Consider the following 65703-nt stretch of genomic DNA (forward strand, 5'->3'; position numbering starts at 1 on the left):
CAGTTAATCATGTACAATGTACATCAGGCAACAGTAGAGGAGCACGAAAGCTGTCCTGACAGTTCGATTCAGCCTCGTTCTCACTCGGGTCTCTCTTTTGACTGCCTGCTACAGAAAACACCAACAGAAAAATGAATGCAGATCATGTACTTTAGAACTCTATACCTCTCGTGCAAAAAGTATTCCATGTCTGACACAATTTCCCGGAAGCAGCTATTTTTAAGCTAAACCGGTTTTGTCTATTCAGATCCTGTCTATGCGCAATAAACATTTTCATTAAAGAATACGATACAAAACTCTTTTAAGACAGTGAGGCCCATAAAAACACAGAAGATCAAATGAAAACTATCGAATGCTAAATTCAAAAAGTGTCGTTGAATGATATTTTTGGAAAGTGTGTGGCATATGATCAAAGACAAAGGATTCCACAAGCAAGAAAGTAGCCATCACTTATTTCTCCTTTTGTAGAAACTAATCATCAGATATATGGTTTGTTTCTTCTGTAGCCTTAAACTGTGCTATTCTCTCTCACGAAACTTTGGATGTATGGTACAAATTTCCACGAAAGGAAACACTCACTCATTTAAGAAAACTTATGCGACAGTTATACGTTATATGTGATTTGGCTTATGTTTCCCTTTCGTTAAAGGGCATCTAACACTGGAGTGTTTTAGCCCATCAGGTTCACAGATAAACTTTCACTTCAAAGAATTGTATGAAGACAAGTCTTGCTTTCCGTTAAACTACATATCAAGGTATAGACACCATACAGTAAGTCGATACTCGACGATAGAAGACAAAAGGTTCGGTGTAAGGAGGCTTGAAAGGTTGACAGCATCACCCGCAACGTGACTTCCCTTACTTGGGCTGAACATAGCCGCCAGTTTCCCGAAAATCAAAAACATTCTGAGCTCGTGTTCACAAATCTGAATGCGCCCAATGATAAATAGGTAAACAAAGTAAGTTACTAACATTTTTATTGTTAAAAGCTACTGTGTGTTAAGACTGTTAGCTGAAGTGAAAATTTACATCAGTTATATTTATAACTCTTACGTTTCCAGCACGCACATCAATGTGCCCTCACACTGTCAGTTGTTGTCAGCATTGTGCTGAATAAGGAGACGACTGATGATGTGTTTGTGAATTTGTCATGATGTTACTTGTAGACCAGACCGTGTAGAAAGAGTCCATGTTGTATACATGTATCTGGTGCTTGATCTTTTACCAACAGTCGCTGGTCTTAACAGCTCGTCCAAGACTGTATAAGTGTATAATTGTATAAGTGTATTGTATAAGTGACTGGATAACAATGGATTTTGAAATATTTTGAGCGCATTCTTGAGTACGGTGTGGGGGCGAAGTTCGCACGACAAGTTTGAACAAAGCAGATATCTGTTTATACAGATATAAAATATCTCTGAACAAAGTTAATCCAATGGAGTTTGTAGCAGTTATCTTTATGAAATGACTTCATCTGAGTGCCAAAGAGAACATTAAGCAACAGCATAGTGTGTCCTGGTCTGTTTTAGATCACTCAGACGACCCTAATTTTTAGAAATACTACCCTTTGTCACTTATTTTCTTCACGTTTGATTAAGAAAAAAATTAATATAATATTTATCATGTCTCTTCGTCATAGAATGCCACCGAAATATGTTTTATAATACTTTATGCTCTATTTTAGCTGAGCTCTCTTGTAGCCCTTTAAAGGTATAATAAAAAAATAGAAGTTTGATGATATTAATAATTTTCCGTCTCTAAATCAGCTCAAAAGGTATGCAACAAAAGGAACAATGTAATGATATCATGAATGTAACAGTTCCTAGGGCAGCGAGATGAAAACATTATTATGTCTGAAACGTATCACGAAAGTATAGACCAAAAATAGTGATGTGAAGCAAACCGAAACACTAATGAATGTGGCAGAGGTTTTGCATTAATGTGGAAAAAAATCCCGCAGAAGTAATATTTCTACAAGAGATCAGGATACCATTAAATGACGAAGATCGACGTTAGGTGTAGTAACTGATGACAACCACAACTGGTCCATAAAGTTATGAGTAAACAATAACAACAACAGGAGTCTGGCTTTCTACACACGATGAGTATCATTGCAACCTCTAGAAGCCCTAGTGAAATAAAATGAAATTAGAGCCTGTAGAGTTCTGTAGAGAAAAATTATATCTCTGGAGCCTGTGACTACATCAGGTAGAAAATACATGCTGATCCCGCTCATCGTTGAAATAGAAAAAAAGTGTCGCTAGGTGATAGAGAAGATACTCTTCTCTCAATGTTTTAGAGAAGCTACATAAAGAAATGTGTGTTGCAGTCGTTCCAGTGAAATAATATTATTTTTAAAATCAGTGAACTGCCCCCTCCCACCCTTCCAGGAAAACTCGGAAATATGTCTACACAGTCTTTTTCTTTGTCAAAAATCCAGACGCTACATGATAAGATATGGTGCAGTTTGTTCAAAGTAATTTTACAATTTTTTCCCCCGAAGGACGAGGCTGATCTAACATCTCTCCCCCCACCACAGCTTCCAGACGGGCCTAAAATACTCAGGTAGCATTCTTTGGAACATCCTTCACATCTTCGGCAAACGGAAGCCAGTCCATATCAGTTGAGAGCAAAACTCCTTCGGCATCTGCACCAAAACTTTTTATCCTTCATGGAGACATACATATCAACAGATTATACATCAACAGCCTTCACATCAACATCCGACATATCAACAAAATCTTGTTTCTTGCACTTTATGCTTACCTCTTTTTGATTTATTTTATTGACTATAAGCTATTAACTTAAATTAATAAGTGCTCTTTCAAATTCAATTTTAAAGCTGAATGTGCTACACTCAAAGCCACACAAAAAATTATTCTCGTATTCGTGTATGACAATAAAACAATTCTACACGGATTTTCCATAAATTGTATTATTCCTTTTCATACCTAACTAATGTTTCACAAAAAATCAGTAATAAACACATTACATCAATCAGAAGAGGTTACGGCTAGGTTCGTACCCGCGCGCTCGCACGTTCGACGGTCAATTCTCCGAATCACCAACAATCTCATTTTGGTGAGTACATATTCACTCATATTTTCTAGAAATTTCCACCAGCTTCGGGTACAGTATATATTCTCCCTTGCATATACATTCTACTGACTAGCAAATTATTTCTATTTTCATATTTAAATTGCTATTGCTGGGCATTACCTCCTATTTAAACACCTACACAGACATCATCACAGCACATTATAACCAATCGGGCATATGACAGACATGTTTAAAGTTCCATTAGTTATTATCGAAAAAATAAAAAGACCCTCATTAGATTAGCTCGATTTGTTAAAGTTTACTTAGTACGCTTGAGCTAGAAGAAATAACAATGTGTGTGGGGTGTGTGTCGGGGGTGGGGGGTGGGGGTGGGAGGATATGAGTGATTTAGGTAAGAGTGAGAGGAGTAGAAACATCCCCTCAAAAGTTTATCCCTTGTTTGTAACAGACTTCTGGTGAAACTTCAACGAAGCGGCACCAAAGGAGCTGGGGTAGACATCCAGTACCCTGATGGACACAGGCAGACGATGGCCATTCCAACAGGATTTAACTGCACCCACTACAGAGCTAAAGTTGTTGAAGCCCTGATTACGCAATAAACTGTCTACAGAAAAGCGATCACAGACTCACAAGTGGAGTTCCTACCAGACTTACAAGCCGCTCACAATAAGCAGCTCCATAAGTCGACAGCAGCACTGAAAAACACCAATCGTCTGAAAACAGTACTGTACTGGATACCCTCATCCTGTGGTACCGAAGGCAATGAATTTCTGATAGAATGGCAACATTAGGAGCTGAAGAAAGGCAGGATACAAGTGTTTATTTCATGCAAACTTCAACAATAGCTACGCTTTAGGGATCTGGAAAACACACTCAGGAGATTGGGTATCAGTCCTTCCACAGAGGTCAAGCAATCGAGCAGCAAAGTTTTTTACGCCCTCGACTAACAAAGTTTCGTGCCACCAAACAACACTGTTTTAGGCAATCGAAGAAAAAAAAAAAAAAAGACAACAACAAAACAACAAAAACAAACAAGTAGAAGCCCTGCTGATTACTTTCTGTAAAAGTGGATGTAAGTAATGGCTACTTTCTTGCTTGTAGAATCCTTTGCCTTTGATCAACTGTCACATACTTTTCCGGAGAGAAAATAACTCAGCGATATTGTTCTCAGTTTAGCATTTGGTAGTTTTCTTTTGATTTTCTATACTTTTTTGATGGCAATACTGATGAGATTAAGGCGTGGGTACACAACTCCCGACAACACAGGGATCTTTGTTGAAATCTGTTCTCTTGGAGGATTCTGCCCATGACAAAAATCTGGTAAAGAAGACAATAATGCTATCCGTCAGGCCAAGGTGAAATATAAAAATAAAATAGTCTCAGTATGGTACAGGCAACACCCGAGCAGCTTGGCAGGGACTCAAGAACATTGCCAATGTTGAGGATCGGGTTAAGGGCTCTAAAGTCAAATTCTCCATCTCAGGCGTTGTCAGTACGGCCCTGCATGATGCTTTTAATGTTTTCTTTGTTCGTTTCGAGACACGAGACTTCTTCGTGAAAATTAAAGACGTGCTCAAATCTTTACATCCTCTATAGAGGCTTGAGATTGATCAAGAACAAGTTGTGGAGCTATTTTAGAGAGTAAAGATTCGCAAGACTCCAGGTCCAGATAGTATTTTTTGCAGGACATTACATTTCTGCACGCACCAACATGGAGGTATTTTCCAACACCTATTTAAAAGCTCTATGGATTCACTCTCAATCTGTGCTGCTTGGAAATTGTCTATTATTTTCCTAGTTCCGAAGAAGGCTTGCACGCATGCAAGCACGCACACACACACAAGCTCTCAACTTTATTCTTTGAAGGCTCCTCCTCTATTTTATCGAAATCTTGTCTGTCCGCACTCCTGCCTGAAACCTTCACTCCTCATCAGACTGCTGCATTCTATCCTCCCTCCCACAGACAGTCACATACGGACAATGGATGTTCTCCCTCTGAGCTGCTAAGCAGTGGAACTCTCTTCCTCATCACATTCACCACTCGGACTACAAGGCTACATTCACACGCTCTGTGAAAACATATCTGTTCACAGAGTACTATCCCTGAATTACTATTCCTAACTCCCTGACAATACTGTCGGTCATACTAACAGTCATGTAACGACTCCATCTTTACACTGTTTATAGCATCTACATCCCTTCATCCATTGCCTTACCTTCTACCTTCTCTTGTACCTCATCTTTGTGTTGTTCAGTGTATCTATACGTACCTCACTGTCCACTGGCTGTTATCTTTCATTTATCATCATTAGTCTGCGCAGAGAGTGCGATCTATCTTGGTCGTGCAAAAATAAAATTTAAATCTGTAGTGCTGTATTCCAAATTCAACCGTTTCATTTTCTGGGCAAAAAAAAAAACTGCTACTTGAACACGACAATCTGAGAAATCTTTTTTTCTTTTTCTGACTTGCTGTTACAAATCCTAGTTATACGCTACGGAGCTCTCTAGTATAAGCAGTGTTGTCCATAGGAATGGGAATCCCATGGGAATCCCATGGGAAACGTCCCATGGGATGGGATGGGATGGGACAGCACACATTTGTATTTCCCATGGTAGTCGATACTTGATATTGCAAAATAAATTTACTGTTATTTCATTCATCAAGGATTTAAATCTTTCCTCTGAATCATCTATTGTATGTGAAGTAGCAGGAATTATAGAACAAAAGCCGAAAAGTGGTTTTCAGTGTTGTCCATAGGATCGTTAATACCATGGGAATCCCATGGGAAACATCCCGTGGGATGGGACGGGATGGGACAGGCATAAATTGCCATGGGATGGGATGGGACGGGATAGAAAAATATGTCCCATGGACAACCCTGAGTATAAGAGGAAAAAAATTCTGCTTTCCTAGCGCCTGGTGAGAATGCCGATATTTGAAGACTTACTCTTTAAAAATAAACATAATTATATACTTTGGGGATTATTATTTTAAAATGAACTTAACCTGATCATAAAAAAAACCAATGTTGCAGTCTGGTTTCTCTTCAAGTCATTGTATCGACATAAGAAATATGATATAATTCCCATGCATCACATTAGGGAATATCATCAATCCGTTAAATCTGGCAATGATTGGAGTAAAAGAATGGATGCAGGAAGGTTCAAGGGTGCAATGGACTCAAGAGTTCATCGCCCAATATAAATGCAAAGGGCTGCCTGCAACACAAAACCGGTGAATATGAAGACTAAAGCATCTTGGGATTAGTTCGAAATCCAGACGTCCTTCCCAACAAAACGTTTTCTGGAAATCGATACGATGGAATGCATGTAAAAGTTTTTGAAAAGGAGACACTGAAAATTTACATGTTTGGCGTCCTAACGTTGATCAGAATAAATGTCCAGAGGAAAAGAAGTTGACTATGTGAGTTGTACCTAGAGATGAGATTTCTCTCCACTCTGTAACCTGGAAATCTTTTTGCGATCTGGAGGAGTTGTTGACCTTCAAAGTATTAACAAATTAAAAAGAAAAACTTTTTCGTGAACGATAAGCAATAAGTATCTTTTTAATGTCTATATGATGATGTCTATAGCTATGTCTTAGGATAAGAAATAAAACGTAGGAAAATATAAATTTTGTTTCAAGATGCCATTCTGGAAGGGAGAAAATAGCTCTGCCTTCAATAATCATAACAACATAAAGCCAATTTTATAAGATACTCATCACGGAATAAGCATAAAAATTTCATTTGTCACAAAATGCAAAGGATAGCATGCTTTACCTAATCTAATATCCTCTTCACAAAATAACAACTTTCTGGGGTTTCTATCGCAAAGAGTTAAATGCTGGTAAAAGTAATGTGAGTGTTGACACATTACAATCACCTGAGCTTCGTAATTAGAACAAAGCCGCAACAGCAGATCCACTTATTCTTGTGATCCCAATGGATATATGTCCAGAGAGCTTAGATATCGCTCTCTGATATGTCGCAGCCATGTAACACTAACGCTACTCCATTGAACAATCTGAACAAAAACAAAAAGAGAAAATCACTCGGGGCGGGATTTAGAGGAAAATAGGAGACACTTCCTGCCAGTATTAACAAATTTATCATCGAGATTTTTATTTGAAAATGTAATACGCTTTTATCATGAATAATTTTAAAAATAAAGTTACTCTTGATGCCCACGCAGCAAGTTTACAAAGTAAGTGAATGGAGGGCATAAGGACATTAAGCAATCCATACTCTATCTCTGTCTCTCTCTCTGTCTCTGTTAATGTCAAGCAATACAGGGAAGCGGTGGGATGGGAGAAAAAGGAATATCCTAATTCGGTTTCTTTGCTTGTCCCACTTGGTATCTTGTAACCCAAAGCCGATAAGACACACTTTCTATCATGACTGAATCGCCTGTTTCAGCTGCAATTTCTGGTCAATAGTTAAGGCTTCAGTTGTGGACCAGCGATGGACAGCGACGGTACACGACAAAAAAAAAAAAAAAAAAAAAAAAGAAGGAAGCAAGTAGTTTTCAACAACGAGGCCCATGACCACACTTCCTCCAGAGACTGCTATGGTTCAGAACAGTGAGTGCATCTACATCCCCTGCCTGTAGGTGCACATTTTCAGACACGTAAATGTGCTATTTGGTTCCGATCAGACGTTCTTGATGGTCCTGAGGCGGGTGCCATGGCAAGAAATCGAGCTTGACATATTTCTGGACGTGGTCGTCACCACACAGTGGGCACAGCTCGAAAGCACAGCGGTGACGTCAGATCCTATGCGCATGCGTCTGCCAGGAGTGGTGAGACTTTCGATTTTCGACCATATACCTTACCTTGCCGCTAGAGGGAACGAACAAGAGATGCAAGGCCAGAACGACAGAAGGAAGAGAACAACTTTTTTTTTTAAATATACCGGAAAACAGAAGGAAACGACAAGCTTTGCGGTGTACGTTCGCGCAGCCTTGGGAGGAGAAAATGATGGAAGAAGAAAAGAAAGAAAGAAAAAAGAAAGAAAAAGTCGAGTAGTAGAGAAAGAACAAGAGGGTGAAAGAGAAATATAACACATGGCAAGCAATCAATAGCTGATGATCCTTTTACTACCTCGGCGAAAATTGGTTGGAGCTCCTCGGATCCACACGCACCACCAAATAGTCTTGACTGAACCAGCGTTGACCTACATTAATTTCTGATACTCAGTCTCCTTACATTTCAGGACCATGTTGATGAGCTCAGAGCTCCTGTTACTGTTGACAGCGCAGCAAAGCTGGAGAAAAGCAAGGGAGTGGACACACCAAGTTCTTAAGGAGCTTGCCGTTAAACTCAGATCGCACAATGAACACAGGAAGTGGATAGCCGAGTGGTTGGAGAGCTGGTGATTCGAACTAAAAGCGCGGTGGTTGAGTTCCCGATTAGCGCAGCAACTTCCACTAGTCGACCCAGTTGGGGAAACGGGTACCTGACTCCATAGAGGGTTCGGGAATGTAAGGCAGCGAAAGGAGATGGGCATCGCCCTGCTGGCCCCGAGAAAAGTGAGGTCTCTAACACCTCCCCCCCCCAACAACCTCAAAAGGTTAGGGGAGGACCTCTACCTTTTACTTAAACACGAACGTCAGCACAGACCCTGGGATATGACCTATGGGTACTGCTTGGGGAAAAATAATAGGCTCTCACGTTTCACACTTGATGTGTGGACGAGTTTTGAAATCCGTATTTTTGTAGTCCTTAGAAAACATTCAAGAAGAGGTTTACGTTACATAATGGCACATTGAAGCAGCTGCTGCTTCCAGCAAACCCACTCTCCCCCCCCCCCCCCCCAAAAAAAATGTCATCCGTCAACGAGATTTGTTGAGGATTGCAGTCTTAGATTAATTCAATTTTTATGAAAACTGTAAGCGAATGTTTGATGACAACCGAGAAAAAAAAGCACGCACATTAAAATGTATCTGTATGACTGTGCTTGCGGACATATGTATGTCTGTGTGCACACATTCCGATTAGGTTGCATGCAAAACTTAAACTAATTCTAAAGTAACTGATTGTTTGTACAAAAAGTGACGATTGTAATCTGTAAGGTAAAGGAATTGAAAAGTATCATTTTTCAGACATGCAAAGAATATGATGCACAGAGGAATATTGACTATTCTGTAAGCATTAGGATATGGAATACAAAGAATCCATTTTGGCATTCAACGACTCAAAGAACTTTGCAGTAGTTCTAAACATAGTGTAATGAGAAAATTCTCCACAGGAGGTAGGCTAGACAGGCTGAAGTTTTACTGTGTACCCATCTGGTCAACCAACCTTAAGTTTGAGTTTAGCGACACTGTCCTCCAGTCCTTGAGTTAAATTATCTGCGACAGTTTGGCAGGTCTAGTAAATACAAGCTTCTCTTTGTGTCCTTCTCTGTCTGTGTCTATTCCTACCTGTGTGAACATTATCCTATGATTTGAATCAGTCTCGTCGACAGAAGTCCACATGTCGCATCCTACAGCAGGATCGGCATCACCGGGGCTTTGTACAACTTGTACTATGTAATGAACCTTCTCTTATTTCTATGCCATATATTATCCAGCGTAGCTATCGCCGCCATTGCTGTTGTGATCCTTATGTGGATATCTGACGAAGTGCTGCGTCCTTGGAGAGCGTGGTTCCCAAGTATTTGACACTGCTGACCTCCTCGATCTGTACACCGTTCAATAGGATCTTGACCTACTGTGGTGCGATAGTAAGGTTTTATTCGGTTATTCAGCAGCACTGCGCTGGTTGAACTCTGCTATAGTGCTTCGAAGACTTGAACGAGGCATTCTTCGATATTGAACTTGTGCATCACATGCCGTAGCCCCTCGTGACACACTATGTGGAATGCATTTTTGACGTTCATGAAGTTTGGGTAGGGGTCTTGCTGAAGATACTTCTCTAATAAGAATGTGACAGTTGAAGATCTCCATAACTGTGCTTCTGCCTGTTCTTCAGCTAACAGTTCCTTTGTGGCTCTATATGAACTTCAGCATGTTTTTAGCTTGGGTGGCTGATACTATTTCCTTGTGGGTTTTTTTTTATTGTTGGGGTGGTTGGGTAGGGTTATGACAGACGGCAGTGGTACATACTTTTTTTTTACAGGACACGAAAGTCGACCAACAGCTGTTTCTAGATATACGATGGCTGGAACAGTCCTCGGCATGTTGATGGAAGATAATTACCTTTTCTGTTGAAGATGCCATTGTACCAGATGAGTGAACATGGCCCCTTCCCAGGACACTTGTACCCTTCTACGAATTGGCATTACCCAATACTGGATATTAGTACATTGGCCAATCTCAGATTTTGCATACATGTCATTTGTTATATAAGCCTACTGTATGTTTTTGTGTAGCTTGTGCTTACAAGTTTGTTCAGGTACCTTTAAAAAGAAAAAAAAAGTGTGTTCAGGTACCTCACTGAAGATTATTATATTACATACATCTTTGGTTACTATGTCATGAAACTTGTAAAAGAACTCGGGTTACAACCCATGTGATTCTTCATGCGAGCTTTTTTTCTATAAACCGAACATTGCTGCCTGAAAGTGCTTGTGCAAGGACGGGCAAAACACTCAGTGCTGCTGTAAAGACCAGACACTAAAACATATGTTCTTTCCTCAACCATCATCAGCTTCAGATATGGCAACAACCCAACAGTATGTCCTCAAACTTCTAGGGAGTAGTCCAAGGATCAGATAAGAACTGCTTATTCTAGGACACTGAGCACAAAGAACTGTGAAATGAAGCCAAGAAATGATAGGTTATATGATACAGTATACTCAGTTTTATTTGACAAGGCATGAAATTGGTCCTCCCTCATTCTCAAGTTGGAAAGGCAAGCTATAAACCAATACTTGAAACAATTTTTCATCATACCAAAAATCACCAAAATGACAATAATTTTTTTTCATTTATGATGAAATCTGGAGAAGCTGTTGCACAAACACATGCCAGCAAAGAATTTAATCATACAGACCAATTAAAAAAACTTATAATCTTCCACATTTATAACTTCTTTGCATTTTTATATATTCAGTTACTACATAACCACAATAGCAACATTAACAGTGTAGATCAAATAGTCAGTTCATAGCATCTGAACCTACGTAACAGCCACACAACCCAAAAACCCCTACCATGTCAAATTCACATGGATAGCAACATATTCGCTACAAAGCAAGTGTGTCACATTTTTCCTGTTACACATTTAATATAATCATGCAACATGTCCTTTTTCTGTATTAAGCTCAAACCACATCACTGGGCAAATGGTTTACTTCTCCAAAGACATAAACATAATGAAGAATACATTTAGCTCAATGTAACTGACAGCTATTAAAAAGGAAAAATTGCAATTTTTGAATGTCTTGAGTTTGGTGGGCTGTATAATGGAACATTATCACACAGGTGGTTGGTGATAAAGAAGTTGGAGTACCCAGAAAGAACCCACCTATCAGTCAGCTCTGTGAAACAGATGACACATGGCAGTGAAAATGTCTTGAAAGTACACAGTGCCGTTCATCAGACTTAATCCAACATCTCAAGTGTCATCAGTGTTGGTAATAAGGTGCTTTGATTCATTACTGATCATTAGGTCTGTTTTTTCTTCCTGAAACATGAAGTTATAGGTAAGATTAACAAAATTTATCTATTTCAAGCTGTACAAGAAGAAATGAGTACCACAAGCCATCATTACAAATTCTAAGTGCACCATTTATTTAGTTCAATGGGGCCTATGTGGTCCACTGCCTTGCTCTCTACTGATATTTTCCAAGTCTGCTTAGGCCTCCCAACTCTCCTCTTCCCCTTATAGTTCCAGCCTGCCTGGCAATGGTGTCAAGTGCTCTGCGCAAGGTGTGTCTTATCTAACCCTACTTGCGGTGTTTGATGTCTTGTCTAGTGGGACTTTTGTGGTTTGTTCCCCCCACCCCAAACAGGCTGATATTGGAGACAACAAAAACATACTCTTTTTCTTCTAGCTTTAGTGGATCATGCTGACAGATGCCCTTAATTGTGTTAAGTGTCGAAGTTACCTGTTCCTTAACAGATAATTTCCCACTGCAGTACAAGTCCTTTTGACCACTGTTTGTTGGGTCAAAAAACTCTCAATGCTGCTGCGTGTCACTGGCTTCAGCCCAGACAACTCCTGACTGAAGTGTTGCTGGACAACGAGTACTTCTGCTGCTGTCCACGGAGTTCTGAATCCTGCATAATAACATTAAATATTAGTTGTGACTCCACATCAACATAAATACTGCTGGCATCAAAGTTGATTGGCACATCTGATTGTACTGAAGAAGGCTATGACTTCTCATTCAAAGGACAATGTCTATGGTCAACTGAGACCTATACATCACTACACTTAACAATACAATTAGCTACAAAAGCGGAACAGTTGTAAATTATGTCCTATCAAATCTGTTAACAAAGAATTATCACCTGTTCTTTGCTTTTCAACCCCAGATTCCTGGTGTTGCTTTGCAGAATTCTTCTTTACTGTACCTGGACACAAATGAATAAATGAAATTAAGAACTTATATGTCAACAGTTTTTATCAGTGTCTGCCTTCACTATGACTAATCTGTTTCATTCATTTAAAATTACAAAAATCGGTGTTGATTTACATAGGCAGGATAATGTCATGACTACAAACAGGGTTTTTCTTATGTACGTTTGTTGTTGTCACAGAATTTGGGACTGATGACAAGCAGCAAAAAGGTCACCTGTTCAGCTATCTCAGACACTGCATCCAGCAAATATGTCTCTGCTTTAACAGAATCTAGACAGATTTTTTTTATAGTTGCATAATAACACACAAAGAGCAGATAAATGTTTGCATAGAAACACTGCATATCACAGATATATTTACTTTTCTGCTTTCTTTAGGCTCAGGATGTTATTAGGCGAATGGACATACCTCTCATAATACTAATAATAACAAAAAAAAAAAAAAACCCAAACAAACAAACAAAATAAAATAAAACCGTCACCGGTTTACTAGAGAAAGTTCATAAAAGGCAAATCCTTCATACATACTTACGGCCCTGACATCTTCTGCATCGATGTATGGTGTTGTCGGGATCGGTTGCTGGGAGGAAGCAGCAGAAACTGTGTCTGGTACATGTCGCGTCGGGATCGGTTGCTGTGAGGGAGCAGCAGAAACTGTGACTGGTACCTGTTGCCTCGGGATCGGTTGCTGGAAGGGAGCAGCAGAAACTGTGACTGGTACCTGTTGCCTCGGGATCGGTTGCTGGGAGGGAGCAGCAGAAACTGTGACTGGTACCTGTCGCGTCGGGATCGGTTGCTGGGAGGGAACAGCAGAAACTGTGTCTTTTTTCTTTCGCTTATTCTCTTTAACGGTTACCCATCGCCCTGTCAAGGGGTTCATCATCTTTGTTACAACCTTGGGACGACTTCTTATTTTGGTCTTGAAAAACATTGTACCTACACATGAATACCAAAACTAAATACAAGTTTCAAATACAACAGAAAGAACAATAGTGCAATGATAACTTTATAGCGGGTGTCTATGACGAGGTATGGCACTCGGAACGAATTTTTCTTCTCTAAGAAATATAAACAATCCTTATATTGTGCACGTGAACGAATGAACGACAACTCGAAACCGGAAGTATAGCCTATGGGTAAGATGCATGCTGGTATATTAAAAAAAAAAAAATGGTGAGAAAGGGTCCTCATAACTATGCGTGCTTTTCTAGAAATAGGGAGAATAGATTTTAATAAAATCGCTTTTCAAAAAAAAAAAAAAAAAAAAAAAGGCAAAATGTGCTTATTTTATGATAACGCAATTTTTTTTTTACCATCAGCTGGAATTCAATAGCATACTACCATGAACGTGTATTTTAAGTTCGTGATGCTACATCTATTCTCTCAAATTTCGTCTAGCTCTGAGGATTTTTTGTATATACCAGAATTCATCCATGACACAGGCATTTCAATGTATATTACTGATGTAATTTATTAGATTCTGTGTTTGTGTTTTATATTGTTTTTATTTTGTTTTTGTTTAATTTTATCTCTTTCTGTTCGCTGTAATGTAAGCATTTTGAGAACAGAGCTGCACGCAAGGAATTACTTTTCATGGAAAGCACCTCTCCACGGTAGTACACATTTATATCTGAAGGTCTAGTGGGGTACATTTTCCCCTAATGACTAAGTAAAGCTCATTGCAAGATATAACATTCCCCAAAATCTGGCCGGGTGACTACCACTGTTTCTGTTCAAACCTATAAAAATAATCGGGTATATGTGTGTGTGTGTGAGAGAGAGCGAGCAGATAGATGAAGGAGGAAGACAGCGAGGGAAAAACGTGATAAAGAAAAGTATAAGGGGTTGGGGCCCACAAGCAGGCGGATTGAGGGGGAACACCTGTCCCCAACCCTGTTACCAAATTAATAAGCGTGAGCTTTCATTCAGTCAAGTTATGGGATACCCAGACCACTATTTAGAGTTTCGCTACACTGATGCGGTGCCTGAGCGAGCTGAACTCTACTGCAGCGTTGGATCGATGGATGGCAAGTGCCCCATGGGGGCCGTATTTATGAATCGAGAGTAAGTTGCTTCCCCAGGGCTAAATGGGGGAACTCAGATAAAAGCATTTTGTTTTCAAAGTCATAAAGCATTGTGGAGAGCCCGCGGACACTGCTTCATGTTTCCTTTTCCTAGGACGCTTTTGCCACCACACTGTATATATATAATATAAGCTTGACTCCAGGGGTCAAACAGCAATAGATATCTGCGGGATCTGGACACCACTTTAAACTTCTGAAACAAGACTCTTGTCCTTTACCTTGCTCCAGGGCAGAGACATATACTATCGCTTCTTGACTGTAGCCGAGTCAAAAAAAAAAAAAATGACAATAAAAATACGGGCACAACTGTACAACTATATGCTTTTACAGTCTCTGAACTTTTGTTTCTCAAAGCGCTCTGTCCAACAAGTTTAAGTGGGTCAAACACTTCGTAAACAGAAAAGGCCTGTCAATTTTACGCTTCTCCAATGGCAGGTCGATATAGTCTATTCCTGGAAAATCATGATTTTTTTAAAATTTAATGTGATTCTATAACTGGATCGATGATCGCCCAATCTGCCATTTAGCACGTCCAAACAGGAAGCGAAAGTCCCTATCCCACTCTCACAGCGGTTTAGCTGCAGGACATTTCAAACCCATACCGAGACCTAAAGTATATTGCAATCACTATACTCCGGCAGCGGCATTTTTAATAATTTTTTTTTCTAACAAACCCCTTTTTTTGGATTTTGAATTTCAGAGTTAATGAAGCCTGCGAATAGACTAAAACTGTAAAATGTTAGTTAACGATAAACGATTGTTTACTGACCACCAGAAGACCAAGAAGTAATGGGGCTTCGTTCTCATCTGCAAAGCAAACTGACGTGGTGAATCCTCGTGATTCATAGAAGCTTTTCTGCAAATTTTGCGATCACAAGCTTGTGTAGGTACGTTTTGACATTAAAGATGGTGTGTGGTATGGATAATCTCGTGCAGGATCTATTGCACTAAAGAAATGTTTTTTTTTACATATAAACATAAGCCTAACTTACTTTTTCAACCCACGCCATCTGGTAGTAGAGCGTCCACACACCTTAATCCATTTTCGCAACTTTCGATTGAGAAAAGAGTACGAAATACATTAATCTTTTGCATGTGATATCAATCTTACATAGCAGCAAATATTTTTTCACAATATGGTGTTAATACCCAATGTGGCACATTTAATTTTTATGATCTGCAGAACATCAAATTAACACGGCCAGCGGAAATAATCCATTCAGAGAAATTAAAATCCTGACTTAGAGATAAGGTATGGGGCGCTAAGAGTGAAACATTTTATAATTTTCTCTCTATAGCTATACAATTCCTTATATAATTTTAAAAAATGCAATCTATAAATATACAATTCATTCTATAATTGTAGAATTCATTTTATAACTAGAGAAATATTCCATTTATATTATGTTTTTATTCATTTTTATATATACAATTCAATTCTATGTATTTTATAATTATAAGTTAAATTTATGGCTAGAGAATTTTTTTAAATCCTTATAGTTGGGTCCCATACTAAGACCAGCGATGGTTGGTTGCTAACAAAGAATGCACACAACGGGAAAAGATAGGGGAGAGTGACAGAGATAAAAGAATAAGCACACACCACAACAAATAAGTGGACCGAGAATGGGAGGAAAGGTTTCACAAAATGTGTGGTACACAGCACCCAACAGTCCCATTGTCCTGGCCAAACGCATAATTATATACTCACCCGATACTTTTTCGTAATACCCTATACTGATACAGTAGCGGCTTTTGGGATACCAAATGCCTACCTGACTTACCTCACATTTTAGCTGGTTCTGCCCGAGTGATCAGTTCGGACCACATTTTCTTTTACCTCGATCCTCTATAGCTGCTACATGCCTGTACATTGAAAGACTGAGATAATCTACGATGAAAGATGAGACTGTATGTACTTGACGGCGAGGACGAACCATCCAATGGAAGACAATACACTGCATGCTCACCTGTGTTAAGTATCTGATGGCGATAACAATTCAATGGAATCAAGAAAACACTAAATGGTCACCTGTCATTCGTACAGGTGTTGGCGAGGAATGCTATAACAGCGGCTGCATGTCTCCTTGTTGATAATATCTGACGTCTTATGCCAGAGTCCAGCGTTGCTCAGTTGGTCTCTGTACCCTCTCCTGATTGTCGTGTGTCACAGTAAGTGAGGAGTTAGGAATGGATACCTTTATGATTTCATCTTTTGGTGTATATATATATAGTTTTTATTTTATTATCATTTACTGCCTAGCCAGTGACAAATGTTAAAATCTATAACTTTACATGAAATTAAGATTTTTCTTTGGTTTTTTTCATTGATCTCATCCAATACATATATACTTCCTGCACCACACACTCACAGTTTACAATTGAACTCTGAGCAGTGTTAAACGATTTTTGAAAAGTAAGAAACAGAAATCAAAAACAGGATACAAATGAGATGAGTGTATTTTCACCAAATGTCTAAACTCCTGGTGAATATAAGAGCATTTTCATTTTGGAATTAGCAGATATTTATACAAAAGTTTGTGAAATGCATGTACTATTATAGCGATATAAAGGATATATATATATTCAAAAGATCAATGAATGTTGTAAAATCGAGAGACGCTGTTAAAGGGAAGCTACTTCTCTAGCGTAGACAGCGTGCAGTAGAGTCGCCGGACCTTGGCTGAGGTTGTTGAGGGTTGAGGAAAGAGTGACATACTGACTATAGATATCTCCAAATGTGTAAGTAGGCTTTTACAAATAATGGACACAAATTTACAATATTTGTTTTATGAATGTTTTGGTTGAGGTCGCCGCGGATTTCATTAATTATTATTAATGTTTCGCGTTAATTATACCAAAAGCGCGCATTTTCGTAGGGACCGTCGAGAATCGGATATCCGGAAAAACCGCTCGAGCGTTAGAACTTGACACATTTATTGTTTGGTCGAGATCGATCTCGAATGAAAACAGCAAAATAAATAAACTTTATTACAAAGACAAGAAAATTCTCTCTATCGCCAAACCGTCCATGACTAACTGCTGTGCAGGTTCTGGCAGTACAGCCACCTGTCTCGGTGTGTAATCATCCTATGAATCACTGGAGTGGGTTATCTTCCTTCAGTCACGGTTCAGAGATTGGGCAGGGTCATTTTAATATCAAGCTTTATTTGTTGTGCATCGCAGTATTTTTTTTTTTTTATCTCCTATGCATAATATGCTATAAAAGATGGCAACCTTTTATGCACACCGGCATCAAGAATATTATATCCGACACCAATCCCTACTCTTTCGCTGTAATAATGTGTGGTCATTAATAATTAATCAGGTTACAGTTTTGCATTGCAATTTTCCTGTGACCCGGCTTCGTGAGTCTGCATTTTCATGATTAAGGTCTGGAAAGCAGTTTCTGCACCATTTTTTGTCTCCGTATTTTAATTTGTAAAGTCTACTCTTGCATCGTCTGGAAAATGTGAACACCCCAGCGAAAAGAGCATTATGTTAACTTAAAGATATGCTTCAAGAAGATCAACCACTCACACAGTACTAGTACAACAGTAGTGTTGGTGCGCACAGTGTTACTATTAATCATTGAATTTAAAATACATTCTCTGATCAAGGCCACAATAGTATACACTTCTGTATTTAAAATAAATTTTTCTGGTTTGCTGCTGATTTAACTACAACATAACAGCCAAGATTGTAAATAATATTTTAATAATACCTAGTGACAGTGTTGGTTGTTCATGTTTAAAGCATTGTTAGTCAGAGAGTTAGAGGGACTCTCATGAGATCTTAACTCACTATATCTTGATTGATGTCTTCACAGACAGCTTTATACCAAAGCCATTTCTATTTTTAATTGCTCTTGTTAATTGTAAACAACTAAATTATAAAATAAGTAATTATGTATATTCTAATAGAAAATAGCAAAATATTAATTTGCAAAATGAGCATTGTTTGAAGGAATAACGGTCAAAATTATCAATGACCTTATGCTATTAATTGTAGATAAAGTTATTCTCATTAATGTGTGATAATGGAATTTTTTTGTCCTTTATTTCTGAAAGCTGCAATAAAAGAAGTGTCACAAAAATTAACCAACATTATCCCTACCAGTTCTATTACACCAGTCAAAACATCTAAATAAGCACTGGCTAATCAGACTCAGGCTATCACCACCAACAACAAATTAATATAAAATATATGTTTCGGTGCTGACAAAAAGCATGCATGGCACTATCAAAACCATGATGCAAGATTGGTTTCAGATTGAGACGTCATTACTTGCAAAATACAATGCTGGTATACATGCTATATATTCGTTACTCATGATGCTAAGTCATATCTGTGTCACTTGTCAGGCAATAAGTGTTAAAAATAGCATACATATATTCAGTTTAAATCCTGTTTACAATATTAAATCAACAGTGATCTCATCTCATACTTTTAGTCTTGTTTATCTTATAAAAATATAACCGGGGAGATAATAGTCTCTATCATTAAGCTATGTAAGATGAACGACAGAAAAGCATATAGGTCAGAGGCAAGAACTTTTGCTAGCTTGAGTCAACAGCTATTGCATGTTAAAGATAATTGCTTAGAAAACTAAAAATCTGCATGGTCAGTCTGCTCATTTTTCTCTTACAGCCTTTTTGAACTCAGTATTTGTGCCTAACCTGTAAACATTTTTCATGTTATAAATATATAGAATAATTTTCAAAAATTTTGCTTAGTCAACCAATTAGTTTACACTTAGGTATAAGCCTTATTTAATTTTCATTGTAAAGCAGTAGATTTAAATAAATTTGTACATTTTTGATTTAAATAAATTCATACATTTTTAGCTCATACTACATCTGGTTACTTTGTTCTCTTCTCTTCATAGCTGCCATCATACTTTTGCCCCAGCCTAGCAAAGCCAGCTATCTCACTGATACTTCTGGATGTTTAGCTGTGCCTGATAACGGCCATTTTATTGCAAGGGGTTGTGTTTGCTTGCAGAGGGAAACAGCAGCCAGCTGAAATGGTTCTCACCTGTTTGTAATTCAAATTTCGTTTGTCAGGCAACAAGAAGAAAAGTAGCATTGTTATCAGAAATAGTATCAGAAAGATAGCTGTGCCTCCCCATTAAGATTAAAACTGTCAGTGCTGAGTCTCTCCATGGCATTGTGGATTCCCCAACAGTACCATTGATCAGTATATGGATAAATGTTTGCCGTCTACATTTTAAAAGATGTTAGAGAATGCATTGAGAATTAAATAAATAACTGGAGTGAGCAAATGTATTATTAATAAGTAAGATCTGTGTACGTTCTGCTCATTAATTAAACACTTTAATCTTTGTTCTTTATTTAAAAATACCAGGTGATTTAATTTCTTGACTATCAACACTTAGAATGCATCACTAATTGTTTACCCTTTAACTTATTGTTATCAAAATGAAAGAAAAAGAATGGAATGGTAGAACAATGCAAGTCAATGGCATGAACAACCAAAATAAAGTTTTGTTACAAATGTATATGGAAACTCTTGATAAAAACTCCAATATGAAATAAAATGTGTCAGAAAACTTCCTAATTTTGCTGTCATACTGATACAGACATTTGATACATTTTATTTGATAGATTTTTTGTATGAATAATAGAAGATTTTTATTTAGAAATTTCTTAGAAAAAACTACATAGTACAATCTGGTCTCTTTGTACTCTTTGTTGTCTAATAGTTACCTCCTTGTTTTCTGTAAAATTACTATTATAAAACATAATAATAGAAATCGAGTATTTAAAAAGCTCTGTGTATAAATTTCTCATCTTCGTGTAATGCAGAAAACTTTCTCTGCACAGCTTTAAAGCGTGGTGCAGAGTTGGACTTGCAGTGTCTCAAGAGATGCTTGATGAAAGTGAATTTGAAGTTTGTAGAGTCAGTACGGTAGATGAAGTACAGCAAGTTTACTTTTGTGGTCAGATAAATAATAGCTACTAAATGCCTATAGAGAAACCAAACTAGATTTTGTACTAAGGGATTTACGAGCATCACTGCATGAATAGGCTTTCAGTGCAGCTATTGTAGTCACTGAGATACTCCATAGTTGCACTGGAAAAAATGTTAATGATGTGTACCCAAAATTGCAAAAGTGCATTAATACTACCCAGCATGCATATACATGCAAACACGCACACACTTTCACAAGAATTATCGTTTGTGATGTTTTTATTTTGAAAATTACTGCTCATCAAAATTATTGCTCATGTTTCCTTTGTTTCTCACACTTGCTTCCATATTGACAATTATGTAAAGGCAGATTGCAGTCTAGAAATTTGTTTATTGTGTTTGAATATTTCCATATACATGCATGCTTAGAACAAATTAGTTACTCTGTCTTAACAGCTCAACACAGTGTAGTAAACTTCTTCAAAAGATTGCACCTATTAATAGGAATTTGTTGTCTGTCTCATGCATGTAAATATTTGTAGAAACTTCTAAAAATCTGTCTTGTGCAAACATTGTCTGCCCTAATGAACAGTCAGATATAAAGTTAATAGTCTTTTTTTCTTTTACTTTTTGTAAGTTAACCAGTCTTTTTTTTGTTCTTTCTCTTCTTGCATGATCACATCTGCTTCATGATTCCTCCAGCTTCAGGATCTTCATCGGTGAGTTCAACTGACGAGTGCATGCAGCCTCGTGATTTAGCAGTTATCTTTACACCACAGCACTGCTACTGTTCTCTCTCTTTTTTTTATCTTTTGTTTATGATTGTAATGAAGTGTCCTGTGAAAGCAGCCCCCTTATCACCTATCAGCAAGTATCTGAAAATATCTAACGAACGTTTGTTTTCACCATGTTTAATAACATTGTTAATATACAGTCAAAACCTTTTAAGATAAATTTGACTGTGTGTATGTGTGATTTTGTTTTAAAAATCTGAGGAATTGTTTGCAATAAAAAGAATGGCTTTTAGGCAGGAGAAAGTGTTTTTTCACTCTTAAACTTGCTTTGATTTGGTATATTTGCTGTTTCATAGCATTCTTTTTATAAAGCCAATAAGCATAATAATAGATGCCAGACATGAGTAAATTGTAATATGGTAAGCTGCTGTTTAAAAAGGGACACAGCAGTTAGAACAAGAGCAATACCCTCATTGTAGAATTTAGACATGCTTGTGGCTGTTTGGATTAGGGAGGAGAGGCATGTGCTTATGCCTTGCATGAAAACATCACTTTCTCCCTCTCCCCCCTCCCTGTAATGAATTGCCCTGTTGACAGGTCTCACAGCTTAGTGGTGATTTGGTTGGTTGAGGGGTCCAGTGGTGTTGATTAATGATAAGCCCAGGCTGAAGAACTGGCACAGCTGTGCAGCAGGTATCACAGTGTGCTGTGTAATCCTTTGTGCTGGAACAAATGGTGACTGTTGATGAAAAGTTCACATACCAGTTCAGGCAGACAAACTTAAGCCCTTTCATTTGGACCCCTTGTAAAAAGGTTTTTAATAGTGGTGCTGTCCATCAGACTGACCGAAAGAAGGGAGGTATGGGAAGAATACACCTTGCTAAAAGTGGGAAATAGGATATATTTAAAGACCTCTGTTGAATTCAGTCTCAACCTTTGATCGTATCCTTGTCAACATTTTATTTTCATTTCGAACTTACGTCCAGCAGTAGCTGCCTCAGAAAGCTGTTTCATTCTTTACACTTGTTTACATTGTAAAAACATTGTCTCCTGTCATGCAACTTGTGGCGCAAAATCCCAATGTCCTTTAAAGTCGCACAAAAACAAGCAGGGCATGTGGTGCAACACTTGAGACTGACGAGGTTTGTGGAGGACAATATATGTGTGGTGGTGGTGGTGGTGGGGGGGGGGCGTTGTCAACTAATAGGTGAGAGGTAAAGGTTTTGTTTGTAGCAGATAACTGATAAAGTCACCAGCTCAACTATTGGTCAAGACCGGCGAGTAATAGCCGCATTGTTGGTCAGCACCGTAGCAGACATTGTGAGTTGAGTCTCCTCGCTCGCGGGATGAGGGAATGACTCATTGTAATCAAGGCCTTTGTTACTGATGCATGTCTCGGTAGAGCGGCACGCTTAGCACTCAGCGTGCAGGATTCGTTCTAAACCCACCCATAAATGTGAAAGAAAGAAAAAGCCACAGCTGAGCCCGCGTCCAACTGTTGTGGGATGAACATTGAGAAAAATCAGTGAGCTATTTAATTTTATTTCGATCGTGAACATGAGAGAGCAGAAGAAAAGCTTCACCCGCGGCTTTGTTCTGGAATGGCCAATGAGAGATAAACATTGAACAAATTTTCCAGTTTCCGCATTTTTTGGTGTATTAAGGAAGACGCTCGTACAGAAGTCCGGTTGGCACTCGAGTTTTGAAGTGGCCGATGCTGCAAGAGAAACTTATTGTACATAGTGCACGCTCCTGTGTTTCGTCACGCCCCTGACGAGCCGCTGACAGCTAGCCACATGTTGTGAGTTATGGGGGAGTGGAGGTGGTGGTGTGTGGGGGAAAGTACGGGGGGGTTACACGTCAGGAAGGAAGCGGGCACGGTGTGTCGGTGTACGTTCGCCGTGAGCCGACCAAGTGGGTTTGCTGCAGCCTCCATCTGATGCCGCTTGCTTGTCTGCTGCTGCTGCTGCCTTGAACCACACGTGCTGCGGGACTGTTTACCGGCCTCCATCTGAGTTTTGTGCAGTCTGGAACTCGCCCCGCACCGAAATTTCCGTATCCTGCAGCCATCTTGATGCCAGACTGAAGTACTCGGTCAACTTTTTTTTCCCCCATCGACCTTTGTAGGGCAGTTTTCTTGGCGTGGGATTACGGAGGCCTCTGATGGTGGTGGTGGTATGTTTTTCTTGAATAACTCCTTGGTTACTGGGCGAGTTCTGGCCAGGCTTGTGAGTTGGGAACTTCGGCATTGTTTGTGGAAGTTTTGACTGCTGCTGCTGCTGAGAAAGAAACTCGCCACGCGATAGCACAGCTGTGACCCGCGTGAAGTGGTTGCACGAAGCACGTCAGCCCCGGGAGCGCACGCGCTGGTCACAAACTTTCATTTTAAAAAGAAACTCGTGTTGGCTGCCTTCCCATCCTTTGACGTGCAGTCGTGCCCAGACTCCGCGCGTGCACTTCGGGGAGCGCCGCCGTCTGAGTGAGCGAGAAGGGTAGCGTAACCTACCACGTGCGCGGGGTGTGGTGAATGTGAAATCCACCCGGCGTCTTGTGCTACACAAGCATGTCGGAAACAGCCTCCACGCCACCCATACAGCCAGGTGGCAGAGGACCGGCCCCACCCCTCCCAGAAAAGCCCCCTTCCGTCGCGGAGAGAACGCGCTTACTTCGCTCCAGCTTCCGGAAGGACGAAGGCGAGAAGCCGAGGGTGCCAGACAACCGGGCCCACAGTAACGCCGTTAGTGGTGGTGGTGGAGGTGGTGGTAGTGGTGGTGGCAGTCTTGCCGGCGTGTCGCCGTCGCAGCCTGAGAAGCCGGTCGTGACCACGCCTCCGGGGTCTGTGAACGGATCAGAACGATCGCCATCCCCTGGGTCAGGGGCCACTGTACCGAAGGGCAGCGTCGCTGCTTCGCTTGGAGGAGACAAGGCTTCCATGGATGCTAACAAAGATCAGAACGGGAAAGGCGTTGTACGTATTGTATCATTACTGTGGTTAATACATTAATAATCGCATGGTGGTAACCAAACTCTATCTGCTCTCTCCTCCTGTTTTTTTTTTTTGTTGCCTGTGTGTGTGTGAGAGAGAGATCGCCAGATGACCTTGTCAGCTTTCCTCTTCTCCCTTTCCTGTTGATGATCCGTCATTCCCAGCATGTCACACACAGTTTTTCAGTGTCACGTAGCTGGTACACCACATGTCCTGCTGGCAACACTTGTTTCAAAGTCCATCATGGCCAGGCCGCACTCAGTTACCTGTACCCCTCGGCCCTGGTACTGCTACCCCCATCCCCTGAATCTGACAGCAAATAACAGTTTAAGGGTTGGCTAATGCAATAGGTAACTTCCTGAATGGGTTTTGATTAAAATACTAAACTGAGGCATTGCAGTCATTATTGATACAAGAACTATTTTGAAAAAGTAGAATCTAACAGACTGATGCTGCAGACATTGTGGATGAGAGATGTGCTTAAAGCTTACAGGTTTACAGTTTAAATTGGTAGGTGTCAAAATCAGTTTAGAGCAGAGATGGGAGAAATGTCCATCCCACATGCCATGTATGGCCCACAAAGTCATTTGATGTGGCCTGCCATGCAGCAAAACTACAGCTTGACCAGCAGGCTAATTTTATATATTTTTTGATAATCTTTTGTGGCCCGTGACAATCTTGTGAATATCTAAATTGTATTTGAAAGAGAAAAGGTTCCCAGCCCTGATTGAGAGCATGAGATTTCGGTGTTAGTGTCACAGGCTGCATTGGAATTGTTTAGCTCTATAAAGTTTCCTGCTTGCAGACTGGAAAGCATTCTGGAATTACCTCAGTATTTTCCTGTGAAGCAGTACCTAGGAGTTTATCTGAATGTTGATTTCTTGGTAGTTATCTTGTGATTTTCCATAATTTTTACCAACACCAGGGTACTTGTCAAGGTGAAGGCTATTACAAAAGACAATGTTTGGTCTAAGTATTGCAATGTTCACCAGTTTGTACTTCCATAGAGGAGAGAAAAATTATTTTTCTCATGGTAGAATGCACTGTCATTTGCCCTGTCCAGCCTTGTGTGCTGGCACACCATTCAGGGTCTCACAAATTACCATAGAGAATGGGTGCAGGCAGTGTGTCAGTTGCTGAGGTGTTAGGGAACCACTCAGAAGGCAGCGGCACAGCCTCAGGGTCACTATGTCTCAGCCTGAGAGATGCCTGAGTGTGCACTGAAGTGGGGAGACTGTCTTCTCATAAGGAACCAAATAAGAACTTTTTCAGTCATTGCAGTTGAGGGAAAGCAACAAACCATTCTTCATCCTTTTTTTTTTCTTCGTTCCTTCTCTATTTCCAGTGATATCCGTCTACATTCCTGCACATTTCAGACTTTTAGTACTTTTGGGAAAATTTGACTAAACATCCTTCACGATGAGATTGTATTAATAAATGCACTTAAACATGACAATGTGTTCTATATCTGGTGTTGAGTCATTAGGTGGTCTGAAGGTCAAGATCTGCAATAAGAAAAAATCCTTATCAGTTCTAGAAACTTTATTCAGTTATGTTTTCAGAAAGTGAAATCTGAAGTGAGGTGAATTGTTAGTAATTTTTGATTTATTATAAGAAATATATTATTAAAATAAAGTTAGAGAAATAAACATACACAGTGTTAACAATAACTCAATGGTCAGTGGGAATACACATTAGAGAACAATAGTTAATTGAGAAACACCATAGAGGGAAATAAGCTTGTGTTCATTTCCTGCTGCAAATATAACTTTAAAGGTTTTTGTGTTCCTTATCTCTTCAGTAAATGGAGATTTTGTAATTGTTCAAAATTATTTATATTAGGGTATTCTCGTCAAAGAATCCAACTGAAAGTGACATCAAATAGTGTAATTGTAATACTAGATCACATCATAATAATAAAACTAACAGTCTCACAGACATGCTCTTGTGGAATGCATTAAAAATAATATTAGAATAATTTTGTATTATCCTCTGTGGTAGACATGAGTATATTGACTGTCTCATTCGTTGTAATTTCTGCATGCCTGGAGAAATCACGTTGTGTGCTTATATTTATTACCTGGAGCACCAGACTTAAACTGTAACTGCTCCACCAGACATGATTTCATAGCCTTTCACAAAGTTGTGTACAGTGGCCATCTTGCTGTCATTGTTCAGATCATGATTTTGTCCTATAGAACAGTTATGTGCTTACACCTGACAGCATTTACTCTTTGTATGAAAAGTGCAGTTCCTACACCAGGATGCAATACAAGGTAAATTTAATAATCCACTAGGGCAGGTATTATTTATATGCTAACAATATACAGATAAGCACATAATTTACATGTTGAAATAATTTCTCTCACACACAATATATATAGACATACTCCCTGCAACCATAAGATACAGTTAGTGACCTTAGGCTACCCCAGACTAACACAAAATCATGGCCAGTAGAATTAGGCGAATGGCATGTGAAATGAATGAGTTGCAGTGATGATTTATTTTTCATATTGGCATGGTATACCTGTGGCCAGACCACAAGAGTGAGAACACTCACAATGCCAAAACATGATCAGGAATAGGGAGGATACTCGATGCCTTCCTAAGGATTTGCTGATTACTTAAGACTGCTAAGCCTGGTTCCAGTAATCTTGGAACATATATTAACAAGATAAGTGTTCCTGTCCCTCTTTCCTAGGGAGAGATGGAACCACAAGATGAAAGAAAAAGTGATGATTCTTTCAATGAAATGTAAATGTTCTCTCAGAGAGAGAGGTCAACCTGATTTTTAAAGTTTGCATTCAGGTAACAGTAGCATACTTGTCTTACTTCCTGTACTTCACTTCATTGTCTATTGTCTCTCCACACCCCCTTCCCACTTTCACCCCTCAGCAACAAAGAGAGGGAGGAGGGAAACAGAGCAAGGGATGTAGGGATGGGAGGAGGGTAACTGATTTCAGAATAGAATTTCTGCATGAAACATAAATTTACATGATTGTTCACTTTATTTTGCTAACTCAGATCATAATAGCTTACAAAGATTATCATCATTGCTTTGGACATCTTTGCTTGGAAGAAAATCATTTAGGACAGATAACATAAATAGTAACTGTCAAAATGGTGATGCAGTTCATCAAATTTCCTGTGTGTTTGGAAAACTTGTTTGAAACCAGTTAGGTCATTCTTCACCTGTATTCTTCAAGACAAAAATTTGTTCAGCCAGGTATGTGCCTGCATGCCCATGTATTTGTTATTACTATCTGAAATTTTCAAGTCTTTTCACCTGCTAATGCATTAGAAATCAAAACCATTACAAAACTGATCTGTTCTCATAATAAATTGTGCATCGGTAGTTGATAATTTTATCCTGCTTCTTAAAGGGTTTTATAGTGTTGTGGAGGGCACTACTGACACAAGAAAAATAAAAGAAAAAGCTTGCCATCTTATGTATACAGGTGTATATTCATTGTAGGGCTTGCTTATAAACTACCAACCGGGGTAAAATATGTCTGAAGCATGTTAAAATTTGTACTTCTGAAACTCTTTAGGAGCACTACAGTTAAGCCAAGGTCTTTGGAAGACATTGGCATTCAAAAGCCATGGCAACTTTTAGCAATTTAAAAAGCGGTATACCAGTACACATAACAAAGCTTAAAACATGGCAACTTTCCAACAGTCAAGATGTTTTGAAAGCCTGTGCTGGCACAGGTGAATCAGTGTAGTGCAGCACAGGCAAGCCATTCACGCCAGGTATAAGTGGTATCTTGTGGGTGTGATAGATGAGAAGTCTGCCAGAGAAGCAGCTTGCATGCTGTAGACAGAAAGTTATTTTCAGAGACCTTTTTCCTGATGCTGAAATGTAAACATTTTATGGATTTTCCTAGAAAAAGAGGGAGTTCCTATTTCCTGCCATGCCCATGGGGTGATTTAAAAAAAAATGTATGAATGAATGGTCTGAAAGCATCTCACACTGGTAGTAACTAGAAAGGGAAGGGTTTTGTATGTGCCAAGTAAATTAATCAGGAAAGGTCATCGTCTTTTTTTAACCTTTATTTCGGAGATGCTACCCACATCAGTAAGGCATGCTTCTTGTCTTTGTTTTAGACTGGATGAATGTTAAATAATGCATCTACCCTCCTCATTGTTCCCTCCCCCACCCCCCCAAAAAAAAGATTTTATCTGCATACAGTTGTATAAACAGAGTTCTGGAAAGTCCATGCTTCTTTCGTTGTGTATCTATGTGATTTTATCATTTTTGTTGAACAAAATCTTGTCTATTGTTCTCTCTCTCAGTCACACATTTTTTAATCAATGCATAGTCATGAATGCTTGTTCTTAATATGAGATATTGCAGCTGCTTCAGATTTGTCATAATCTTTAGGCTACTTCCTGTTTTAAACTTTCAATTCCATGCTAATATTTGTGCTTTATCAGTGATATTTTAAAGTTCATATCTGCCATGGTATTACATTTTGCGACAGTTTGCCATATTAGGTATCTGTTATGGTTTTTTTTTTTTAAGATGTGGAAGTAATTTGATGACAGTAATATTGGTAAGCTTTTGTATGATAGTATCATGTTCTTATGGAAGAACACTCTCCACATGTTACAATTCACTTGACAGACAAATCATAAAAGTAGATGATGAAATAATAGAATTTTTTTTTTTTTTTACTTTAACATCTGAGAAGTAAATTTAAAAATTAAACAGCAGAAACTACATAATAAAGTTTTAAAAAACAGGAATCATTCTCATTATATTCTTATTTTATTGTGGGATCATGCTCCATAATTGTGGTGTGGGCATATTTAAGTCTTTTAGTTGGTCTCAGCCTATTGCAGTTGCAAATCAAGTCCCGTAATAAATGTTGTCTTCACAACTTACAGTTTGCAGGATTGTCTCCCTTGCGTTTCATGGCGCATTTTCAGCGGTAACGAATTTCCAAGCCTTATCTTTGTAGGGAGAAGAGTGATGATGTCTTCGTGCATGCATCACTTACACTGATATTTTCAGGAAATACATATTTTGTGTCAAGAAAGAGGAAATGACTGTGGAATGGGGTTGTTGGTAGAACTTGACTCATGTAAGGAGAGGAGTTGTCTCTGAGAGAATGGTTGCACATTGGAGTTTATTCCAGCTTTTCATCACGAGCACAAAGTTTTACTCTGAAAGAGCGTTTAAATGTGTTTCATGATTTCTAAAAAAAAAAAAAATGAGATACAGTATACTTTTATGGAGTATAAATACTGGTCATTTTTGTATTATTCACACAATCTGGTGTATTCAAAGTTGTGGGTTGATCAAAAATGGAATTGGAAGCATAATATAGTTATTTAATCTTTGGGAGGGTTAGTTTACATGAGCAAACATAAATATGAACTTGAGCTTAAGTTTGCTTATTTAGCTTTAAGACTGCTACACCCAAAGCATAACCCTTGGCAGAGTTGGACAACTGATTCATTTTCAGACTTTATCCACTGAAAAGTGTTAAAAAATATCAGGGAGCGGACTGTGTTGAAATGTTGTTAAGAAGAATTTTTTTAGGAGATTGTGTATATTTTGAGACAGGTGGAATCTATGACTTGTAAAACCATAGAGTTGTATGCCAGATTTTGATGGCTTAAGTAAGGTGGGCAAGCTGTAGTGTTGGGAGGATAGCTGGTAATTGTCTGAGAACATGAGAACACTTTTAATAAAAGTGTGTGGGAAAATGCATTGATGGAAAAAGGAACTGACAGCTTGTGTGCATATTCAAGTAATCCTGATTGTTGGTCTGGCCAGTGTAATTTGATATTCCATAGCTACTTGTAGGTAGATAGCAGTAGACAGGAGAAGATTTACGCAGCAATTATGGCAGATAATACTATAAATAAAGTGTGGTTTTGGGCCATTCAGTTTGCAGGATATGTGTCATCCACGAATGGTGAATCACATTATGTGTGCACTTTAAGCACACACAAATCCTGATTACTCAAATACTTGCTACATTTAACTCGGAGCTTTTCTTTAGCATTCTAGGTTATTCAGGTTTCCCCTGTTACAAGTGGGGACTTACTCTGTTGACACCCTTTGACAATGCTAAATGAACCTTACTTCTCAGTTGTCAAGGGGACAGAATTAAGTGTGTTTCCTCTAGTTATTAAGTATTAATCGTTTGCTGACAGGAATATTTCTCAGCATCACTTCTTCCTAGTTTTGTGCTCTGTGGGTAAGTACTTTTGAATGAGGAAAGTGTTATGGTTGCCCACAGCCAGTAAATGATTGGAGGAGAATTAAATTCTTGGTCTGGGCATCTGAGTAGTGGTATGTAGGCTTGACTTGTATAAGTCGTCCCATCATTTCTGACCAGTAGTTAAATTTCGTGTAGGTGTATACGTGTATTTGTGCATAGAAGCGGATGTGCAGAGGATGGTGTGAATATTTCTCGATGGACATTCTAGACAGGAAGCAGCACAAGCATGTTTTGGGTGGTAATTACTATAACTAATACAACTTTTCACTGCCCTCACTTTTAGTAATGGTGAAATGGAGTAGACATAGGATATTGTGAGCACTCAGACCTGCCTTGAAAAGCCTTCAAGACGAATGAACTGATCTCTAAAGGGAGAATTTAAAAAAATTATTATTCAAAAGTTAATAGGTTCACAAATATTGTTCACAAATATTTAATAACTCCTGGACTTGTTAAACATTACAGTTGATCTAGTTTTCTGCTAAAGTAGCATCGAGCTAAAGCAGACGTCTTGCGTTCATTCAGTGCTCCTTGTGATTTTGACGGGATAAATTGCTCAAGACGCTATGGACCGGCGGGCCCCACAGACACAGGGCTCCAACTTGGACAATAAGGTATGCGTAAATTTTGTCTGTAGATGAAAAAGTCTTAGTTGAAAATATATTTTTTTAAATTCGACTCGTTATCTTTTGATCAATCAGATCAAGTGTACATTTGGTGGCTCTGACCCAAAAATGTTTACTAAGTGCTTCACAGAGGAATGAACTGGAGAATAGAAACAGATGCATACATACTGAGGTATGCAGAGGACTGATTAGAGCTTAGCCTCAGACATTTACAGACAACAAGTATCTTTGTTGTTTGACGTATCATGTCTTGGTATGATTACTAAGTCTAACACAGGCTGATCCTACAAGGAAGGAATGCCCTCATCTGTGTGTTTAATAGTTACAGAAAGCAGTCCTTTGTCTGTCCACACCCTAAAAACCAGTGGAGAAGTAGACATGTTTGTTTGTACAGGTCACTGAATTTCTGACACACAAAGATAGATGGGAGTGTTTGGTAGAAGGCTGATGTGCACACAGAAATATATTAAAGGGATACTAAGACTAAAGGACTGTGAAGTAAAAATGAGGGTATGAGGAAAAATTGATCTCATGATTCTAAATATGCACTTCTTGTAAAACATGTGTCCAGAACAGACAACAAACTATATGTGAAAGGTAGAGTTATGTATAAAAGTGGTTTATTTGTAATTATGTATAGAAGTGGTATATTTGTACAAAAATTTGGATAGTAAAACTGATGCAAATATTTGGATAGTTTATGATACCAGTTTTTGTAATACTGTTAAGTTCTTTTTCTTTTTTTAGTTTCATGTGATTATTTTTTTATTTTTATTTGGTAAGGTAGTATGCAAATGAGTTTCTGGGTTTGTGACAGTGCAAAGTTATGAGAAGGGCAATTATTCACCCCTTATTAGTGAGTGGAACGTGTTAAAGTCCTTGCTTTACGATTAGCATGCATTACAGCATCATCATCTTTATCTTGCTTCTGCTGTAAAAAAAAAAAAAGACATGGCAACTGCATAACTTACAGGTGATTCATAATTTAGCCAGGGATGGTTTTACTTGCTTTACATTAGATAGACCATAAAACTCCAGGAGAGATGTTGATGATTACTGGGGTTTCCCACCCATAAATGCAAGTATTTTTAGACCTTCTGTTAACATTGAGTTTTCAAAGCATCAGTTAAAATTATTTGATACCTACTTCCCCTCCCTTCCCCTCATTGAAAAGTTATGAACATCTTAACAACCGGTAGCAAAACAAACATGTACAGCAATATATCTTTGTTCATATTATCACGACCTTTACCCCTGGTCATGTTTTTATGCTACTAAAAGTATTGCACTGATGTTTGACAACAAGTTAGTGAAGAAATATCCTCATTCTGGTCTTGTTTGTTGCAAAATGTTTTGAGTGGTGAGATCTAAAATTGTTTTTACTCCTGTTGAATCATTTACATTGGCCTCAAGTACATTTTATTTTGACATAATTTGGAGTTCAGTTGTGTAGTTTATGCATGTTTTATGCACTGAAACTGGCTACCATTAAAAGAAAAAAATAATTGCCCAAACTTCAAGTTTAAATTTTGTGTACACTGATCAGTAATATACTTGATCTGCTCGTTTATTTGTCTCTTATTCCAGCCAGGAATATCAATGCTTCCCTGTTCTTTCACACCATTTTTAGTATTTAAAAAACAACACAAAACAGAATACAAACCCATGGGACCGTTGAAGATTTTGTAAGCTTAAGAAGGAAGTATGGTATTAACATCCTATAAAAATAGGAACAAGATAGGACTTACAGTGAAGTGCTCATTAGCGATAGTTTGGAAACGGGGGGGATGCTTGTCAGTGGGGTGAGTCTATTTTCTTGCTCCAACAGCGTTGACAAAATTTCTACATGAAATGGTTCTTTTAAATGGCTAAATGAGAAGATTTTTTTTTTGTTTTACATTTTTTTTCAAGTGTTATCTTGAAGATTTATTACAGATTAGAGTGATGAGTTCTTTCTCCTGGGCTTGAAATTTGAGATTTCTTGCAGTTTTAGTTTTTAATTTCCATAAAAATTCCCATTAGAGGAAAAAAAAAGTGCTAACCATGACAATGAAACGCAGTTTTCAGACTTGTTCCTTTGATAAGGCTTGTTACTTTGGACAGGCATGTCACAAGGGAGCTAATATGCAGCAACAGAGTTAAGTTCTCATCGGCCTTGGTATTGGTGTTCAGTCAGGTATTTCCATAAGCTTTCGAAACTCAGAACTGTTGAATTGTGGGTAAGCACAGAATAAAAAATGAAGACAAAGTTTTTGTCTGCAATCCCTGACCACTAACAGCCTGAGGATCCCAGCAGTAGTGACAAGGGCCTCACAGGAACTGTTAATGTCTCAGGGATAAGATATGTTGGCAGCCTTAGTATGTCAGCTGAGCGTGGTTAGTGGTCTGAGGAGAATGCTGCTAATCACCAACATGCCCAGCTGGGAAAAGCAGTGGGCCCTGTAGACATATATCTTGGGAGTGAATGCCTAGTTCATCTGATGGAATGCCACCCTAACTGACAGTGTCACAGTCAGGAACAGGTTTTCGTCTATCATCAGGTTGCTTTCACTGTGTCTCTTTTTCCCAGGGCTTTTCTGAAAGGGTTCAACTGGAAGAAAAGTCTCTGTGCAAGTCCACTCTTGTATTTACACTTTTGCTATTATCTTTATTTGCCTAAAAGGAAGGTTGCAAGTATAAATAACCTCATATTTATATTACTGTAATAGTGGCAGGTGATCAGTTTTGTGCATGTAAGAGAGTGAACAGTTCCTTTTTTTTTGTTTTTGCCTCACTGTTAATGGACATGAGACATCTATTGCAAGAGCATTGGACATTTTTCAGATGATCTGTTGTTATGCATGAGATGAGCATTTTTATGGAATTGCTGGCAAAAAGAGATATCCAAACATGGATCTGCAAATTTACCTATGACATTGTGCTTGATTATCATGGTTAAATCAGATTGTTTAGTTTTTGTGAAAGGGTGCTTTAGAACAAATTAAATTAAACCCTCAGTATATCAGAATTTCACAGGACCATCTGAAGATAATAGTGTACATTTAAAAGTTGTTTTATGGAAGGACACTAAAATATACTCATAGGTGAGAGTGTAGCTTATCACCTCAAGGGACTGGGCCATGACTTCTCACCTGACAAGCTTCAGACCACTCAATGTTCAGCCTGTTTGCTAAAACCTTTATAAAGATATCTATTGACAACTGAAACAACTGTTTGCAGCCTAATGTGTTGACTTAGGTCTAGGGCAACACACAGAGCTGTTAGTGCCTACAGGACACTGTCATTAGCGGACAAACCTTGACCTTAAAGATGTGATTCTAGCAGGTATTATTCCGGGCTTCATTTGTGACTTTTGTCATTGACCTTCTGGAGGATCAACAGAGAGGGCATAAGATCTTTTACATCAAAAATGTCCCGCAAAGCTCAGTCATGGGACAAGGTTGTTAATTCAATTAAAATTCAATGTCCAATGAGTTGACCGCTTGGAGCCTGAACATTTTTTTAATGAGCTTAGGCTATCAGTTTCTTCTTTCTTGTTCCCCCTTTATCCCCCTCTGTTGGTCCCCCCCTCTCTTCTTCAATCCCTTCCTATTTTCTCTCATTCCCTAAACCTACCCCTTTTTTTCTTTCCTCTTCCAGCTCTTCCTCTCTTCCCTCCACTTACCCCTCCTCTTGCCCCCACTCTCTGCCTTAGCCATCATCATGTTTGGTAGAGGGGTGTATAGGTAAGAAGGGGGCTTGGATAAAGAACTGCCTTCTCAATAAAATTGCAACTCTATCTCAAAACCTCGGAACTTTCGTCCACAAAGTGATAAACTTTTCTATTGTGTCACGTGGTTGTGAATAATTGCCCCTCCTTTATTTTTTTTTTTCTTTTTCTTTTTGCTGCTTTGTCAGTTGTATGGCTTCGACTTTTGTGCTGCTGCTCGTTCTCGATTACAAGCTAGGGGGAAAAAGTTCAGAGACGGAATATTTAGTGTAGGTGAGAAGATAGAGAGAGGAACAAAAGAGTTTCTACCTTGTCCGCACTTTTCTTCAGAAGATCCATCGTCTTCTCGTACGACGACGAAGCCAGAAACAGTGGACATCGTAAAACCCTCGTCAGGTACCAGCTTTCTTGTCACGGTCGACTCACGGACCTACACTTACGGGTCTCTGGCTCATGAGTCTAGTCAAGTCTTTCGCGTGGCGTGGTCGTCATAGCAACGCCAAAGAACCTCTTTGGCCAAGCGCGTGCAAGCGTGCTGGTGGGCGTGTTTTCATCTCGTCATCGAGGCGCTGATTTTGCGATTTGCACCGCGTCCTTATCACCGGGGAGTTTCAGTTCGGTAGCGGTGTCGATGACGACTCGGCTCCCCCTCTCCTCCTGCCTCCTCCCCAACTGAGGCTGGCGCTGCTTGCTTGGCTGCTGCTGCTGCTGCTGCTTGCTGTTGTGTCCATGATGCTGTTTGGGACTGCCGGCAGACGCTGGGTTGCCAGTGTGAGGTGTTGCTGAAGTTGGGATAGTTCTTTCGTGGGGCTCCCGGCGCAAAGATGGATTCGCCAATCTTGGAGCAGCAGAACCATGTCGAGGATTTCGGGGATGTAAGATTCTGTGATTCTCTCTTATATATATATGTACGAAATGTATAGTGCTCGCGATCTTGCCGGATTTACTTGAACCAACATCCCTGTTGTGTGTTTGTTCGAGCGTTCGTCGATACATTGGTAGTTGGCTGTGACTTCAACATTCGACTTTCATTCGCTTGTCTAACGATTGCTGTCAGTTGTTCGTTTAGTTTGCCGACCTGTCTGACAGTAGTTTCTCCGTAATTGATTCTCTTTACGTACCTTTCCCCTCCTTCATGCAATCAATCAAACCTGTATTAGCTGCCATTCTAAATTATAGGATGGGAATCGTGACGTCACACCCAAGAGAAAGGTGTAAAGGATGAAAGTGGAGGATGGGAACAACATGTACAGCAGGTCTGAGCTCTGGGTTATTTTAACACCGCAGTCGGGGGTTGGGTGGGTGGGTGAGAATGGGTGCTGCTGAGTCTTTGTATTCTGCTAGTAAGGCGCTTTGCCAGGTGAGCAGACGCGATGATATCTTGTTGGAAGAGGCAAGCCTGGCGGGGCGGGCGTGTGCTGTTAATATAATACATGGATGTAGAGCGATGTAATAATAAACTTGGGGCCGCAGGAGCAGGATGGGGTATTGGTGATCAGTGGGAACTGAAACAGATTTCTTGTGAGAAGGCAAACGAGAATGGATGTGTGTGTGGAGGAGGTGGTTGTGGAGGGTCAGTCTTCGGCACTTATGTAGCGCGAGCTTTGGAGAATTTTTCACTTTTTGCGGTTTGGCCTTGCGTCGAAACCGAGTTTTGAGGGACGAAGCCGCGCCCTCTTTCCTTCGACCTTCGAAACTCCTCTTTTATTTTTAAGGACATTCATCTGTCCATTCTTAATTAATGACACTCGCAATGACTGCATTATTATTATTCATTATATGATGGGATTATATGATGTGAAAAAAAAAAGCGGAAGGATATAAATTTGAAACCAGCGTTTATCTTCCTCAACACCCCCCAAAACGGGAACAAATTCTTCGCGAGGTTCCTTCCTGCTATTTGGTGGAAAAGGTTTCTCACGCGCGTTACACTGAGCCCCGCGCAACTGTTAGGCTCCGTGCGACCTGTCATGGACGAGCCGTGCGGATGGTGTCACGTGACGATATGAAGGGCGCTGGAAACGCGAGACACGTGGCCCTGACCGCCGCAGCTGTCTGGAAACGATGACGTGAAGCTCGGAAGAGTCAGTCATCTCCTCCTGGCTAATAGCCTTACCCCCCTCACTCCCCCTTTCCCCCATCCCCTCCCAGCTGGCCTCGCCCATGATCCAGTTTTAGTCTCCTCTCTCGCTCTCATGGCGAGGACTGCTCGCAGCCAGGACGGGAGGAAACTGGGGGACCGGGAGCTGGAACCGAAGACATGACGAGTTAGTTAAGGTCATTAACGGGGAGGGATGCGAGGAAACTGCTTCTTGAAGCAGCATCGTTTATGCCCCGAGTCTGACAGCCTGCCGCTAGTCTGCGTGCCCTGGGAAGTATTGAAGGAGAAGTGTTGGCGCGAGTTGGACAGACTCCTGGTATGGATCACACTTGTCAGCAGTCGGCTGCCAGTGCCTGACGGGGAGGGTTCCCAGTGAAGTCGCACGCGACAGACTTTGGTGCAGCAGCCATACGTCACGTGTGTCACAGCGGTGAGCGGCTCTTTGAGTGTCATGGTGGTGGATGTTCGTGTCAAATGTGTCTTAGCATTGTTTTCTTCTCGTGTGTCACACGGAGAGTTGTCATGTGTCCTAGCGATTAGTGTCTCTGTGTTGGGTGGCACGTGTGTCGTACGATGAGATTCTTCCTTTCAAATGTACATCGCTTGCGTCATAATGGTGCTTTCTCCTAATATACATATCGCAGTAGTGAGGCTTTGTTTCGCAAAGGTCTAATTCTTGTCAGTTTAAATTTCCTCTTTTTTGATGAATAATTCATAACCTGTGCTGCTGAACTAGCAGCGAGTCCAGCTGATCACCGCAAAATGTGTTCACACGGAAGAATCCATCGATAGTCGCGCCGTGCGTAGACCTTGTTTCCCATGAGAGATGTCTCCTGAGAACTGGGCATCTGGGATCTGAAACGTTTGGACAGTTTTAATTTGGAAGCTACGGTCTGAAAGAGCAGTTATATTTTATCCGCTAGAACTATTGCCTGTTTGGACTGTGTACAGTTTTAATGTATAAATACATGAATACAACTTTATTCACCACTAGGGCAGTTACAAACTGGTCCATTGACGTGTCTTTTATGTTTTAAGTCTTTGAACGACAGAATGTTTGGCTCTGACTCTTCAGGCCCTGTTTAACCTTAAACCTATTGTGTAGATTTATATTTCCGGTGTTGAATATCAAAGGACAAAGAAAGGTGGTGACTCAGAGGATACGGGATGGAAGCAACAGAACATCTCACAAGTTGGTCGGAGCAAGAAGTTCGCTGTACTCAATACTCCTGCCGAAGGTGTTGTCGTATTTTTGACTCAGATGCCAGTCAGTTCAGTCACGGGTCTGATTCAGATGTGTGAACTATGGCTTAGGGTGGTCCAAACTTCGAACTTCCTCTTTTGGGAAAGGCGATTTGGTCGGCGCGGTGATTGTTAGGTCAGGGCAAAGTGGATCTCGAGTGGATGAGGATGCGACACTTCCGGTGTTAGTGCCACACGACTGTGCGCGGTCTGACTGCCATGGAGCAGTTTCCTGTCAGCGATACAGCACTGGCACTCGTAACTATCAATGACCAACTTCACAGAAGGTGTCACAGAGGTTCGGTCAGGTGATTGCTTCAGGCTGCATTGCTAAGTAAACAGAATTTGTTTTCTGATTTCTGGTGGTCACTCACCCGTGGTGAAGAGTGGCTGTTTATTTACTGTAGTACACCTGTGCCACCATACTTTTGCGGTAAGATTTTGTTATTTTTATCTTGTACTTTGCTGGTCTAATACTTTCGCAGCTCAGTGTAATCGTTGTTTTATCCTGAGCTTAGGGTCTGATTGGTCAGAGGAGAGCAGTATCACATCGTTATAATCTGGGATTTGGTGGATAAGTAGTAGTAAGCATACTTGGGTGTTATGATTGTAGTATATACGGGTGGTTATTTGTGACCAATTATTTGAGGCTTTGTTGGACAGCTTGGCTATAAGATTTTGATAATAGGTATACTGGTTGTGTTTCATACACCTTAAAAAAGATTTGATGAACAGGTTGAGTTCGCTATAACCAGTATTGGGGGCTGGCTTACATTGACCACTAGAGAACAAACTCTGTTCTTCATTAAATTTCTCTTTTCTATATCTTTTCACTACGCAAAATCTTCCCTGTTTTTAAATAATTTTTGTTGGCTTAAGGAAGTTGGTGTGAAATGCAATAATGTAGTCATTTATGTTTGCTGTTGGCAACAGAGGCAAATGAAACCATATTTCTCTATATTGAAAACGCTTCCAGAATGGATGTCAGTTGCTTGCTGCCATGCTAGTAGTGACAGAACGAGGGTGATGCAAGACACCCCTCTGCCAGAGTTGCCTGGTTTATGGGATAAGGCAGGAATGTAAACATCTTTCCTTCCCTACTTGCAGGCTAAAAGGTAATCTGGTATGGCATGGCATCATGCCTTTCCAGCCCTGCAGTAAATAAAGAGCAATTGTTCTTGATGGTCAAAGGTGTGGAAGAGGGAGGATGTTGTGTGAGAAAGTTTTTTTAATTGCAAAATCTAGATATCTGGCATTTTTCAGTTATCAGAACAGCCGGTTTTCCAGAAATTTAAGCTTTCTTACAGTAAGAAGTGGAAAGCTTGGTGCATTTTGCTTTTTTTTGGTTGTGCTTGTACAGACAGGTCATATTTTCTTCCTTCTACACTTGTGTTGTCTGTCATAAAGACAAGAAACTTTAGGTCATGTGGGTAGTAGAGATAAGACACTTCCATGATGCATGCATTTGTTTCAAACTTTCTCAGTATACATATAGGGAACTGCATCCTTGACAAGATAAATACATTATGGCATCATAAAGTATCCGTTTTTGTACAATTTTGGCTCATTTGAGCATTGAAGTTGCGTTGTTCTTAGTGGCCAGATAGTCGATTCCTCTGTGTGAGAGAGAAGTGTGTGTATGTGTACTTAAGTTTTGCTAACCCAACAGTCAAACTTTCCGACTAAACGGCTACAATTTAAGCTGGCGAGGAAGAGTTCGCGGTGAGAAGTATAAAGGAGGCTAATTATCCGCTCAGGAAGGTCAGTGCCCGCCCCGTGTTTGTAGGATCGTCCGGTCTGAAAGCCCTCGATAAAATGTCTCAGTGTCCGCAGTGAAAGGTCGACAAGTGGATTAGAGCATCGGTCAGTCACAGTCACTGCCAGGCGGTGAAGGCCGTGCCATGTAACAGGCAAGGTCGACAGTGTGGATGGAGGATGAGTTGGGAGGGTGGTGGAGGCTAGTAATCAGGTAGGATTAGGTGTAGGCTGGACCGTGGGATGGCGTCATGAATGAAAGATGAGAGATGATGGGTACAGCAAGTCTTTTTATCAACAATGCTGCATGGTAGGGGCCAGAATATCATGATGGTGTCGTATATCAGGGTGTAATCACTGTCAAGGATTAAAGACCTAAACTAGAGCACCATGTCTGACTAATGCCAAGTATTTTTCTGAAAGTAGGTGAAGCATCAACAGAGGCACGATAGCAAGCCGCCCCTCCCCTCCTACCTCCCCCCGACGTGATGGAATGGGGTTAATTTCTTGTAAGAATGATCGCATTCAGTCTACCCTCGTCAACGAAATGTTTTGGGGATGTTTCAGATAAATGCGGCCAAGAGGGACGCCTTCTTCCGTCACGCCACTGACGCGCCCCCTACCGTAAAGTTCGACCCCGGCGCGCGCTTTGGCCACGAGCGCGAGCGAATGAAGCCGGAGAAGGAGCAAGTACAAGTGGAAATGGAGAAAGAGAAGGAGAAGGAGAAGGAACGCGACCGGAAGTATGGAGCGGAGACCAGAAAGGAGTTGGAAGGTTATGTCGGCTTCGCCAACCTGCCCAACCAGGTCTACCGCAAGTCTGTCAAGCGCGGCTTTGAGTTCACCCTGATGGTTGTAGGTGAGTGATGTTTGATGTGTGGGTGTGTGCGCGAGCATGGTCACACCTCCAAGATTCAGTTTGGTTGATCCTCCTTCAAATATTCAGCAGTTCATTGCATCAAATTCACATTTTGTTGTGACTTAATTCATTTTATTTATTTTTTTTTACTCTTGTTGTCTCTCCTTATTTCAAAACTAAAAGTATTTATCAGCTGAAGACCTTTATCTTTAATTTTAATTTAAAATTGTCAGCTCACAGATGTAATCATCTCGTTATGTCAGGACACTTGATTTACAGCTTAAACTTCTCAAAAGATGATGAACTTAACCTCATCACCTCGAAGTGTTTGTGGATTAGTCTGCATGCACTGAACTGCTGTAAGAAGGAAGGTGGAATGTATGAAACTGATGATGATTTGTAACTTCTCACATGTGAGGTTGTTAGTCTTCTGTTCCTGTTTGGAACGACCATGACAAGCCACACTTGTTCATACATTGTTGTGTTTCCTGCTTACTACTACATTTCGTTTGCTTCTTTACCCAACAGCACAGGAAATATAGATGGTGAAGATAATCCAATTTATAGAAGTATGGGAAATCAGAATGATTGTAAAGCAGAATGTGTGCCTTTAATGTCTTCTTCACAGAAATAGAGTTTTGCTATATTTTTCATTATTGTATACTGAAGTTTTGTGTGTGTGTGGTGGAGGTAATGATTTACACCTTCATACTTATTATTAACACAACAGTCAAAACTTGGAGCATGAGATCACACATTTGCTGTACATTTAAAAAAAAGTTTGTCTGAAACACTACAAGCAGCATGAAGTGATACACTAACCCTTCATTTAAGCATCTTTATGTCAGATCATTCATTGTCATATGTTCTTGCAACATATGGTTAGACCAGTTCCACATACTAGTGTTCATACATTCTTACAAGAAATGTATTAGAAAATACTGATCTTATGGACAGATTATAAGTCAGTACTGTAGTTCCATTTGTGAAACTAAAGGGTACAAAATAGAACTGACATGTAGTTCAGATAAACTTAAAGATACATTTATAAGATGCACCCAGAGTGGAGAGAGAAGCAAAGTGAAAGTCAGATTGTAAGACGCGCCCATTCAGGCTTTATCAAGTATGGCTCAAAATGAAACAGATCATTAACAGCATCTTGTCAGTCTGGGTTAAATGTGCGTAGACTACAGCTGCACTAAACATATTGCTAGCAGCCGTGGCTGGGCATCATCAGATTTACCTCAGGCATGGCAGCAGATCACTGATGCATTAGCTTTAAGCTCAGCTCAAGAGGAAACACTGTGAGTGCTTAGGGAAGACTAAGATCTGTTCCCAGTAAAATGTGTATAGGACATAGCCACATGATGTTTAAGCCATCACTGAGTATCAGGAGATTGAAAGTGCAGCAGATTTGGGTTTCTAAAAACTTGGATTAATGATCAGTGTGAGCTTTGCAGCAGAAATGAAGAAAAATGAAAACTGAGATTTGAATCTTTTTAAATGTTAAAACCATGCATGACAATAAACAAAGTAACTAATTAAGTTGGCTAGCTTTCCTTTATGGTCAAGATTATTAACAGTATAAACCATCATTGTTGGTTGCTCCTGCATCTGCCAGTCAGTAACATGTGATGTTTGTATAAATGCATGTTCAGGATGTATGCATCAAACCTTACGTGTTTTAGGGTTGGAAGGGGCTGAAGAATGTTTTGATGGAAGAAAAGCACTAGTGTGGGAATCAGATAAACTCTTTACATAAACAAGACAAGAACTGTATAACACTGACAGTCTGCAGAAGAAAAAAAAAAGGTTTGATATAGTATTTCTCTGGTTACAAGAAAATTGTAGTTATGGAAAGAAAAACACTCCCACCATATAGTATGGACACAGTCAACAGTAGGCTACGGAGCAATCGTCCTTTCATCTTTACAGTGTCAGGCTTTAGTGTAGGCCCAGATGATGCATGCCATTAGGCTCAGGCTCAGTCAGGCTTCCTTCATAGTAGATATATAAGAAGATCTTTGATAATAAAGCAAGAAGTTAACTGGCACTGCATAGTTTGCCTTGCACTTAGTGGAGCATTGGGGATCACCTCCATCCCACGCCTTTTCAGCCTCCACTCCCCTCCAAAAATAAAACTTCTTATTAAAGTGGCAGTTGTTTCAGGTCAAACGGAGATACCAAAGTTAAATGAGGCCATCAAGCACATTAAAGTGAAAGGAAATAGGTGGATTTGTGAGATTCATTAGATATTTATATGGTCTTTAACCAGCTGGATAAACTCCAGGCTAAAGGTGTTTATTCGCATTCCAGTGCTGGAGAGTCCATCTGCACCATAGCTGAAACAGATAAACATTCTTCACCTTACATCCTTTATGGAGGTACAGCAGTTTATATCACAAGATAAACTTTCTTCACCTTACTTCCTTTATGGTGGCACAGCAGTTTATATTACAGGATAAACATTCTTCACCTTACTGCCTTTATGGAGGCACAGCAGTTTATATAACAAGTTTGTGCAGACAGGGTTGGGTAGATGTTGGGAGCAGGGGGGAAGCAATGAGTACATAGCTGAGATATTCTAGACAGTCTCTGTAAAACTTATCACTTGTGAGGGAGCAGGGATTGTGGGGAGGGGTGGCGCATTGGCAGCTTACCAAGCTACGCAGGATTTTTTCCCCAAGTTCATGATGTTAATCCCATGTGTAAAGCATCTTTTTCTTAACAAATAGAGACATTTGCCCCTCTGTTAATTAGAGAAGCAGCAGTTTCAACATCTGTTCCGACAGGAAGACTGCTTAGCCCAACATCTGTTCCAACAGGAAGACTGCATGTTCTTTTTTGACATTTGAGACCATTCTTATTTTGAGTATTTAAAAAATTTATTAATTTTTATCCAAAATTTGTTCAATACCAGCTACTTGCCATCTTAGGCATATTCTGAATTCTTGGCCATGAGCTTCTGTTCAGCTCAATTCAATACATTTAAAAAAAAAAATCAAAATCAAGACTGTTTGCTTCCTTTCAGCCATAAAATGAAATCTTTGTTGTGCTGAAAGTGCAACTCCTATTACCGCACATCAATTTTACTACTGAGACATGTTGGGGAAACTGTAGAGTAGCAGGAAGTTCCCAGCGTCTAGATTTACGGGAAACTCAGAGCCTCGGACCAGTAATGTGTGGAATGTTATGTGTAATAAGGCAAAATGAAAAGAAACACATGTGTACCAACCAGAGCACTGCTGCTAACAGCTATGTCTGTATCAGTTTATATTTTGTAGCATTTATTTAGCATGTCCAAGGGAAAAGACCCAATCAGTCCTTCATTTTTGTAAACTGTTTAATAAGTTTATCAGCAGTGTCAAGCTTACATGCTGCAACTGTAAAGCTGCTCTCGCTCTGGTAAAGTTAATTAGTCACTAGGGTTGGATTTTGTTTTGGAATGAGGTTGGAGAATGTTTACAATTTTGCTATTTCCAGGAGCATGAACAGTGTTAAATATTTTTGTTTTTGAGCCGTCTGTGATAATACCATTTTGTATGTACCATTTATCTGCAACTGTTTCTCTCCATAGTCTTCTTTTTCAATCTCAAAAGAAATGGTCTCAAAATTCTGATAGCTTCAGATTTGGTGGTTAGGTGTAGTTGGTAAGAAACATTGCAAAGTAAAAATGTAATGTTGCTATGGTGATGCTAACAGACAAAAAGAATGATGTTTAAGTCTTTAACTGACCTTTGAAAATCTCGAAAAAAAGGAAACATTCCTGCTGGCATAGTCATGCATTTCTGTAGTCTGTGATGTGCTGATGGAGGGGACTTTCAGGTCCAGCTTAGGCTATCTCTGGCCTATTCTAACCTTCAAATAGTTTGAGAAACATTGACAAAGGCCACTTTGTGATGACTCATGCACAAACATCTCGCTATTTCTGTTATCCACCCCACCCTCATCAACCTCACCATGTGGATTTTCTCCTGTACAATCTCAGTTTTCCCCTCTTTTTCATCCTTCTCTCACTCACACACACAGGCACAGGCACTTACTGTCAGATGTAATCTAATACCCTTCATTTCAGGTTATGAGATAGAGGGCAGAGGGTTTGTGGAATAAATACCAAAATCTAAGGAAGCAGAGAGCATGTTTGGCACTAGAAGGGGGCCATGTTGGAAGACTGTTCATTCTCTCAACAATGGCAATTGCTTTGGACTTCTGAGTGTGCAAGATGTAGTTATCAGCTAATAACTTCCTGGCCTTGTAAATTACTGTGTTTACTTGTCTGTTTGCAGTATTTAATTTTGTTGTGATGAACAGATTGCAATGATATAAACGACTCTATTAATAGAGCAAACAGCGTGCTTATGTGTTTCAAGTCAGTGGCTGGAGAACTTTGTGAACCTAAATATTGAGATCAAAGTTCCAACCCAGATTACGAAGAAATTGTTTGATTTTATGATTATACAAGAGACTTTAAAAGTGTTACCAAAAATTATTTTGTTTGCCATTCATTCCCTGAGAAGAGATGCTTTTTTCCTCACAGCGATTTTTTTCTTTCTTCTTTTTCAGGTGAATCAGGACTCGGCAAATCTACCCTGATTAATTCACTTTTTCTGACAGACCTGTATAGTGCTGAGTATCCAGGTCCATCTCATCGCATTCAAAAAACAGTAAAGGTAAGATCACATCGGGTATCTTAAAAAGGAAAGGGGCAGAATAGTCTTGACAGTCTTAAAAAGTTTATTAAAAGTTTATTGTATCAGTTTGACCATGTATCATTAAGAGATAGTTTTAGTGGTGATAGCAAAGAGTAATGAGTAAATAAGCGTTGTATTTGTTGCAGTAATTTTGCCTTTCAGGAACTAGTATATTGTTGGATTCGTGCTTTTTTCCCCCTTCCTATGGTTCAGGACTGATTATAGTTTTTCAAAGAGGCATTCTGTGTGATCCATTCTATGACCGAGACAGTAGTGTGGATAGGAGCAAAAGTGGTGGCCCAGCTGTATTTGAAGTCAGGGATAAAACAAAAGAAACACCAAAAGAGTCCTGGATTTTTAATTTCACTGCAGTCTGGATAAGAGAAAGAGTTAACAACTGCCATGCTTAATCTTTGATCAGAGGTCTCTTGGGAAGAGTGGGGTCGTACTTTATTTTCATCTGCTTGAAGAGTGTGAGAATTGGCTGGCACTTTATGCCTTTACAAATTGTACTGCAGTATGGATAGGAAAGGGAGCTGACAACTGTACATGTTAAATCTTCAATCAGAGGTCTCTTGAGGGTTTGTGCTTCATCTTCATCTGGTTGAAGAGTGAGAGCTTTGGCTGGCACTTGATACTTTTGTATTAGTGACCAATGATAGAAGAGGAAGGGAGTAACTGTTTCACATTTAATTCACAAATGATTCAAGTCTCAGGTAGTAGTAACAACAGTAGTTTTGTACCATTTTCTTATAAAATGAATTTAAACCATTAATTTCACATTCCTAGCTCTTCACAAATTCCCTCCTTATGCTTGACGTGAGCCTTGCACTGGTTCTCCCCATGTCTTGTAAACTCCTGTTTGGTGCCATACAGGACACATTGTACTTTCCATGCCAGTTTTAAAAAAATGCTGTGGTTTAAATTTTTTCTTGAAAATGATATAATAAATGATGTAATTTTTTCCGATTTCCTAGTTTTCTATTGATTATGATTCATTTTGGCTAGAACTAGCTTGGATTGTGGCTGTGCCAGGATTATGTTTTGCTGCTAACTTGTCCATCTGTGGCGTTACTGTCAACTTTTTCAACCAGTCACTTCACATGAGCCAAATTAATTAATATATGGTGTCAGTGCAGTGAAAAGTGAAACTCTTATACTTTTGATGTCGTCTAACCTGGCTGCTCATGCTGGGGACTGGAGAACATTTTCCTCCCCTCTCTTCTCCCACCCACCCTCTTTTTCACTCTCTCTACATTTTTTGGCTTTATTCTTCCTGTTCCTCTTTCCTCTGGGACGTCTGGTGGCACAATGGTTAGCGCCTGTCACCAATACAAAATGATGGTTGGGCTGTACTGGGTTCAGCTCTCATCTCATGCATGCTGTTCTTTCTCAGCATGTGGCATCTGTTTACAGCGCTGGCTGCCTTGGGCTTAAAACACCAATTTCTCCCCTCTTCCTTCTCTCTCGCTTTCATAGGCTATTCTTTCATTGTGACATAGGCCATATTGAAGATTGAAGGCACAGTTTCTTCCATCAAAGAAAGAAATTTAAATGGTAGTGGCGCATGGTTTTTAAAATTCAGAGGAAGTTTTCTTTTTAATAATGAAGTTTTATCTGGGCTTTTAGGTTTGTGGATGTGAAATGCTTTATGAAAGGAAGTCCAGGTTTCAGGTTTTCAGCTGGTCAAAAAAGGTTTCTTATCATTTGTGTGACAATTTTATGGATTTATGTTTTTGCAATCCATTTTAAGTCACATGTACAGCACCAAACAGTCACATATGACACCAAGCTGGAATATAAACGCAACATCTTTCACTTTCTATCTTCTAAGTAATTGCCTGCTGGGTGACCTGTGATCTTTAAACAGCAAGAAAGCAGATGCTAGCTCGAACTAGCAGCAAAGCTGCGAAAAGGCCAAGTCAACATAGGTTTAGGTTCACAAACTCAAAAAATCCTTTGAATGCTTTTTTATCTAGCACATTAACACTTTCTTGGCGCCAATTGTCATTTGGTTTAAAAATTTAGCTTTCAGCACTCCATCTCATGTCTGTGAAAATCTTATGTGTCTCCCAACTCATTCTTTTAAGACTATTGCACATTTTTTTCCACAAAGAACACAACAATTGCTTAAGGCTGCCCAAGGTATATGTAATTACTGCCTGGTCAAGAACTTTCACGAGACGGTCACAGATGTGTGTACGAGGGATAAAGCAGCATCCAATGTAGTGGCCAGGCAGACTACACAGTTACTGTCCTTAAGAATTCAATGCATGGATTCACTCCTTGCAAGCAGCATATATCACGAGGAGTCATACATAGTGTGCCCCTGGTTGAACCTGTAACTCGTACTTAACCCATGAATACATGTCTTGCTTCCATGACATAAAATGACATTCATTCCTCATTCTCAGCGTAATAATTAATTCAGCGTGACGATCACACTTACTTTGCACATAAAAATAATTCATGCACACATGCCAAAAGTTATTAAAAGATTTTCTCTATTTCATTGTTCTCATAAATCAGCGTAAAGATTGTCTGTGAACAACACTTGCATAAAAAAAGTTTTACCTGACTAGGCAAGTGTTGAGAGCTTACTGTATAACCCTACATCTTGCCCAGTAATGGGAACTCAAAATGCCTAACTACAGTTCTCACGGTCTGTCAGAGAAACATCATGCACATTTCTTTGGGTAATTCCTTAATCCTTAACATTCTTATACCAACTGCTTTCATTCTCTAATACCAAAATTAATATATAAAGGGTTAAAGTGTACTTTGGCATGGGTTGATCCTTAACTCCTGCATTGCTCCTGAAATAACTGCCACGGGGAAAAACTTAGGACCTGCATTCTGGATGTGGTGTGACTGACTTGTGGTCTTTGATCAGCTCTGTAAATGATAGACTAAAATGTTGATTTTTGTGTAACTTCTACAGTTCTCTTTACCTGAGCTTTTTTTTTTAGCTTTCTTGTGGGTGTGGGATCGAAAAGGAATGCAGCACCTGGTGGTACTAAGTGCAACAGATGTCCATCAGATGCTTGGGTTTTAGAAGCATCCCTTAATGATCATTCATTCAGCGTATTAAGCAAAAGCTTTATATTCAGATCAGCGTGTTTAACACTTGCTCTGGTGGGGAAAGTGTATTAAATGTTTGTGGTGTGGAACATTCTGTAAAGTTCCAGGGAAGGTATGGTGTGCCTTTGGGAGAGACTTTTTTTAGTGCTAACATTGCATTGGATGTCTCCTTCTAAATATGATGATTTACTCGACAGTCCAGATTTGATGATCACAGGTGGGACATATTACTGTTGGGCCTGAGATTTTTCTTTCACCTTGTTGAATTTTGGTTTTATTTTTTGTTTTCTTGTCTTTACCAAGGACTCTTTACTCTGACTTTGATAGTCCCATTCTGTAGTAATTTCCTAATATGTTTTCTAGTTAATTTGCTTGCAGTCGAGTGGAAAAAAAAAAAAGATTGAGTGACAAGCTTTTATTTTTAGGTTGACACAACCCAAGTGACACTCAAAGAAAATGGTGTCCAGCTGAAATTGACCATTGTGGACACACCAGGCTTTGGAGATGCAGTTGATAACAGCAATTGGCAAGTGCAGCTTTTGCTTACCAGTTAAACTATGGATTCTATAACTCCATAAATGGGATAAATTTTGGAATAGTTTTAGTTTACTTGCATCACGGCCCTATTGAAAAATTTGCCCAGAAAAAGAAAAAACTCATCCTCATCAAAGGGAGGGGTGTTGACATGTTATTTGCATCCAAGTACATAAGCACTGATCTTCGTGCATTAAGCATCGAAGTGTACATGCCAAGTTTTTGATATGTGCTTTATTTTTCAAATGTTTATTACATTTTTTATCTTATTTTAGTTGGCAGCCTGTCATAGACTTTATTGACAGCAAGTATGATGAATACCTCAATGCTGAGTCACGGGTGAACCGCACAATAATGCCTGACACTAGGGTGCACTGCTGTCTGTACTTCATTGCTCCTACAGGCCATGGGTAAATGTCTTTTTCTGATGTTGATATGAACTCATATTTGTGTTCAGTGTACGGCATGTCCATGCATTCCAATTTTGAAATGGAAAGAATTTATTTTAAGAACACTGAACAATAATTTCTCGACTGATTTAATTATGTGTCCAGCCTTAGCTTTCTAAGGGGTTGTACATGTCTGTACCTGAACATAAGAGGTGGTTTATATTTTAATTATTCATTCATCTCTTGACTGATGCTGGTCACTGGGGGAACATATGGATCTATCCAACAGCTGACAAGGGAAAATATTTTATCTTATGCAGACTGAAGCCCCTTGATGTGGAATTCATGAAACGCCTACATGATAAAGTGAATATCATTCCCATGGTTGCCAAGGCAGACACACTCACACCAGATGAATGTCGAGAGTTCAAGAAAACTGTAAGCACTGTTTCTGCTTTCACAAACTATGGAGACAAAGGATTTACAGAATAACAAATTTGAGCAACCACACCCAAAAAAAAATTTAACACTGCTTTTGCTTTTACTTTCACTCATTGCATATTTTTTTAAAATTGAATTAAATGTAGTAAACTTTTTTAATTAAAACTGTCTACCCTACCAAAATTAACAAGTTAATTAAGCAGTTATATAGCCATCATTATATTTTGTGTAAACATTTGTACAAATCTCAGGTAAGTTTGCTTCAATATCATGCATTCTGCAAGAAATAATTTAATCATTCTGATCCCTTATCCCATGAACAAGGGGGAAAAAGCGAAAAAATGTCTTTAAGTCATAATTAGACTGCTTACATTGAGAGAAATTAAATGAGTCTATTACAGAACAAAGTAACTTAAATTGTTTCTCATTTGTGTTGCAGATCTTGAATGAAATCGCGCAGCATAAAATAAGAATATACGAGTTTCCAGACTGTGAGGACGAGGAGGAGCTGAAGGCACAAAAGAGACTCAGGGTATATATTAATATTAATAATTCTTTTGCCATGACTGGGTTTTACCAGTTATTTTGTGTCAAAACGTATTGGGAACTGCCAAAAAAAAAAATGAATCTCCTGGGAGAAGCAAATGGCAAGAACAGTCCCTTTTGTTACCCCAATCTGGAACTTACACCTTAGCCAGTTCCTTGTATAAGTAATGCTATTTAAAAGCATTAGATTCCAAGAATCATCTTATTGATTGCATGTTGTTTTGTTTTGTTTTACTTTCAAGTTATCATTTCTTGTTCCCACGTCATTAACGTCATGTCCAGTTAGGTTTGGGGCGATGATAACATGCTTCAGCTGACCATCAAGGGGAGAGAATTTAATGTTTTGTGGGCGTGACATTTGTTAGCCTATGAAAAAGCTGTCATTCTTGAAAACTGATTCAGACATAAGCATGAAGCTTACTTCTTGTGGAAAGTAACTACTTTGTGTTTGTTGGAGATACCTTTAAGACTGCCAGTGAAGGAGCTGTGCTGTAGTTTTCTCCTGTTTTATTTCAGGACAGAGTACCGTTTGCTGTTGTGGGAAGTAACCGTGTCATTGAGGTTGGAGGCAAGCGCATCAGAGGTCGACAGTACCCTTGGGGTATTGTTGAAGGTGTGTTTCTCTGTTCAGTGTTTTTATATCACCCAGTGGTCTGTGATTTTTAAATAAATAGCTTTTCTTCACCTTTTTTTTTTTTTGAGTAAGAAGCATTAAGCTTTACAATCATTGCAGGTTTTTATATCTTCTTTGGACTTCGTGATATTTCTTCTCTCTCTCTCTCTGGGGTGATGAAACAGAATGATGACCTTTTTTTTTTTTAACTGTAGTGACCATGTTGCTGCAAGCTAGGGAGTTAAATGTCTTTTAATTATTTGTATTTTTTTAAAAAATATATATTGTAGTGTCCTATAATATAAATGAGAGTATTTAATGTTTTATGATTGAAACTTGTTCTTATTCATAAACTTAATGCCTACCACTGGCTCAGTTCCAAAGAAGGGCAGTGGCGCAATGGCTAGCACCTGTCACCAATACAGTGAGGGTTGGCTTTCCTGGATTCAGTTCTCATCTTTGGGCACGCTGTTCTTTCTCCGCATGTGGTATCTGTTTACAGGGCTGGCTGCCTTGCCGTAATATAGCCATAGTTGCTGACTTGGTTTAAAATACCAATTTCCCCTCCCCTCCAACTGTGAGGGTCAATATCTCATTAAGTTCTCTGATGATTCTGCACTGCTCTCTCTTAGGGCCACTAAACACCCATCATGTTGCTTTGGGTGGATTTATTGCCTGGTATGATGACAGTTTCTTAGAACTTAATGTGAGTAAGACCAAAGAGATAATCTTTGATTTCTCTCAGGATTCTCCCCCAAGTACTGCAAGTGTCATCCATGACAAGGAGATGGAACTTGTCTCTACTTTTAAATACCTGGGCACCATCTTTGATAGAGACTTAGCTTTGATCCCAACACTCGAACTGTCGTAAAGGAGGCACTCTCAGCAATGTAGCTTTTTTTATCTATCACAGAGTGCTTGCTGTCCTTGTTTATCTGTTTTACAGCAGCTTACATCATGCTGTATCCACTTGCTCCATTGGGACAGCCCAGAGTGCTATTCAGACTCTGTATAACAGGCAGACACATCTGAAAGTGTCTGAAATCCTTCACGACGACAGTCATGTCCTGTTGGAAGAATTTTTTTAACTCTCATTGGACCGCCTATTCTGTGTACCTGCATGCAGGACACAAATGTTACTGTGTGCAAGTGAATGGAGCTGTCTGAACTACGAATGTAGGAGTCTGTTTGTTGGATATGAATATGTTGTATTGTTTTGTGCTTTCTTTTCGAGCTGCCCTGAATTGTCCTCTGGGATAAATAAAGTCTTATCTTAAAAATGTGTGTGTGCAGTGGAGAATCTGGAGCACAACGATTTCATTGGACTCCGCAACATGCTCATCAGGTAAAGATAACTTATTTTAGCTTTAGGGGAATATTAAAACCCAGAGCAGAAAATAATAAGAAAAAAAAAATTAACATGTGTTAAAGGCAGCTGTAGTCTTGTTAAAACTGTGAAGCAGGTGGCTAAAAATAATCATGTTCATTTCAGAACACATATGCAAGATCTGAAGGATGTGACAAATAATGTTCACTATGAAAATTTCCGCTACAACAAGCTGGCACCTGTAACAGCTGAAGGCAAGGTTAAACCTGGATCTCTCACCAAGTAAGCTTACTGATATTATTATTTTGTTGCTGACATGAAATATAAATTTTCTTTTATTTTTTTTTTTTCTGTTCTCTTGTGGAAAACAGGGTGGTGTCCCTTTAAGTGATGTAACTGTCTTTTTTTTTTTTTGTGCTCTGCCATAAACTATATTGTGGTCTGAATCATGCAGGGATCCCCTTACTCAGATGGCAGAGGAGCAGCAGGAGCACAATTTGAAGATGAAGAAGATGGAGGCAGAAATGGAGCAGGTCTTTGAAATGAAGGTCAAGGAGAAGAAACAGAAACTGAAGGACTCTGAGGCAGATGTGAGTTTGATGTGCTTTGTACTGGCCTGCTACTAATACTGTCTTTGGGACTAAGTTATAAAATGCTTGTTCTCCTCATCTGTGTTTTAAGGGATGGAGCACTCGAGGATAGAATATGCTAGAGATTGATCAGATATATTTTTAAAGACATAAAATCAGAAGCATTTTTTTTTGTTTGTTTTTCTTTTTATTTTCACTAAGCTACATGTAACCTGTTGATCATTGCTTGCCCTCATTTTTTTGTATATTTTTTTTTATTAAGCTCCAAAAACGATCCGAGCAGATGAAAAAGAGCTTAGAGCAGCAGCAGCGAGAGCTGGATGAGAAGTGGAAAGCTTTTGAGCGTGAAAAGTCTACCTGGGAAGAGCAGTGGGGTGAGAGGAGGCGATCACTTGAGAATTCAAAAGAGTGAGTAAATATTTATGTGTAATATGGGTGTTTCATCACTTTTTGCAGTGTCACTTTCTCATTGTTTATCTTTTTATTGGCAGGGGCTTAAATGCTTTTTCTGTTTATTTCGTAGTCTAGTGATTTACAGCTTCATTTAAACATGTTTTTATTATTATTTATATAAGAATATGTAGGTTCCCCCTCTTTTGATTATTAGAAGCACAGCAATAACAGCTGTATATGGTGTTGTGTAATCTCATAAGTGCTTAGAGATGCCTGAATTTTTATAGGTTTTTCTTTCCCCTCCCCTGTCCTATTTTTTTCAGCTGACAAAGAGATTTTGTCATTTTTTTATGCAAAATGGTGGTAGTCTGCTATTCTAGCAAAGGTTTTGGTACATAAGGCATACAAATCAAAGGATTTGTTTTGTTACTGAAATAGGAACCTTACCACATATCAGGGAACCTCATAACCTTAATTATAACCTCAGAACTATTTTGGGTGAGATTTATGGTCCGGATGTATCTGACAGAAAACCTGACAGAAACTGTCGTAGACATAATATTAATTTGAGTTTATAAAGCCGGTTTCCCTGTGTGGATGCAAATTTAGTGCATCTAATATGCTTCCATTACCACTAAATGCTAAATCTGTGACTAGCATTCATTTTGCCACCAAATTATGTAATACTTATGGATACATTTATCTCACACTGCATCCCAGGACTTATACACAGAACAGCACAAAGCTCTTTCCCATGGTCAGACTAGTTAAAATTAACTAAAACCTTAACTAGGTACCATTAGCAGCTAATGAAATAACATGGAATGTTGCTAATGAATACCACACCAGAAATAGGGAACATGATCAGGAAAATAGTGAGTTGTTTTGTGCTGTTGTTGTTTAATTGATGCAGTCAGGTAAGAAAAGGAAGTAATTGTTAAAGCCCATTCTTATGTATGTAGAATCAATAAAAGATTTGTTTATAATTTACTGCTGAGGGGGCATTTTGGAAAAAGCAGAAGAAGGGCAGGAAAGGGAATGCTACTTGTAAATGCAGTCTGTAGAAAAGTTAGTCTTTCTTATAGTGGAATCGAGATCACTTGCAAAAAGCAAGAGTTTGGAAAAAAAAAAACTGCCATACGGAACAAGCCAGCCACACTTTAAAGAAATGAACATCATCAAAAATCTGTCTTGCTAAGAGCTGTAGTTTTAAAGTACATCGTGTTTCATTTGGATTAATCACTTTGCCTCGCTAATCAAGTATTTATAACTAAGACTAACATGCTAACCATCATGAAGGCGTTGTTTGCATTTGGTGGCTTAACCTTCAGAATAGCCAGAAAATAATCTTTTGTTAATTATGCTTATTGCAAAACAAGTGTGGTATATCTCACAAGGTGTGTAAATGCAACAACTACGACTCCTTACTCCCCTCCCCCAAGAAAAACAAAGGTAATCATAGGATTGATTATCGCCACCATGCATGCTGCATGTAAGTAAACACATAAAATAAAGCTGTTTGTCACTGAAACTGCTGCCCTTATCTTGAAAACTGCATCAATTCCAGGGCTTTGCCCATTTTGCTGAGTTGCTGGTACCCTAAATGAAGATAAACAGCGAAGGTAAATTAGTAGCCTGTGTGGGCTGTGGTCAGGGACTGTTGCAAATCTGTACAAGAAACTCAGCTTAGGTTTGAAGTCTTGTACTTGATGCATGGTGTGAATAGCCTCCCTTGAGAATCCTGATTATATCTCTCTACATACACTATCGTTGATACAAGGAAATTATTACTACCCTGCTTACATGTAAAAAAAAAAAAGGTCCAAAAGTCACTAGTTTATTCATTAATAAAAACAACCTTTTAGTCATATTTTTTGTAAATTGTTTTTTTCCACGTATCCATTGTTTCCTATGAGTTCTGCTAAGACAGTGGTTTCAAGTTTTTGTTTATGTGAGGAAGAAATAACTGCTGTTGAAAATGACTTTTAAGGTATGACTGCAGTCATACAATTCTTTGGCAAGCAGTATTTTTTGGGTGGGACCTTGATGTACATGAAAGCATTCAAATTTTCTTAATTCTTCGGACAAGAAAATGCCTTACTAGCACTTAAACCAGTTCACTGTCATATGTTTTAAAGAGGCACAAGAAAATTAACATTTAATATATCATGATTTCATGCTTCAAAGGCTTGCTATGCAGGCCACCCTTTGATTAATAATATAATGAGGAGTTGTGCCTGTTGTTTCCCCGATTGAAGGAAGGTAATATTGTATGTAGCTGCTCCAGGGTCCTTCATACAAGGATAAAGCTTGCTGCATTTCTCTTTGACCTTTTCTTCCCATGTGTTCAGTCTAAATTGCCTTTTGCTATGTTGTAGAGCATTGCATTTCAGACATCGCGAGCTTGTTGTCACTTTTATTTGTCAGCCCATTGCAAGTCAAACAGAAATGTGTCTTCCTAGATCTGCAGACCTGTCATAGTACAGCACAGCATGAATTGTTTCTCTCTTCCAGGTGGCGCCGTTCAAAGGAGCGACATTGAATGTACCCATTTATTCCATTTCACGCAATTTGTTTTGTTTTAAAAACAACTCAGCAGCACATTTTTTTTTTTTACTCTCCATTCACCTTCTATCTTATTTTTAAATTTAACTTTAACTGAAAAAATTGCCTTGTGTAACATGTCTTTAACCTCACATAATTCCCTGCACTTGATGCTAAAAGATTGTTAGGTACACATTTTTACAGCCAACAATGCGTAGAAGTGAATTGCAAACGAAAGAGTGAATCGCTGATTTTGCAGGCAACATCGTAAGCCCCTTAACTGATCACCTGTAACCCCATGTTTTGTGGCCATAGACATACGGTCTTGAATATTTTGTTTTTTAAAAGGACAATCAAGTCCATCGTAGCAGCATTTCTAGAGGAATGTATGCACACGGTGATGCTTGTACTGATACATGCCTTGGCAGTGTATGCAATGTCTGTGTGCATGTGAGTGAGCTTGCATGCACACATGCATGCTGCTTGCCAATCCTGTACTCAGTCTTGTGTCAATATTTTTTTTTTGAGGTTTGCTTTTATATATATATATCTATGTGAGCATATATTCTTGTGCTTCCACCCACATGCGTGTGTGTCTGTACACACACACATACATGCTTGTGTGTGCTGCACAGTTAACATGGCATTCATGCATGCATATCCCTGGCTACATGATAGTAAGAAATTGACCTTTTGTATACTTTGCTGGCTGAATTTTTATTGTTTGCATCATATCCCTTCCCCTCTCACCAAAAGTCGTTGCTTTTGCTTTTAATTTTTTTTTCAATCATCGTATTTTTCTTTCACATTTTGTGTTTCAAATTAGTTGCACTTTCTTACCTTATTTTACAATCAAGTGTTTTGTCTTTGTTCTAGAATAAAATGAAAGTTTGGAAATACTTTGAGAATTTTCAGATACAGTCCACAGTTTATGAATTACTGTTTGGTGCAGGGTCTCTCATTAATTGTTACATGTGACAAGAAAACACTTGAATTGCTTAAATTTAGAAAACGATATGGTCATTGCTTATACAGCTTGTGCAGTTCCTTTGGTTCAGCAGCTGACTGGCTCTTTTAAATGTTGTCTTTCATAGTAGCTTCAGCATATGGGAGGTTTTACTTGCGTGTGTACTTTGGATGACATTAATTGATTAGATGAGAAGCCTTCGTAAAATTAGTAACTGCCTGCGGTTGAAATTTTTTTGTTTTCTTCTGTTTTGATTATTGTTTGCATGTTTTGATACTTTATTATTTTAATCCTTTTTTTTAAATGAATTGAGTAGTTAATGTACTAGAATAATATTTTCAAATGTTTGCAATTTTAAAAGTATATTCTTTTAACAGAAATTGAAAAAGAAGTGTAGATTGGAGAGTATTGACTTATTTTTGAAAAGTTTTTCTTCTGTTTCCAGTGGCAAGAAAGACAAGAAACGGTTATTCTAAAACCAGGAAACTTTAAAGACAAAGAAAACAAATTCTTGCACTTTACCTCTCTTTTGCTGAAGAAGACAGAAAGATGCGAAGACACCACTTCGCCACGAGCCTGTTATTCCTGGAACAAAGTCCATCAGTTGTGCAGTGTTTTGTCTTCCACCAAAGCACGTCTGTTGGAAAGGCTTCATCCTATACAAGGGATCAAAATTTCATTTATATTACTTTGAGACTGAACTCGCTTGTTCTTTGGTTAATATGATGGCACCATTTGCCTTTTCCCCTTTCTACTTAATGTGCCGAGACTTGTGCAGTGTTTGTCTGATCCATGTTTTACAACATATACAAAGTTTGTGCACTATGTGAGCAAGTCCTTATAATCATGTGACTACGGCCACCTCACATAATAAATGTTGTGTATCCAAGCTTGCCTAACAAGGGTTTGACCTGCTCAAAATATTATCAGATGCCTAGGTTGGTTTAGCTATGTTAACATTTCCAAGGCTGGGCACTTGTTAAGGCAAGAGGACTTAACTATGGGAACAGTGTATGTGTATTTTGATCACATTCATTCTTTTCTTTTTAACTCTGTGAAAATTTAGAAGTTAAGTGGGAGTGCTTTGCCTTCAATAATTAATGAGTGGGAGGAATAGTGCTGTAGTAGTGTGTTTTGATATCTGTACATTGTGCAAGATAAATGCCACTTAGAAAAAAGGATGAAACCCATGAATCATTTTTGTACCATCTGGCCACAGTATGGCAGCATCATTAAACATCTCTTACCAATGTAAGGCTTTCTTTTGGTTGTGCTCTCAAAACAGCTCTCTGGTTTTCTAGAAACATTTTTTAGCGATTCTAGCTGGCAGCTGGACAGCAAGCAGTAAATTTGATTCGACTGTTGTACATTAGTGAGTTGTTGTGTGTAAAATCTTGCTTCTTACAAATTTCAGCATTTCTTATTAGGGGCTTGCCAGTATGTTTTATGTGAGTAGCTTGGTTTGCTTAGAAGTGTATCATCTTGTATTTTAATTATTCAGTAATAGATTTTTCAGTCCACTGCACAAAAGGAAATACTCTATGCACTTAGCATTGGAAAAAGAATTATAGATAGAATCATTAAAGATGTTGGGCCCAAATTACAGGTTATTTATTATGTGACTTTTGGTCACTTTACATTAACACAGTAGCAGTCAGAATTATGCAGGAAATAATCTAGGTTGAGAAGGGTAATCTAGGAAAGCAAGAGAGCTTAGGTTAATGAACATATTGAAATAAGTCATATCCAATGTCATCGTCGAAACAGTCAATCTATGTAAAGTCCAGTACTTTCATCATCTCACTTTTTATTGAGAACCTTCTGAGAAGGGGAGCATAATGGATGGTGTGCCTTGTGCCTACACACTGCCTAATTTCAGTACTTGTTAATTTCCTAGTGTGATATTTCTAGGTCTCATTCCCATGAAGTTCTGCTTCTGTTATGATTCACAGAAATAGTCATGAAAATTTCTTGGTTACTTTCTCTCACATTCAAAAATATTGGTAGACTGGTAGCCAAAGGTCTGTTCACTGCATAGTGTAATGGCACTCCTAAGTCCAAGACCTGGTGACCACCATTATGTTTTGGTTACCAGTGTAAAAGTCTGGTCATTCTCGCAGCTGAGTCACTTTTTCGGGACATTTGGAGCATCTGGCATCCAGGGAAGCAGTCAATGTGGATAGTCAGAAGCATCAGATCTGGAAAGAATCTGCTTTTCTGATATTTTTGAGGTTCATTCCTTGCCATAGAAAAAGGTTGGATCCAAAAAGAGACTGACACTCAGTTTTTCGTATATTCTTCCGAACTGGGTGTAGTGCCTGTATGCCTCGTGCTTCTTGGTACAGGTAGTTGTTCCATGTGGTTGTAATGTTGGGGTTCTTATAAACTTTTGTTATCACTGTTTAATATGATATATACAACTAAGCTTATTTTTCTGTAAATGATATTGTTCCTGTTACGAGTCTTTATAAGCCATTGCAAACATTTCATATTTTCAGTTAATTTCCTGCAATCCAGATCTCACCCCATAGACTATTTAAGTGTTACCTCAAGAAGAAATTGTTCAAAATAAAGCCTATGGCTGGAATAAGAAAATCAGATAACCTTGGAATAGAATGAATTTTAATGTTTTGGGGGAAAATTTGGCAGTTCAATATTACTACACACTTAGTCGAGTTTCAGGTAGGTAAATACTTATTTAACTTGCTGGGTGTTACTTCAGAGATAGAACCTGCCTTGCTTAGTATCCTTGGGCCTGCTTTTTTTATGTTACGCTAGTCTGGTTTTTCTCTCGCTCAAAGTGCAATGTGACTTGTTTATTTTGTGGCATTTTGATGATTATTGTGTGTAGAGTAGGTTATTTAGCATGCCCAGTCTGTGCTGCCTATTTTGTTTCGAGCTCTTTTCTGTGTAAAGGGCAGTTGCTATACTTCTTCATATCTTATAGCTCCATGCATTTAGCTGCGTGTGTGTGTTTTCTTAATTTAGTTTTTATCTCTATTTTTCTCATCACCCCCCTGCCTTCCCTCCTTTTATCATTTTATGTATTTCAACAGTAGCTTCATGCTCACGCACATGAATGAAGATACACGTGTAACAATAAAACTGCAAAATGTGGAATTTTACTTATTTTTAAGGTATTGAAGAATACATTAGTAAATTAGAAAGTTTAAGTGTTAAGTATTGCTGGCATTTTGTAAAAGCAGATTTGTTAATCTTCGATTAAAAAAAAAAAGTCTTCCTGCAATTTTATTAGAAACTGTAAAACTGTGCTAGTACACAAACTTTTTTCCTCTAATGTGGAGTGTTTTCAGAGAGGCTGCTTGTAGGTAAAGTATGTGTGTGCATGTAGAGAGCTTTCATATGCAGTTTGATGCAGTGAAAGATTAAGTTTGTACTTGTTGTATATCACAGAAATGCAAGAATAAATAAGTAAATATTGCAAACAGGCTTTTGAAATCTCACATGCAAAACGACTTGTCCCTTGTTCATGAGAGAACAAATAATTGCGGCAGTATGTGACTGTTCCATCACATTTTTTTTCTTAGAGGGAAGACAATTTGCAGAGCTTACTCTTTCTTGCCAATAGCAGATTTTGAGAATTCATGCAAGCTGATGAAAGACAGATGATCTGAGTGTGTGCGTGTGTTTGTGTGAAGGAATTGTCTTTAAATGTATATTTTTAAGTAGCCATTTAATCTCATTTATTTCCTAGTAAGCTGTGCCAAGCAACTCCACTTCATTTTTCTTATAAGATGCATCATTTAAATGAGCACATTAATCTCTACTAGGAAGAATGTGTTATACTAGGCTGCTGTACTTGAAACTAGGAAGCTAATATTTTGTTTAAGTCATAAAGTTTTATGGACTCTGAACAGCCAAGAGTACAGTACAAAATTTACCAACTTGCTAATTAAAAATGCAGTAAAATGAATTATTATTGCTTAGTTACAATCTTATTCCAGTGTAGATGTCTTTTGTCAAGAAGCTATTGTCAGTATTGTTTTTATAGTCAACGTTGGATGTGCAGCTAATAACTTTGAATGACTAAATCCAATAAACATCTTTTTATTTATGAATGTCAACAGGGAATGAACCTGTTTCCTTGTGATTTTTTCTTTTTTTTTTTTTGCAGTGTAGATGTGTTCAACACAGTGAAGATGAAAGAATTTTTGCCTCATTGGTGAGGGCAGGTAACTTTATAAGAGCTTAATTATTGTATTAATTAAGGATTGCTTGTTCTTGAAGCTTATTAGATGTTCATTGCCAGAAATAAGGCGACCTGTTGAACGCTGCAAAAGATAAAACCATACTTTGTAGGTGCAGGCATGTGTGTGTTCTGACATGCCTGAGCTGGATGCATGATGCTGGACGCATCCTCTGAGAAAGAACGAACAATAGATGGAAAACCCTTTTCAAAGATTCTCCTAACTTTAGAGTGAACACTCATGTCCTCAAATCTGAGTAACACTGTTCTCGCTGACATACCATCGACTATCGTGATTATCATCTGCGATCTACAAAAAGGCTGTAGGTGCATTGCAATAGATGGCAGCTAGCGGCGAAGAGGGTATAAAACCACTGACCACAGGTATACTATGAATACAACAGACCTGTTACCTGACTCCATATAGGTGGCTGGGAAAGGTAAGGAAGGGAGAGGAGGTGAACACCTTACATAAAGCTGGCCCTGACAAAAGTGAGTTCTCAAACATCCCCACTCAAAACCTGAAAAAGTAGGGGGATGACCTTTAACTACCTATCTAAACTTGTTGGTTCTCAAATATCGCTGTCCGTCTGTTTATACCTACCTACCTATTTAATCAGCTGGTTCTCTATGTATATTTGTCTAATACAGCTGGCTATCTATACCCGTCTAATCTGGTTATCTACCTGGACCTGCCTATCAGATGTATAGCTGGCGGTAATCTATATGTCTCGTAGGTATAATCTAAGTACAGTGTAGGTCCATTAAGTCGCGGTCCAGTTATCCCCGAATGCTTGGATCACATGACCTCTCAAACACCCGAGACAGGTGTTGACAGCTGGCAATTTGGCATTTTGAATGTCCATGATTGACATGCTATGCACTATCATTTTAAATATTTAATATATGCTGGCTTATAACTTCAAATAGGTATTTATAGAAGATTAGTCTGTCATTTATCAATAAACAATAAAATAACTTACAATGAAATTCAAATATTAATCTGTTTCATCCACGCTGAGTGTCAGCGCTATGGAGGCCGCCATTCCAACCGATTCACTCCTTACAATGATACAAACTTAGAAAGTTAATCCGCAATAAATTTAAAAAAAAACATTTATTTTTTCATTATTTATTGTAGTTTATGCATTATCAAAAGATACTTAAGCAGTTTCGACCTCAATCACCGCGGTTTAATGGCTCTACTTTGTAGTTCGGCCTGAGTATCCGTCTGCTTCGAGACATGAATCCACAAAGGACAGACCCTCTCACCCCTTATGTCCACGGGTACATACAAAGGTCACCAGTCCCACCTGTCGACACAATGTAACGGCCATGTTCTATCTAACGAGCAAGTTCTGTGGCGCTGCTAACGAGCTGTTGTGGAGGCTGCATGAGGTCTGCACTTGATACGCTATCACTCGTGGACAGCACGTGCTTTCTTCTACTGAGCACACCTGAGTATTCCTCTTTGCAATAAATCAAACAGAATGTAAAAAAAAAAATAATGAACCGCAAATAATAATTTGATATATAACGGAAATGTTCGTTTATGCAGCTATTTTATGTATATTAAAGGTGTACACAGCCAGGGTTTGTTTTGTACCAGACGATAAGAAAAACCTAGTGAACTGCTGAAAAATATTTCACTCTTTTACTTAAAATGGCCACCCCCTACTTGCATAATTCAAACTTTTATAACTCACTCAATTTTAGGACTAAAAAGAACAACTTCGGTCTCAAAAAGAAAGCCAAAACATGTAAATTTAAAAACATACAATTTGCAATATCTCGTGGTAGAGGGTCAGATATATATATCGGGAGAGAAGAGGCTTCCTGTAAGTGGCCAGCCGGTTCAAGTTCAACCCTGCTGTCTCTGAACCTGCTTTTGTCATGCACACTCCTCTTGCACAAGGTTCTTAAACATTTCAAGGCTTCTTACATTCTCATGTTGCAATGCCTTCAGCTCACCTACAGAGTTGTATTAGGTCTATCCTCACCACCACAACAGAAAAAAAGAACATTGAAACCCCACGTTATTCTGATCACCAGCCTAAGAAATATAATCTCTCCCCGAGCAGAATAGAATGGAAAACCTGCTTTGTCCATGTCCGGCGGCATTTTATATCGCTTCTGTCACAAAACAGCGCTCTAGTTGTCGCTAGAAGCTACAGACTGTTTGCTCTTTTGCTCTTTTTTCGGTATTCACATGAGAAGGGTAAGCTGCAAAAACAATATCACCACTGTAACGATCAGTGTCCGTGCGTGTAGTATGTCGCCCTCACGTCCAAGGCAAAGTGATATACAAATGCACCTCCACAAACTATCATCCAAGGCAAGTGATATATACATTCACCCGCCACAAACATATCCCGTTCAAGGAATAAAATACAAATTCATTGCCTCAGTCAGGTCCAAGGCAAAAGTGAATACAAATTCTCCATCTCAAACAACCCAAAATCTATTCGCTGTATCATGAAAGCAGGAAATTATGACAATGTTACGTAGGATGCAACTGTATCTAATTACTAATTACTTTATTATTTTCACATTGCATTTGCTGTTGCTTAATTAGTTGTCACAAATCGATTGAAAAAAAAGTTTGTTCTCTTGTTTTTCAACAGTTTGTAAGTGCTCAGGCCAATGCCGCTGACAAAAACACTTTTATCACGAATTCGTAGTAGGACCGTTGACGAGGAGTTAACAGGTTTGCTGTTATCACGGCCCCTGTTTTCACAAGAATGACAAATCGCTGACAACTCATTGTGTGTGCAGATGTGGACTGCGTGCGTATGTACGTGTGTTTGTATACGTGCTTATGCGGGTACACGTGCGCTGTTCATGTTTACATAAGAAAGTTTGTCAACGATGAGGTTGAAGCAAATTTGGAATGACGTTATGAAGATAAGATGATGTCGATCCGGCTTGGATAATAATCGCTAGTGGCGCGACGATTAAGATTAAGTTTCGAAAGGCTTAACAGGGTAATAGGGTAACAAAGGCAATCACTAAGAAATCCGAGATTAACCGACAGTCGAAAGAATGTATATTGCTGTGTTGAAATTTCTATCCTAGACGAGCTTGACCTGGGATGTACTGTGTTCTGATGCTATTCTGCGCTCATTCGTTCCACAGATCAGCTGTAGTTTCTCTCAATTAAGTAATAGCTTTCTTACTCTCGTTGGTTGACTTCGTAAATAATTGAAACTTGAATTGAGTTTAGACTGTTTGGACTGCGGAGTTGTATTCCAGCTGTGAGGTATGCATTGTCGTCAGTGAAGATCTCAAGGTGTAACACTGTTCAGTAAAATGTTGACATCTACAAACCTACAGAAAGGGTCATTGTCACCAACGTTTTGCACAATGTACACCCTTAACGGACATAACACTCTAAGTGCATTGGCTGAATGGAAAAACTCAAGCAGGACAGAATTCTCCGTAACTTAAATCGAAGAAAAAAAAAAAAAAAAAAAAAAAAGAAAGAAGAAAGTTTACAATCGTCCCAATTGCTGAAGGTCTTCACCACCATCCACACCCTGCTACTTCATAGTGGATTTACTATAATACTTACAGATGGTACCAGTGGCGAAGAGTAAGATCAGCTCAAGACTTGTCATTGTGTTCGGTTCTTTTGTCACAAGATGTTGGCGAAGACACCCTGTTCAGATCCCTTTCCGTCAGACTTGCCACCCGCCGCATCAACGTAATCCCAATGTGCGTAGTGCGATATCGTTGGATCTATTGATCGGTCACCAAGGTACGCCAAGGCGTGCTCCCACTGTCTATACCCCGCCTTGTCCAAAACTCGTTCTCACGCATATCCGTCTGACACTAAAAGTATCACTACTACACCCACGCCTTATCCGGGGCCAGAGCCCTAGACAGTGGGGGCCGCGATCGCTCATCCAAACACGCGCTACGTCACGTAAAAGCTCGTCAAGACGTTTGCTGAGCGAGAGCCGTTATAAAGGCACAGTATATATTATATATACACACGCACGAACCTATCCTCACGCGCTCGCACACACATACAAACACGCACACTCATTTCATTCACCTTAGCTCTGGGTGGTCGCGCTTTTACAAATTCTATTATTATATTCTCAAATTTTCCGAGTCAATGAAATAAACAACATTGGAAACCTAGTCTACATCCTATTAGTATCATGAACTAGGGGGTCGATTATACAAGATAAGTAATCATCTACTCGGTACCCGTCACTTCCTTATTGTGTCTATGACAAGTTTTTTGAAAGACTGAATGCGCCAATCGCATATTTTATGTACATAGACCCTATACCTACTCTATATATCTTCTAATTCCTGTTTAGGCGGACTTTATTGGTTGTGGTCATTGAACTAAATATTGCGTACTCTCAGGCACTCAATCTTCCACACTTCACTTTTCCACCACCAGGCCACACCCTTAGTTCGTGGTTGCTCGCCTGGTAACTTGTTTGTGCGGTTAATATACTTTTGTGAGCTCGACTTTACGATGCTTGTAGTGTTCTCCTCGTACAGTG

At 39.1% G+C, this 65703-nt stretch overlaps 2 protein-coding genes across 22 annotated transcripts; one reads left to right on the forward strand and one right to left on the reverse strand.

Moving 5' to 3' along the window:
* Positions 1–10844: 10844 nt before the first annotated feature.
* On the reverse strand, positions 10845–13723 carry LOC112553280 (regulator of G-protein signaling 3-like). Of its 4 annotated transcripts, none has more exons than XM_025220392.1 (5): positions 13405–13723; positions 13117–13296; positions 12520–12582; positions 12114–12285; positions 10845–11689 (listed from the first exon to the last, which is right to left on the reverse strand). In XM_025220392.1, the coding sequence occupies exons 1-5, from the start codon at positions 13517–13519 to the stop codon at positions 11671–11673; spliced, it is 549 nt and encodes a 182-aa protein (XP_025076177.1). In that variant the 5' UTR covers positions 13520–13723; the 3' UTR covers positions 10845–11670. The 4 variants fall into 4 exon arrangements, 3 of the variants coding, with proteins under 3 accessions (XP_025076177.1, XP_025076176.1, XP_025076175.1); XM_025220391.1 differs by having other exon boundaries at positions 13117–13350; XR_003096999.1 differs by having other exon boundaries at positions 13121–13723.
* A 3585-nt stretch (positions 13724–17308) lies between these two features.
* On the forward strand, positions 17309–58776 carry LOC112576454 (septin-7-like). Of its 18 annotated transcripts, XM_025258875.1 has the most exons (16): positions 17336–17414; positions 21309–21325; positions 31091–31179; positions 40566–40857; positions 45421–45527; positions 49055–49155; positions 49439–49573; positions 49873–49990; positions 50433–50525; positions 51056–51152; positions 52446–52497; positions 52645–52761; positions 52934–53069; positions 53332–53477; positions 55030–55084; positions 57419–58776. In XM_025258875.1, exons 3-15 carry the CDS (start codon positions 31132–31134, stop codon positions 55067–55069), a joined length of 1482 nt encoding a protein of 493 aa, XP_025114660.1. In that variant the 5' UTR covers positions 17336–17414; positions 21309–21325; positions 31091–31131; the 3' UTR covers positions 55070–55084; positions 57419–58776. The 18 variants fall into 18 exon arrangements, with proteins under 18 accessions (XP_025114669.1, XP_025114660.1, XP_025114662.1 ...); XM_025258877.1 differs by lacking the exon at positions 21309–21325 and having other exon boundaries at positions 17385–17414; XM_025258882.1 differs by lacking the exon at positions 31091–31179 and having other exon boundaries at positions 17396–17414.
* Positions 58777–65703: the final 6927 nt, after the last annotated feature.

The sequence above is a fragment of the Pomacea canaliculata genome, linkage group LG12, assembly GCF_003073045.1.
Source record: "Pomacea canaliculata isolate SZHN2017 linkage group LG12, ASM307304v1, whole genome shotgun sequence".
Classification (NCBI taxonomy): domain Eukaryota; kingdom Metazoa; phylum Mollusca; class Gastropoda; order Architaenioglossa; family Ampullariidae; genus Pomacea; species Pomacea canaliculata.

Bases quoted from the DNA above. Each gene is read 5' to 3' on its own strand.
- LOC112553280 (XM_025220390.1), bottom strand. From the start codon at position 13,519: ATGTTTTTCAAGACCAAAATAAGAAGTCGTCCCAAGGTTGTAACAAAG. The intron at 12,583-13,116 runs GTATGTATGAAG...ATTTGTGTCCAG, and splicing joins AGAAGATGTCAGGGCCGTAA to GTACAGTAAAGAAGAATTCT. The intron at 12,286-12,519 runs GTGATAATTCTT...GTTATTATGCAG, and splicing joins GGTTGAAAAGCAAAGAACAG to GATTCAGAACTCCGTGGACA.
- LOC112576454 (XM_025258871.1), top strand. From the start codon at position 23,904: ATGTCGGAAACAGCCTCCACGCCACCCATACAGCCAGGTGGCAGAGGA. The intron at 24,309-40,565 runs GTACGTATTGTA...GGGATGTTTCAG, and splicing joins ATCAGAACGGGAAAGGCGTT to ATAAATGCGGCCAAGAGGGA. The intron at 50,526-51,055 runs GTATATATTAAT...GTTTTATTTCAG, and splicing joins AGGCACAAAAGAGACTCAGG to GACAGAGTACCGTTTGCTGT.